Genomic DNA, 72089 nt, shown 5'->3' with positions numbered 1-72089 from the left:
TTGGGATTGGAAAACATGTGGTTCCAACAGGACGGTGCAACGGCACACACTGCACGTGCCACAACCGATATGCTGAAGGATGCATTTCCCGGGCGCCTAATCTCCCGTTTTGGCGATTTGCACTGGCCAGCAAGATCGGCTGATTTGACCGCTCCAGACTTCTTTTTGTGGGGCTTTTTGAATTCGCGGGTTTATGTCAACAAGCCTCAGACTCTTACAGCTCATAAAGACAATATCTGTCAAGAATGTGAGGACCTATCGCCGGAAGTTTTCACCAAAGTGATGGAAAATGCCATAAAAAGGGCTCAAATGACAATCAACTGTGGCGGCGGCCATTTATATGACATGATATTCTCGACTTGATGTAAAAAAAATTAAAAGAGCAAATAAAAGTAATCCACAAGAAGAATCAAAGTTTTTCATTTTTTTTTAATTACAGCCAAAAAACATCGGAAGTTTACTTTTGCGCCACCTTGTATCAGTAGTCGTGGTGATGAACAAATTTCAAAATAATCAAATATTTCTTTAAAAATTTTATTATTAAAGTTCTGTGGTTGAAATTTAATGAATAAACCAGTAATTAAAACAAGTTTGACGCTATTGTTTATTTAATAACATAATTATAATCAATTCCATTTGGGGGAGATAATAATTTTGCAATTTTGACAAAAATAAAATGGATTTATCACGTTTGCATACCATTGTATAATAACGAGAACAAATTAAAAAATTGTATTGTATGTTTGAGTAAACAGTGTATTTTTATGTACATACAGTGCACTCGCAATAATATGAACACCCCAATATATGGACACCCTAAAATTTAAAGCTTTTTAAAATATGAACAGCTTATTTCTGATTTTTTAACGTATTTTATCTATTAACACAGAGATGAAATCCAAATCATCAGGGTAGTGGCTAAATTCTAATTCAACTGCTTAATAATTTTTGGACTTCCCTAGCTGTAGATGGGAATTAGATGCCATTCGCAAATATGAACAATCTTGCAAAAGTGAACTTGCCTGGTTTTAATTAGTTCATATTATTGCGAGTGCACTGTATTCTAGTGTTATGTATTAAAATCTAAATTTAAATTTTTTCATAAATTTGAACACTAAGCTAACGATATTTGTATCTAATTTTTTCAGAACCGAATTAATTTTAAAGGCATTAACCCATGGCTATTATTGGATTATATCAGGTCATCTAAATGAAATACATACATATATGGGAATAGCATAACCTTTGAAGTGAAAAGGAAGTGAAGGAGAAGAAGTAAAGTAATTCATAATGGACCTTGTGCCATGTAATCCTTATAACCCAACTTATATGAACATTCCTATTACAGAAATGTACAAACCCACATACCACGTGCCTTGGAAACGTAATGAAAACTTTGGTACAAAATCCATTCAAACCTTCCGTGAATTTTGGTATACCCTAAAAATGCAACTTATTATTTTTAAATTTTTTGTTAAATCTTTTTAAGACCATCTTTTTAAAATCCATGTTTTGATCTTATTCATGTTTTGAAAGGTTTTACCATTGTAGAATTAGCAAGGTACAATTATTAGAAAGTAGGTTCTCAATTATACATTCCCTATAACGTCAAACAAAAGAAAATTAAAAAAATATAAAAAGGAAAAATATTTTTATTACAAAAATTTACTAACAATTGAAGAAAACTATATTTTTTTAATAAGTGTGTATAATTTCAGTTAAAACGTAACAAATTTAAAAAATATCGCGGTAACAAATTAAAAAAAGTAAAGTGATTAAATACATAGTTTGACGTTTTAGGGGTGAACATTGGAAACTCTCTCTAATAATTGTACCTGGTAACTGATTGTACCATGGGTTTTACTATAGACAAAAATATTTGAAATGAAAACAGTTTCGCATGATATTTTAATATTTGTGAAATCGAAGTTTGATTTGGTGAATCAAACATGTTATTCTGTGATCTTAGTTTAGAAAATATGTATTATTTGAGAGAAATCAGTGAAATTCTGCAACTTAATCCACTTACTAAACAATATGCTTTTTATAAACAGTTGTTATAAAATAATATTTTTCTAATTTACTGAACAATTAATAAACAAAACAATAAATTTGTTAATTTACATACGTTTTGAATGTTTTAACAATTTCATTCTACTTAAAAAAACAAAACTTAAAAAATTCTTGGAACTTTGATAAATGTTTTCGGTATGTAAAATCCATTGAAACTTATGTATTTATTTAGCACAGAACACAAACACATGTTTTCTGTTTCAATAATAACGAAATTAATTAATTCTGGTTTAAAAAATGAGTAATAAATACAAATCGAGATCGACTCATTCATAATTCAGCTTATTATGATTATTTTAAGTTGTACCCTTCACTATGAGTGGTAAGGGTTTATTTAAGTTTGTCATTCCGTTTGAAATTTCTATAATACGAGTATTCATTTGCGACCCTATAAATCTATATCTTCTTTATATATAAAAATGGATGTTTGTATGTATGTATGTTCCGAATGAACTTAAAAATGGCTGGACCGATTTCAGGGAATCTTCAGAATAGCCCAGCGGGTAACACTGTATAGTCAGATTTTTACATTATACCGCTAATGCCCTATATTTCATATGGACTCCGTATGGACTCAAAAATGGTTGGGCCGATTTTGATGAAATTTTTATGGAATCTTCAGAAAAGCCTTTTGGGTAACAGTGTAAAGTCAGATTTTTGATTTTCGGTGTGTGATAAACAATTTTGTTTACTCTTGCATATTAGGTGCATGAATAAGAAATTTCCATACTGATTTTTTTAATTCATTGGAACCAGTCGAAATGCTACTACATGTATTAACATTGAAGGTTGGTTCACCGACATTGTCCGACACTGTATATTAAAATCTAGATCGATATGCAATATAAAACAGATGTTTTCTAAATGCCAGCAACGCGGACCGGGTTCAACTAGTTATATATATACCGGAACCGTGTGGATAGAGGAGTCGATTAGGTGATCTTTGTCTGACCGTCTGTCAGTGTGTTGGTTGAAATATCATGTGGTATCAGATATAGTCATCGTATTGAAAATCGCACAATAAATAACTGAAATATAAGCAACGACTACCTCGATTTCGGAAGCTGAGATAATCTCAAAATAGGCCAGATATAAGCGAAGTCAAGTTTATTTTAAACCCGGTTATTCGGTTCTGGTCAAATCTTCCATATCCCTTTGAAATTTTATTTTGTATTGGTGAGTTTTGGTTTTTATAATAGGATTTTTAATTGTTATCTAAATCTCAACTCTAAAATGATGCAGTAGTTACTTTTTGACATCGAGTATCGAAAGCAAGTATTCATTACTCACAGTACTGGGGTAGTCAGTTATTCGAGTTTCATTTTAATTGATTAAGGCCGGGTAACTTATTATACATATTTTAAACAGAGTTAAGGCTTAATCAAAGATAAAGTTTTTTTAATTTGTTTTAAAAAAATATGTTTAAACATTGACTATGTTTAAAATTTTGATAAATTACCCGGCCTAAAAGTTACTATTTTTTATACCCTTCACCTTCGTGAAAAGTTTGTCATTCCGTTTGTAATTTCCACAATATAATTTTCCGACCCTATAAAGTATATATATTCTGGATCCTTCTTCCGGCTCGGTTGCTATTTGAAATCGAGAAAATCGGTCCACAAATGGCTAAGATATAAGGAAAAAACCAGGACAACCTCGCTTTTTGACCTATATCTGGATTACTAAGTCATTAATATAGATAATATGGATATCTAACAATAGATATTTCAAAGACCTTTGCGACGACGTATATAAGACCATAGTAAGTTGGACCTACAATGGGTCAAAATCGGAAAAAATATTTTTAAACCCGAATTTTTTTTTCACCAAAAGTTTTTCTTTCGCTAATATTAAAAAAAAAATTGAAAAAACAAAAAAAAAAAAATTAATATATAAAAAAAACTCTAAAATTTTAGTTTTAAAATTTTTTTTTCCAAAAAATTAAAAAAACAACTTTGGGAAAAAAATTTTGTTTACCTAAAAATATTTAAAAATATTTAATATAATCAAATATTGGATGTATCACTTAAAAACTGCTCATCTTTTGATCAAGCGAATTCCGGATACTCTGCTCTTAAATTAAGCGAAACATATGGTAGTCGGACATGGCAAGGTCTGGACTATAAGGCGGGTGAAGCAAAACTTCCCAAACACTTCATTGTAAATACTTTTTAACAGGTATTGCAACATTAGGCCGATCATAGTCATTTTTTATTCGAATGCCAATCGTAGTAAGTAAACCTTAATTGTATATTAACTAATTACCTGATATAAATTATAATTTCTACTTAACATTCATAAATCTTTTTGAACACTTTCCCACACTTGTTTTGTTGTCAATATTGTTTACAAAATAATTCAAGGTCAATTAAGTATTTTAAAATTAATTTAATTTTAATCTTTTTGTTAGATTTTATTTTCAATTATGTTAAATTTAGGCCATTAACAAGTAATAAAGAATAAAACGTGAATCCCACATAAATTATGATAATACAATAATTCATAGAGCAATTTAATTAAAATATACAACAATTATTTTTTATAGGGGTTTCCAAAACTGTGTTAGCTGCCAGTTAGTTTTTTTTTTTAACTGTCAAATGTTTGTATTTTGGGATTTCTAGATCTTAAATGTAGGTAGGCAGTTTAAAGCAAACATGTGTGTGTTGCTGGTTTTTATTTACTTTTGATTACTAATTATTTTATATTTAACTCTTTGCGGTTTGGTGGTTAGTTTACTAACCACATTTTCTATAGTCTTTAAAACATGGTTTATTGGCATCTATTATCATTTTGCTAAACAATTAAATTTTTTGAAGTCATCGTTTATGATTTTTTGCAAAACTTTGCCGTCAGGGTGCTCTGTTTAGATAAATATATTAATTTGAAATTATTGTAAAAATCATTTTTTTTAAGAGACTTTAACTCATTCAATAAAAACAAGTTTAGCACTCTAACTGTGCCGAATCTTATATACCCTTCACCAAATTATACTTCAAAATTTTAAATATTTTGAAGTAAACAAAATTTTTTTTCGATTGTTATTTAAAATTTTTTAAATTTAAAATTTTCAAATTTTTTTTTTTAAATTTTAAAAATTTTTTTTTGTTTCTTCAATTTTTTTTTTTGTGAAAAAAAAAATTCGGGTTCAAAATTTTTTTTTTCGATTTTGACCCATTGTAGGTCCATCTTACTATGGTCTTATATACGTCGTTGCAAATGTCTTTGAAATATCTATCATTAGATATCCATATTGTCTATATTAATGCCTTAGTAATCCAGATATAGGTAAAAAATAGAGGTTGTCTTGGTTTTTTCCTCATATCTCAGCCATTTGTGGACCGATTTTGCTGATTTTAAATAGCAAAATTCTCGAAAGCATGTCTGACAGAATTATTGTAGATTTGGATCCCGAAGATATCTGGGGTCTTCAGAAAATTGATTTCAACAGACAGACGGACGGACAGACAGACAGACGGACATGGCTTAATCGACTCCGCTATCTATAAGGATCCAGAATATATATACTTTATAGGGTCGGAAATGAAAAATGTAGAAATTACAAACGGAATGACAAACTTATATATACCCTTCTCACGAAGGTGAAGGGTATAAAAAGCACAGATTGTTTATTGTTCATCGAATTCAGTGTTACTTTGTTTGGTCACAAAATTTAGTCAAAAATATTTGATTTCAAAAAAAATACGAAACAAAAATTTCCCAATTGTAGAGATAAACTCACTGTTTATTGTTGGAGTTTTGTTTAAGCTTTGATATTTTTACAAATAAAGCTTGAGTGTCTCATTCACTCTCTAGCTTGATTTGTATAATATCTTTAGTCTTTTGGGAAAAGGTTTCCTGATGATCTGGCCTAAGCAACCAGTGAAATGCGCATAGGAACTAGCTTATCCCCCAACAATAAATGTCAGTGAATTTATCAATAATTGGGAAATTTAGCATAATTCTTACTATAATATTAATTTTGTATTCCCGTATAAATCTTAAAAATTGTTATCATTGTTATTTTTAATGCCAACCGCCACGGTGGTTAGTAAACTAACCACTTCACTCCACAAAAAACCTTGGAATGGGGTGGTTTTTTCATGTTTTGATAAATTATTTCTTACTTTTTATAATAAACTAACCTTGATTAAAGTAAAAATGCAATTGTTTTGATTTTAAACTTATACACAAAAAAGCGTGGCTGAAAGAGTTAAATAAGAAATTCCCATTACGGTTACTGATAAGCAGGGCAACCAAAAATATACATTAACATATTGTTACGAAATTGCAATAGCAGCTGCCAGCAACATTCATCGTGTTTATAAACATTTCCACCAATAGAAGCTACTTTACTTCGATTTAATAAAATTGTTGAGATATATACACAAATACATATTTTAAAATAAAAAACGTTGATTAAAACTTCATATTTTTTCAAAATAAAACAAAACTAATAATAAACAAGTAAGAGAGCTATATTCGGCTGTGGCGAATCTTATATACCCTTCACCAAATTATACTTTAAAATAAATTTTTTTAAATATTTTTAGGTAAACAAAATTTAATTTTTTTTTAATTGTTTTTCAAAAATTTTTTTTTCGAAATTGTTTTTTAAATTTTTTTAAAAAAATTTTTTTCCAAATTTCTTTTTTTTTTTGAAAAAAAATTTTTGACTAAAAAAATTTTTTGATGAAAAAAAAATTCTTACTATAGCCTTATCTACATCGTTGCAATGGACTTTGAAATATCTATCATTAGATATCCATATTGTCTATATTAATGACTTAGTAATCCATATATAGATCAAAAATAGGTCAAAAATCGAGGTTGTCCCGGTTTTTTGCTCATATCTCCGTTATTTATGGACCGATTTTGCTGATTTTAAATAGCAAACTTCTCGAAAGCATGTCTGACAGAATTATTGAATATTTGGATCCCGAAGATATCTGGGGTCTTCAGAAAATTGATTTCAACAAACAGACGGACAGACAGACAGACGGACATGGCTTAATCGACTCCACTATCTATAAGGATCCAGAATATATATACTTTATAGGGTCGGAAATGAAAAATTTAGAAATTACAAACGGAATGACAAACTTATATATACCCTTCTCACGAAGGTGAAGGGTATAAAAATCAACTATTTCACTTATCGACATTGCACTGTATTCGAAAATGAAATATGTAGCACAAAACCACTTAACTCGAAGTTCTCAAAAAAAAAGTACCTCAAACATACGTACTATCTATATTTATTTAAATGTTTTTCAAATTTCAAAGTCATAGTTAAATTTACTACTTACTCACTTACTTACTTACCCCATTGAATATTAAAACTTCCTAGATTACGCAAATCAATGTACGTACGATTTCAAAATATATTTTTACAATAAAAATGCAAATCATGCCAAACCAACCAAATACGATTTCAAAAAAATACAGAACAAATAAAAAAAAAAGATGTTATTGTTTGTGGTGGCGGTTGTATTTGATAAATTATTAATAAAAACCAGATAATATAATAAACGATTTAATAAGAAAGATTTAAATAAAACTTGAATTGAAATAAAACAACAGTTGATGTGTGGGTCTATAACAAAATCATGACTATATATTTGGTTTTGAAGAATTTTTATTATTTTTCTTCACGTTTCTTTTAAATCTTATTACAAATCAAGTAAAATGAATAATAATTCATAATTTTTGTTTTTATCTCTTGTTTAAAGTATAAACTTACACATAAGTTTTTATTTGTTGCAGTATGTAGTATTCAATTGATAGTAAATTTATTTACTTTTTTGCTTTTAATTAAATTTTTTAAAAATATAATAATATTTTTTTTCTTTAACTAGGTTTGGAAAAAAAGTTTTGAAAAGAATAACAAATAAATACTCGTAATTTGAAACTATATAAGATTAGAAATGTGTAAATATTTTTATATTATGAATATATTTTTAATAAAATTAAAAGAAATAATAAAATATTTATAATGTTAATGCGCATAATAATTGTAATATGTATTTAAATTGAAATTGCTTACAATAAAGTGTAACGATTTATTTGAAATTCTTGTTTTTTTTAAAAAAGTTCCTCTTAAGCTGCTTAAAAATAATTTATAATTAATATTGCTTTAATTTGTTTAGTTCATTCACGACAAAACAAAATGAATAGGTAGTAGATTTTTAAATATTTATTTTGATTTTTGATTGAAATAAAATGAATAAAGCTTTTATGAGTGTCTGTTCTGTATTTCATTTAAATTGTACATTTTTCAAACGATTGTTTTAGATTATTTTTTATTAAAATAAAAAAAATCCAAACTTTCAGGTAAAGTTTTAACCACAGACGATGCTACCGATGTCGATCATGTCCGATCTTTAATAATTTTAAGAAAAATCATGGTTACAATATTATAACAATTGGTAACTATTGACAATTTTAATCAGACTTATAAAATTCTGTCAATTTGTTATCGATATCTACGTTACATATACCATTTTTTTTGCTGTCGACGCAAAGTGGTTTAGAAACGTTTTTTTTTTGGTAATAATTCGGAATCTCGGGAACTATTGGAGCTAAGGTGTTTTGGAGTTGATTTACGTTTGTTCAGCTTCCTAGCGCCAATGGGGGCTAATGCTTAGCGCCTCAAAGTTGGTTACCTCGGGTCTCAAATTTAAAAAAAAAAAATCGTCATAAATCCATTTATAATCCGAATGATCTGAAATCTATATATATAAAAATGAAATGGTCCATGTATGTAATGGCATCACGTGAGAACGGCTGATTTTTTTTATTCGATTCGAAATTTTCAGTAGATGGTTTGTAAAGAAAAAAAATTCAAATATTCCGGGCCAACTACGGAGGGTCGAAATTTATTTTTAAAACATCAGCAATTTTTGCGATAAAATTCTAAATAAAATAACTAACATTTATCTCGTCCATATAAAAAGTTATAGGCATCCAAAGTTGGAACTTGTAAAAAGGGCAGTATTTTTACGTTTTTTTCCAAAAAATTCCATATATTTCTTCTTTTGTGGAAAAAAATTTTCTTCGGGACTAAATACAATTTGAAGACGATCTGGAAAGATAACATAATGAAATGCGTGTAAAAAAAAGTTTGGCTCACTCAAGCGGACACAACACCTCTCAGACATATCCAAACTTGGCCAATTTAAAAAAAAACAAATAAGAGAGCTATATTCTTATCTTCTTATATACCCTTCATCAAATTATACTTCAAAATACAAATTGTAAATATTTTTAAAATAAACAAAATTTATTTTTTTTACAAGTTGTTTTTTTCATTTTTTGGAAAAAAGATTTTTCGAATTAAAAGGTTATTCGGGAATACAAAATTAGTATTTTAGTAAAATTGTTATTTTAAATTATTTTTTTAAATTTAAAAATATTGAAAAAAATTTTGTTTTTTAAATTTTTTTTTGGTGAAAAAAAAAATTTGGTTTAAAAAATATTTTTTTTCGATTTTGACACATTGTAGGTCCAACTTACTATGGTCTTATATACGTCGTTGCAAAGGTATTTCAAATATCTATCATTAGATATCCATATTGTATATATTAATGACTTAGTAATCCAGATATAGGTCAAAAATCGAGGTTGTCTTGGTTTTTTCCTCATATCTCAGACATTTGTGGACCGATTTTGCTGATTTTAAATTGGAAACTTCTGAAAACTCTGTATGACAGAATTATTGAAGATTTGGATCCCGAAGATATCTGCGGTCTTCAGAAAATTGATTTCAACAGACAGACAGACAGACAGATGGACATGGCTTAATTGACTCCGCTATATATAAGGATCCAGAATATATATATTTATAGGGTCGGAAAATTATATTGTGGAAATTACAAACGGAATGACAAACTTATACATACCCTTCTCACGAAGGTGAAGGGTATAAAAATCGGTTTGAGTAAAAAATTCTAAAAGACAAAGCACCTGTCCACGAAAAAGCTACATATTTGTATAACCCTATATGTTTTTTATGCCATTAATTAAAGACATTTGGGTCCAAATTTTCTTATGATATCTTTAACCGTTAAAATTTTACATTAATTCAAATTTTATATATTTCGTCGTGGAAATTCACCATATTATAATTTTTTTAGTTTTTACTAAATATCAATCTTCATGTCCTAAAGTTTTCACCAATTGCACCTTTGAATGGAACTAAAGCTCTGATTAAAAGGAACGATGACTCCTGGTATGAATACTCTGCAGAATCACTTGATTTCTACTGAACTCTACATGTTGCGGCGGAGATTGTTACTGAAAGTAGGACTCTATCTAGTACCGATGAAAATATAATTTCTTATGACAGAATATCATGGACTATAGTTTGTCCTGGATCTGATGTTATTTTGCCAAAGATGCTGCAAAGCTCCAAGTGGATTATCATCACCTGGTTTCTCAGAATATTTATGCTCTACCGCTCTATTAACCATGTTCCGTGTGTACAACTCATTGCGGTTCCAAACTCAAATCTATCTGGACAAAATTAATTGGTTGCGTTTTTATATGGATTTGGGGTCTATGAATCAAAAATTATCACCCCTATCGCGAATCAATATTTTACATGAAATATGTGAAAAAATTCCCCATGTTGTGGAATTTTTAGATGGAATTTTTTAAACAATAAACAGCTGTTTCGAACCAAATCAACTACTGTGAATGAAGAGTTCATGGGGAATTTCACGATAGCAATTTACTCTTTGAGGGAAATGGATATTTCATGGGAACAAATAACAAAATATGTGGCCTTCTAATTCAAATGACAGTCGTAATTCAGCTCTGGGTGGAGAAAGAGCTCGCGCGTCATTGTCATTATCGCTTAAGGGCAATCAGGCCGTCCCTTTTTCGTCAATATCCCGATAAAAAAGAAAAAAATCGTCATTTTGAATTTTAAAAATCGTCAAAAAAATCGGAAAATTAAAAAGGTCAAGATTTCTAACAGGAATTTTAAATTTCTACTTAAAAAGTGAACAAAATTTTTTCAAAAAAAATTTCTTAAAATTGAAGTTCATAAATAAGGGATCACTAAAATAAAAAAAGTAAAGCTCAATTTAATTATAATATAAGATTTCGTTCAGAAGTTTTTTTTAAATAAAACACATAAAATAGAATTTAATGTCTAAATCTTTATTATGACCCGAAAGAACAATCTCTGACATTACTTTTTAAAGATAATTTCATTAAAATATTGCACCACGCTGTAGGTGGTCAATTCTGAAGGTAATAATGCCTGAGATTAAAGCATAAATTCGAGCTTGAAGGCTTCAATTGAATGGGGTAATGTCATTATATTCTGAATAAATTTTGTCAAAATAGAAAAAGTTGCATTAGAATTTTTCCGTTTTATTTCAGTAATTAATTTAATTTATTTTATTGGTTTAAAATCTAAAAATGTAATTGACAAAATTCAAAATCTAAATATTCACCAACAAAATGAGAAAATTCTTTACCTATTTCATAAAATAGTACCATATTTTCATAATGCAGAAAATCGTCATTTTCGAGAAAGAAATCGTCAAATTGCTATTTTTGAAACCAAAAATCGTCAAAATGACGATAAATCGTCAAATCTGGCAGCTATGTGGCAGACATCTTAGACAAAGAGGGAGCTTTCAATAACGTGACTACTACTCTTGCAATACAATACACTCTTATTGCCCTGGAGGCAAATAATCATAATCGAAATAAGTTTCGAATGCTTACATATATATTTCAATACATATTAATCAATATCGAAGAAGGGAATCGCAAAAATTAAAAAAAAACACGCACGTTCCTATACGAATTCGACAATTATCCATGTTGAAATCAGGAATTGTCACCTCAGATCTTGGCAACAGCGTTAAATCGAAGCAAGTTGGACGTAGCACAGTCTACTGTTAAGTGACGTATCCACTACTTTGTTTTATCGTTGTTTACTCGATTCTCATTGAACTGGACAATAAAGGAATATAAGTCGTTGTATATGCGTAGGATGTAGTTATACTAGTACCAAGGTTATTTCCGGGAGTGATAAGTGACATCATGTCTAATGCTTTGGGGTTACTCAAAAACTGGAGGGGTTACTGCGTAACTCAATAGAAATTGTGTTTTGAATACATTGTAATTTGAAACAATTTTCTTTCGAATCGAATTAGGGAGTAGGGCCTTTTCGGAAATGCATCACTGCGCTGCATCTGATGCGCAGTACGTTCTAAAATGCAAAAGTAGACAACACTGCAAATGTCTTGAGTTCTAAAAAGCAACAGTGAAACAGTTGATGCGCAAAAAACCATCAAACAAGCATCACAAAATTGGCTGATGCATTGTTTTCCTTTTGATCTTCATGTAATGTACAGTTATGCCAATTCCACGAGAATGATTAATTTAATTGACATGTTTTAGGCTAAAATTGTTATTAAAACTATGTATATTTTCTATTAATTTTTTTAGTTTTTGTATACATATATTTACAGAATATATATTGTTTTATTATAAGAGAAAAATCTGTCACGTACGGTATGTCACGTACGATATTAAATTGTATTTATTATAAAATCATCCAAAGATTGATTTTATTTAAATATGACGGACTGTAAAAGAAAAATCACCCCTATCATGAAAAACATGTGAAATTTACATATGTTCCCATGAAATGTCCATTTCCCTCGAAGGGAAAATTGCTATCGTGATATTCCCCTAAACTTTTCATTCACAATAGTTGATTTTGTTCGTAACAGATGTTTATTGTTTACAAAATTCCATCTAAAAATTTCCCAACATGGGGAATTTTTTCACATGAACAAAGTTTATGAACGAAAAATGGGAAAAGGGAACATATTTCATGTGAAATATTGATTCGCGATAAGGGTGAATATTTCGTTTTTTGTAAGAAATTAAAAGAAAACATAACGCCTCTCACGATTCGAAAATTTTCGCATATTTCTACATGTACCTCAAAAAGAATTACGTTTTATGTCACGTACGATATACCCTTATTTCGCTCCATATTTTTGAGAACAATGTTTCGTAAGAACTTTTTATTATTTTTCAGATGCTCTTATTTTTACAAAATCTATTCCACTCTATATGCGTACAAATGTCACGTACGATGATATGGAAGTGCCCATATGGCAAACCTTACGACTACATTACTCCACATAAGGAATATTCCTATTTTTGTCGACAGTCAGGAGTTTACTTTAGTTTTCTGTGTATAGAGACTACTATGGTAATGAACAGGTGGTCGAGTTAGAGAACATAGGTTTTGGAGACTATTAAAGTATCTTCAGCCAGTCTTAAAAAATATGAAAATATATGACGTAATTTGATCACATGTAGGGTAACCAAGTCGATGTGGCCCTCTCTTAATGAAAAACCCACTATTATTAAACTTATGAACCATAACAGGAGGGATATATCATTAATCTGAATGAAAACGTTTATGTTTTGAACAAAATAACTAGTGTTTCATTGAAATAAAAAGTAGTTATGCCTTGGCTGCAATATTACTTGCTTACTAGGTAAGTTAAGTTTTTGCTGGGAAATAATACATTTGAATATATTTCAGTTTCTTATAACCTCTAATCTTTTAACCTAAAATTGTATTTAAAAAGAAAACAACCATTTTATGTTAATTCAATTGAAATACAGAACAGTTTTAATTATATTTTTCAAATTAAAATTATTAACTAAATATTGTTGTGTATTTATAAAGCTTAAAATAAATGCAAACAAAATTAAAATATTTTCACAAAATTATAATAAAAAAAATTTAATATATATTTTTTAGAAAAACTTAATGTAATAATAATAAATAAAGAACCAAGCTGCTTTTACTCAGTATTTAACAATATTTAATATTTTTTTTGTATCCTTTTTTCTCAGTTTGAACAATATTCAATATTACAAATAATAATTTTGAGATAAATAAGCATCTTATAACCAAACCTGTAAAAAGAGTTTTTTTTATTTACCAAATAAAATTTTAAAATATTTAGAGTTTTATTTAGATTTAAATAAAATATGTGACAAGGACCGAAAAATCCAACAGTTTTACTTAATTGTCATAATTTTTCACACGGAAAACTAGAGAATAAGCAAACTGTGATGTGTTTCGAAACACATCGCTTGCTTCAAATATTGAAATATTTTAGAAAATTTCCAATAGTTTGAGGGGCAAGGAACTTTATCGATCAGTAAAATTAATGTGACACTTTTTCATATGGCAGCACTTAATTGCGGCCAACGTTAGCAATAAAAAATACAATTAATCGCGTTTTTAAATCAATTTACGATCCATTTTATTAACCAGTGTTGGGTAGTAAGGGTGATTAAAGAACTGATTTGATATGGTTTACAAAGACACACAGAAAGTTATATAGAAACAAATTGGGTATTAGTTAAACTGTGTTGTGGTGGTGGGCAGGTGGATGGGTGATGAAACATAAATCTTTAGTTTGGCTTTAATATAAGGCTTCACCATTTACTCAAGTGTCGCCCAGAGCTTATTCAGACAGTTTTCTTTTAAATATTTATGTGTAGTATTTAGCAAATATAATATAAAATTCTGTTTAAAAACTTTTCAAATACATTTCCACTAGACATATTTAACTAAATATAGAGTGAGAGATAGACGAATAGAAAGAAATAAAGTAATAGAAAGAAACTAAACAAAAATTTACAACCAAATAAACCGAAAAGTTTATGAAATTATTGAAAGGAGTTTAAATATTTGAAACTAATTTTCCAACTGACCCTGAAAAGACCAGTTTGTGACTCTAGTGATGTTCTATAGTTCGACTTTTTTCGAACATCCAACTTTTTGAAATTTAAGTGCAGAAAATGGCAAAAGTTATCAATCCACTTATTAAAAACCATTCGAACTGCATAAGTTCCAAATTTTATTACGATATCCTAATCCGTTTGAATTTTACACTAATTCGAATTTTAGGGCCTGGCTCACTAAATGCGAACGAACATTTTCTTTCTTATTTTATATTCAAAACAACAAATAAATTTGTTTTTTTTTTAATTTTTTTGTTTTCAATAGTGAGCAAGGCCCTTAAATTTATTTTTAAAATTGGTTGAATAAATTTGTTCTTTAAAATATTATTCCTCTAGTTCTAAGGTTTTCAACAACTTGTACAATTTTTAATGTTTCTCACTGATAAGTTTTAACACAGATGCCGCTACAGTGTGACAAATATAGAATCGGTTCATATTTGCGACAGTTAGTAATAGAAGTTATATATTTATTAACATTTATATTGCGATATCCCTCACTGTGTGCGTTGGTGTAACTTATTTCGACAAAATTGGCCCTGTTCTGTAAATCGATTGATTTGTAAAACGAGCGATTTTCAAAAACGATTAGTAGACAAATTGATGTTCTGCAAATCGCACGATGTTGTACAGTGAAAAAAATTAGCTTATAATTAAGAGAACAACAAAATTTTTGAATTCGTTTTAAAATAAAAACGTTACTTGGATTCAGAACAGGAGGGATGATGTGTAAATCGCATGAGTTTGTACTTTGAAACAGATATTTTCTCGTTTTAAAAACGAAAACGTTACCCGTATTCGGTTTACAGAACCGGAGGAAACACTTCACTTCTACATTATATTCAAAAGAATCTTTCAAACTTCATAATATACATTTCCTTTCATTAATTTCAAATTATAAATAAACAAGCCATAAATCTGAAACTACAAGAATTATGATAACTATACAATAGAATTTGTATTTGTATCTCAAAATCAAGCTACACATATCACAAAAAGAAAATAAATAATAGTAAAACCTTCACCTTTATTTGTTGCACTTTTACAAACAAAACAAATAAATGTTGACAAAAATTAATATTTAAAACAATCAATTGTATTAAAGTGCTACATTTGAAAATCCATAAAAATATTTTTTAAAAAAAAAAAAAAGTATGTAAATAATAAAACAAATATTTAACAATTGTTTTGTAAATCTGTCTGAATACACTTTGAGGTACTTTCAGCACAAAATATGATTCGCAAACATATTTTGCCTCAAGTCCAACATTAATTTTACGCAAAGTCATAGGAGGCATTCATTCAACTTTTTATACTTATTATTTTCTTTTTATTGTTATACATTTCTAAAACTAAAACAAAAACCCCTAAATAAAATAAATAAATTTATACAATTTAAATGTTAGAGTAAAGAAAGAAGAATAGAAGTGGGAGAAACAAAGATTGATTATACAAACAAATTCACACGAAAAAAGTTAAATGAAATGCCCTATGACAATCACTTGTCACATATTTTTCGCTTTAATAATAAAATACAATACAAAATATAGTTATATGTATGTAGAAATGTATGTATGTATATTTGTATTTATTTATTTATTGATATAGTATGTAATATCGTTATTTAAAATATAATTATAATTGTAATAATATGTAAGTATGTATTATGTATTTATTTATGTAGTAAATTGAATATTGTATGTATGTATTTATGTACTAATATGTAGTATGTACATTATGTACTATACATACAAAGAAAATAGTGCAAGATTATATAATCCAATTTTTTTTATTAAAACAAAAACAAACAATATCCTTACAGTATTTTGTTTTTAATCAAAACAATCAAAACAATTAAAGAAGATAATGAAGATTGTGATAGAAAGACAGAGATACAGAGATAGAGTGTGTGTTTAAGTGTGAAAGAGATGACAATGACAATGGAAATTTAATACGTGCCAAATTTTTGTGTTTAGCATAAAATTAATATGTTTACAATATATAGTTTTCAATTCTTTGAAACATATTTAAATATTTATATCAATTACATTTTACAACCGACAACTAATTAAATACATTTGTTAGTGTTATTGTTATGTTATTTATCGTACTAAACAGTGGTTTATTCGCAATTTAATTGAGAATAGAATGCATAGCTCACTCGGTCTAAACATTTCGGCTTGAAGTGAGACTTTGTATCCTAGATTAGACACATGCTCCAGTATTTATGTCAGACTAGGGAAAAAATGTAATAATTGAGGTATTCACACGGTCTACTATTTGGTCATATTGTTATAATGTCCTAATATATTATGATAGTTTAATCAAATTTTTGTTGTGTTTCAAACCAGGGTTTACAATTGCTACTATATTAGCCGTCAATTGCAGTAAATATACATTTTTATCAATCTGCATACTAAAAATATAGTTACTATTATAATTTTGAATAACTCTGCTAATATAAATTTGCTGTTACTATTCATATATTACTATACAAATTGCAATGTTAGTTTGCAATTTCTAGTAGCAGATACAACCAGTTGTCAACTCGTTATTGTAGCACAACAACCAAAATATATGTTCGTGCTATAGCAGCATACACACTTTTTTGCCGAACTAATATTGCGCGTCAGCATTCGTTTTTGTTTTGTTGTGCTAGCAATTTTCTCTGGCAGTAATTTACATTTCTTTGGTTGCTCTGCTATGGTTGCATTGATATTTCTTGTTTTTTGGTTATTTGGATGCTGCTAGTTATTTTATTGTCAAGTATGTAATACGAAATAACGATTATTCATTAGTGTAAATATTTTTGAATCTAACTGAGATATTGACTTGCATTTTTTTTGTAAGACCAAAAATTAAAATATCTAAACAAGAAAAAAAAAATGTTGGGAATAAATGTGGATCAAATTGTTCCTAATATGTATTTGCAATCCTATTAAAATTTTGATAAAAATTTTAGTTTTAGAAACTTAATAAATATGTAATATGTAATAAAATCTTTATTTATTAGCAAAACTCAATGAAATTTTCAACGTTTTTTAAATTTGTCATTTCAAATTACAAAGTGTAAAAAAACTTTTCAAAAGGTCAAAAGGAATCCCACAATTCCTAAAAATTTAAGCAAAAATCCTGAAAATGGTATTTTTTACAATTTTAACCATAGGGTCTACATTTCCTTCGGGGCTGGGAAAATACTTTGGGGATAAATAGGGAACACAACAAGGTTTCTAAAGCTGCTTTCCGTTTTTTGATCCCAACTTTGGGATTTTAGAACATGTGGCCCAAAGTTGAAATTATATCCAAAAATAGTTCAAATTCCGCAGGACGAAAGGGCAACATGTTCAAAAAATAGGACATGTTTTTTATACCAAAATGTTCTCTGTAAAGCTACCTTACAGAAAAACATAAAATTGTTATATGTTCTTAAAGAAAGTTTTTTTTTAATAAAAAAGAGTTAAGTCACCTTTTCATCCAAAAAACAGCAAAAATCTACTATTTTTTGAATTCTTAAATTGAAAATCGTTTATTTTTGGATCTATAATCGATATTACTCTGAAATATTTTGTATATTACTGATAATTTAGTTGTTTAACTAACAGAAGAAAATCGAGCCCGTTCGGTTCAAAAGTACGACCTATATTTTTAAAAAAGCGGACCAAGGTATGGCAAAATTTTAAAATTTCAATTTTGAAATGCCTATAAATCGAAAAGTATAAGAGTTAAATAGCACACGCAAGCATATTTTTTCAAGACATAGGCGAGCGCTTTCTAAACATATAAAACTCTTTGAAATCGAATGGGAAACAAAAAAATGGGACGTGTTTACAAATTTTGCATGTCGAAGGTACCCTATTCTGAGCCCCCATAGCGCCGCCCCTGGGGCATTTGTAGGGCCCATTTCAATAATTTAAACTCGAATACTCCTTGGCTACGCCCGCGTCAAATTTTATCCTGATCAGATCAGCCGTTTAGAAATGCCAGATTTATTTCAAAAAAATTTTGATTCTGCCCAACTGTACATTGGGTGTGTTTACTGATATGTTGTTATACACTTATCAAGAACAGCAACTGATAGCATCAATTGCAGAAATGTCAATTGTGCAATAGCACAACTACAGAAGTGTGTATTTTTGCTAGAAAAGTTTGCCAGCACAACAAAATAAAACGAATGGAGTGCAATATTAGCACGACAAAAAAACTGTGTGTGCTACTAAAGCACGAACATATATTTTGGTGGATATGCAATGGATTGTGTTTGCTACTAAAAATTGCAGACTAGCATTGCAATTTTAATAGTAATACGAACGAACAGTATGAATATTTATATTAGCTGATTGTGATGAAATGAGATAATTTCATATTTATTGCATAGTCAAATGTAAGAAATATGTTGCTAGAGCTGAATATCGAAACCCTGTTTCAAACAAAAAAAGTTCTTAACTAATAAGACTATTTGAACTATGTTTATTGTTTTGTCATAAAATAATACTTTTTTTGTTTAAAACACAACAACAACTATTATAATATATTAGGACATTATGACAATATGACTAATAGCAGACCGCCTAAATATCTTTAATAAAATAATTTTCCCAGAGGCTTAGATTTTATTTTTAATGTGGGTTTCTGACTAAAAATCTAACAAATTGGAATACTCCTTGGCTACGCTCATGTCAAATTTTATCCCGATCGGACCAGCCGTTTAGAAATGTCAGATTTATTTCCAAAAAATTTTGATTCTGCCCACTGTGGATCCGGGGCTGACAAAAGAGTAACATGTATCTAAGACTGCAGCCCGGCTTTGAGATTTTAGAGTATATTTTTATATTTTAAAACTATCCCTATTAAGATCCATTAGTCTTTAAAGTAAGAATTGGAATAAGACGTAGTTTTTAGAATAAGACATAGTCTTTATATGACAAAGTCTTTAGACGAATTTAGAATAAGACGTAGTCTTTTGAATAAGACGTAGTCTTTAGAATAAGACGTTGTCTTTAGAATAAGACGTTGTCTTTAGAATAAGACGTAGTCTTTAGAATAAGACGTAGTCTTTAGAATAAGACGTAGTCTTTAGATTAAAAAGTAATATTTATCGAATGAAAGACTTCATTAGAATTATAAGCGAAAGAAACCTGAATCGTTCACATAAACATGAAGTTAGGGAAACCCAACTTCATGGCCAGATTTAGGCCATGGCTGCAAAAATTCCAACTTCAATTCTAAACCATTTAAATTTTAAACAAACCACTGCGTTATTACATAAAAAATATTAGTATTCATATGTTGTGTCTGCGTTTTAAGTCGAGAATTCATAACTAAATTATGTAATTGAATGTGGCCATGATTTAATAATGTATTCAAAATTGATTTCAATAAATTTTAATCACAACTTAGCTACAATTTATTTGTCAACACTAAATTTAGATTCTATTAATCAAACTACTACAATTCTTCTCGGAAAATAAAATAAAACTCAAAACACTTTACAAAGGTATTTGAATGTAAACATTTTAATTAATTGGTTTATAACTTTGATACAGTTACAAAATTTAGCCAGAATTTAACACAAACCTTTGCGAAATTCTGACTAAAATCTGTAAATCTGACAAATAAGTGGACTTAAATAATACAGTTGTTAGTTTTATACCCAAAAACAAAAAAAGCCTTTAAATATTTGTTTTATTTATATGTAGTATGTAATTGTTAGTTGTTAGCAATTTCTATTGTCTTCTATTTGTTTAAAGAAAAAAAAGGAAACTAATTAATTGGTTATTTAACAAAGGCATTATAAATACTAATAATGTATGTAGTACAGTCACAAAGTATACAGAGGCGAGACGGCAAAAAAAATATATTTGTCTCTTTCGCTCGAAACAATTTCAACTGGTTTGGTTTTGTGCTTATTTATTTATATAGTTGTTTGTTTTAACGCACTGTCTGTATTAAACCGCAAATTTGTTTTCTCTTTCTATCGAAACAATTTCAAAAAAAGCTGATTTTAGTGTTTTTGAACTGTCAAATTTGACGCCTCTGTATACTTTGTGGTACAGTGAAGAGCAATAGCGAGCGTTACAGACAGAGAGATTGTATATAGGAAGTAGGAATGAAATTATTACATACCTAGAATTTCATATAATTTTTATTTTAAATATTTGTTTTTTGCGTTTGTCTATAGGGTTCCTTTTTTCTTTTTTTTTTGTAAATTGTCTAGTTGAGTATTTTAACATTTAATTTATTTATTCTATTAATACTAATGAACAAGAATACAATACAAGTGTGATTGATGATTGGTTACTGGTTTGGATAGGCGGAACTGGGAAAAACTATAGTACAAGAGCGGTAAGGGATTGGATTGTTATGATACATATTAAGAGAAAAGTGCTGGAGCAGCGCAATATTTAGTTCAAAATCAAATTTAAGATTTATTTTCGGCTTAGAACAATTAAATGTATAAATGAAATTGAAGTGAAAATGTTATCAAGCTTTATTTAACACGTACATACGAGTATTATTATAATTATTAATATTTAATTTTGTTTATTGTACTTACAAAAGGAATTTATGTTTAGTTTATAAAATAAAATCATACATATACATATGTATTTATCACTTTAATCTGTTTTGGATAAAATCCAAAATAATTAATGTTACGACTTTTTTAAAAGAAAACGAAAACGATTTCAGAACTTTTTCTTGTAGATATATAATTGAATAATTGTGGTTTTTCGATATTGTTTATTAAACAGTCAAATTCAATCAATTTGACAGCAAGTTGGAAGAAAAAACGAGTGAAAAAGAAAGATACCAGAAAGCTACCATTGGATTATGTATAATTTAAAAGTCCAATAAAATGAGAATCTAGAGAATTGTGCAATAATATCAAAATGTCAAAAACTAATTTTTCATCCCTGAATCCAACTTTCCAAAAAAAGTTTCAGTTTCTTTAGGCTTTGATAATATAGAAATATGAAGCATGTTAACATGTTAACATGGGAAAATGCTATAATGACGTTGCTCATATGTTGAAAGTTCGTAATAACTAAATTTGAAGTCTTATTGTCAGGAGATATGATCATAATTTTTCAATGAATTGGTAAGATTCTTTACTGAATGTCAAGTATGGATTAGAATGTTCATTGCCTTCCATGCGAACTTTACATTACCAATATTATTGCAAATTGAATAAATTAATTTGAAGCTCTTTTATGATTTATAAACAAATTCGTTCGGCTTACTTATTCTTTCGACATTTAGCAATTAACACTAGATCCTCTTAGAATTCATTAAGGGAGCTTTCTTTTAATATCTTCCACATAAAAGATGAAAATTCTTTTAAAAAAAAACACAATACGATATTTTTAAAACCAAAATGGGTACCCAGTATTCCCTTCAATATTCAAAAATGTAGCTACAGTATTTTAAAAGTCCTTAAAAACGCGCCAAACTAAAACCCCCTATAAAATATTTAACTCACAAAGCACTCAAAATTGAAAATGTTAAAAAAAGCGTATTTGAATATTTAAAAAAAAAATGTTTATTACCTTGCAGTGAGAATTTCGATGTTTTAAAGTTTAACGATTTTTATACCAAAACCAATTAGATCAAACAAAAAATATGTATATTTGTAAGAAACAATACATACACCCAAAATAACTAAATAAAATAAATAGTACAATAAAATATATGAAATTATTACCTTTTTTCAGTATGTGTGTGAGTGTGAAAACCGCGATTAAAGTGAAATTAATCTTAATTTAATGTAAATGGAAATAAGAAAAGAATCGCAAATTAAGGAGAAAATAATAAAATAAAAAAAAGAAAAACTTACTGAATTTGAGTTAAGATAAACAAACACTCCAGGCAAAAATCACTAACAAAACTAATCGTAACATACGAAAGAAGTCCAAATGAAATATATTGGTTGGGTGGTGGTGGGTTTTACACGATTAAATATACGACACAATAAAAACGAGCAAACATACAGTTTAATGTTGGAAGAAAAACGACACATTTCAATACTATTTAATCATTGTAGGAAATTTCAAAATTTTTTGAAATACAACAATGACTTTAAATTTAAAATAATTGGCTTATTATTGAATTTAAACATTATCTTTACCATATAACCCATAAATTATTATAAATTAATAAATAATTTCAAAACAGGTTTTAAATCATACAACAGATTAATTAAAAAAAAATAAATAAATCAAATTTGAAAAATTAACAAAAATCAAAAGAAAAATAAATTCTAAAATACAAATATATTAATTTAGATTTTAACATACCGAACAAAAGGATGAAATGGTTCAAACACAAACGTAGTCTAGTTAGTGGTAGGAAGAGAACACGCAAGGATTACATTGTACATTTCTTTTAAGGTTTTCTTGAATGTATTAATGTTGGTTTTACTTTTTTTATTTTTTTTTTTGCTAAATTAAATAGATAAAATTAAGCTTTTTTGATTTACTTTTTTTTTTGTACTAAAATTCAATTTTAAAAACAAACACGACAACTAGTTATTAAAAAAAAGTATTAATTAAAGAAAAAGAAATTTCAAAATATACTCATCCACTGCATAAAACATATATAATTATTAATATGTACTCATTCTTATGTTTTGTTTTTTTTTTTTTGCTTTGGTTTTAGTTAGGATTGAGTGAGAAGAATATTCAATTCAATTTTAGAAAGTCATTCAAAACGCAGAGCTTTCGCAGAGGAACCTGTTGAGTGTGTGAGTAAATTTTCCTATTTACTGGAGAAAGAAAAAAAAAACAAACAAAAAAAAAACGAAGAAAACATTAAGTAACATATTAAATAAAATTGTTATTATTATGGTTTTGTTTTTTATTATTATTAATATTATTGCTAAAAAAAATATTATTAAAAGTTAATTAATTTAACTATTGAATTTTGTTTGGTTTAAATTATTTAAGTTTAAAGACTACAAGATGTACAGGCGTGTAGGCAAAATTTGTTTGGCATTTGGTTTGGTTAGTAACAACAACAACAATAGCAACAACATTAATGATTGGAAATTAACAAAAATAAAAATAATATAGCTTGAGGACAATTTTGCTATTGCAACAATTTACAAAACATATAGCCATTTCTTTATTAATTTATTTTTTATCTAAACAATAATTTATAAATGTCCGAATAATAAGAATGAAATGCAAATCATTCCGCTCAAAAGTTACAAAATATAATCGTTATTTATGAATATATAAAAAATAATTAATTCAACGGCTTTTTCTTTTCCGGCAAAATGTTGGCAAGTAGCTTATCGTTATTTTTTTATTTATTTTAAACAGATATAATCTAAATATTAAAAGATTCGAAAAAATTAATTCTTAATTAAAATTTCAAAATCGAATTAAATTTTATTTCTTATTTCTTACTTTCTTAGAACTTTAAACGTGTTGAATTCATCCCTTTGAGAATTCATAATTTATTTATTTTTAATTCAAATCCTTTACAAAATAGCTAAATAAAGTTTCTTCAATTCAAATCTATTACAAATAGGCTTTGAAAAATTTAAAAACGGTCGGTTTTGATTTTCTGCTAGTTTCACGATTTATGTAGATGCAAAAACGATTTCAAAACGACAAAATGTGCGATGTGTTTGTTCGAATCGTTTTGCCATATTAGTTTTATGCCGCAACGCACCCAACTGAAACGAAAACAATTCAGAAACGCGACGGTGACGAACACCAACGTTTTTCAGTTTTCGTTATCGACGCCGATTACGATGTATGCGGAAACCCAGCTTAAGGCTTTAAAATCCTGTTATTTCTGTTATATGTTAGGTCTGATTTTTCCATTAATATTGTTCTTTTTTGAAATTAAATTATAATATAATCATTTTCGGTTCTAAACTGATATTAGTTCTAAAAGGAACAACGAAGAATATTACTCGGTTTTAAGCCATGAAAATCTGCGGTTATGCTTCGGTTAAAACCGAACACAATTTTTTTCAATTATTTTTGTAAATTGAGAAAAAATATTTTCATTAAAATTAAACCATTCAAAGGTTGAATATAAAGACATTATTATGAAATAATTCCATTGTGAATTAATTCAACAACGAATGAATTCTATTCAAATAAAAATGAAACAAAGTAATAGTTTTTGTTCGGAATGGTTTAATGGATCAAATAGCTAACATTTTTTAGGTGAGCGATCCTTTAGTACCCTCTCCGGGTTATCTGTGAAGGAACTAATGTGCATAGACGCCTTTATCAGGAAAAACAGATGGTTGATAAGACCGGACATGTAAATTGTAGCTCTTAGAGATCCAGCAACCATCCCATGAGGTCTGCGTTATTCGAATTCTTAACCTCTCTCCTCCTTCTCCTCTCATTTTATCTACACTCTACTCCTACAAATTTCACTGTAACTCAATCTACAGATTTCCCTTTTCTATAACTTCTATTAGCCTTTTCTTTCTTTCTGTTTTCATTCTCTTTTCAGGACAAAGACTAAGGTTTTGGACGGCTGCCTGAATACCATACCATAGCTCACATTTTAAAATTCTGTCGTTAAGATTAAATTTAATTAATTAATACGAATCTCTGATTGATTGAAATTTATTAAATTGTTCAAATCTCTACATAAAATCCATATAAACAATACTTAAACAGGGTTGATCTTGTACTGGATATAACAAAAACAGAAATCATTAATTTGCAAGAGTAATAAATATTCAAATAAATTATATTGCAAGTTATGTAGTCGTTTCTCGATATATGTAAAAAAAATACAGAAATCACTCTTTGCAGGGTATTTGCTATTAAATATGCCTTTATCAATTATCCCCCGTGTTCTGTAAATCGAGCGATTTTCAAAAACGAATATTCGAAAAATAGATGTTCGGCAAATCGCACGATTTTGTACATGTGAAATTCGTGAATTCATTTAAAAACTAAATCGATTTTCGGATTCGATTTACAATATAATTGATGTTTGTTATGCTTGTAGTAGTTTTTAATCTTGCAAATTTTAATTGAATGATGTAAATGTGTATTGGCTTTTTGGTTTGTATTTGCTATCACAAAAATTTTGTATATTTTTTCCAGCTCTACGAGTTTTTCCGATAAGTTTACGATATGTCTCCACTGACATTTTGTACCATGTTTAGTTCTACAAACTACAGTAGTTTTTTTTCTTTAGGTAGAACACCGTTAATGTGAATGATTTCTCTTTCATTATGATTTTTTTAAATTGAAATTCGAAAAATAATCATTATTTGTGGTACCTGATTACAATACTTTAAAAATTTCATGTTATGCTACGCAACAATTATTTTTAGAAAAGAAAACGCCATTGAATACGTTCCGAATATACAAGTAAATTTAGCAATTGCATCCCATTTTTATTCGACTAAAACACAATGTTCTCAAATTAAAAATCAAACAAAAACTAAGTTAATTATTAGACATAAAGCTATGTAATTTATTTATTGTTTAAAAAAAGGAGAATATGTGGCATAAAAAATTTACAATAAAAAAAAAACTAAAAATAAAGAGAGAAAAAACACTCAAATACGGAAGATATAAGATAATAAATAAAGATTACTACGGGACTTAAACCAAAAAGCTATATAAATGAACCAAATAAGTATGAACAAAATGGAAATTAATGTAAAAGTAAAGGTTAAACACAATGGTGGGTGTTGAAGAAGTTAGGCGGAGTGAATCATGGTATGTAGGCATTACACAGGGGTATTAGTGTGAACTGTACAGCAGTAGACTATAAATTTTATTAATTGATTAATTAAAGTGTTAAAGTGATTTGTGAGCGGGGTTAGTACTAAATATGACATTTTAATGTAATCAGCAATATACACATGTTGTATATACTAATATAAACTAATATATACATATAACAATAGAAGAATAGATATAGAGATGTTGTTAACAATATTATAGAGTTAAAAGATATGAAGAAATATTTAAAGTGTTATTTATCTGTGTGTCGTATGCAAGAGAACGAACGAACGAACACCCAGGTGAAATTAATTTTCAAAATAAAATCTTAAAGAAAAACGAACAAAAATATTGAATATTGATTATAATAATAATAATATGTATGTATGTGTAGGTATGTAGTAGAAATAAATTTGGCATATATCAATCACCCTTATCCTTATTATTGTAAATGTAGTATGTAGTACGTATGTATGTATTTATGTAGGTATGTATGTAAGTAATTAATTAAATTATTTGTATATTGCAAACGTTTATATTAAATAGTATTTATATAGTTTAATATTTACCATTTCATTTTGATTTTTTTTTTCTTTCTGTTTTTTTGTTTTTCATTTAATTAATACTAACGCTTCAATGTTTGTGTGTTCTTTTCTCTTTTCAAACTTTAAAAGAGTTTGCTAATAAGAAATCAGCCTTTTCTTTTGTTTGTAGGACAAAAAAATAACATTTGTATGTTGGCTTCTTAAGAGAATCTTGCCAAAACAAAAGATGAAATGAAAAATATAAATGATATAAGTTAAAATATATAGAAAAATAATTAACATTTAAGAAAAATATAAACAATACGAAATCATTGCATAAATAAAAGAAAGAATTTTTTTCAAAACTTGCTTGTTGTAGAGAAGAATTATTGTAGAAACTCCTATACGTGTGGTGGCATATAGAAATTTCGATTGTTTTCTGAACTGAACGGATGGATTTAGTCTGCTTTCAATTGGCCTATTTAATTTAATTACTCAGCATATTAATGAGGCGTGCTATACATTGGTGTTGCTAATTGATGTTAGAATATTACTACGTTTTAGTTTTACTTGCGTTGTTGCTTCCAGTCGGATATATGCAATGATGTTGGAACATGCACACACGCCTGCCAACAGCTGGTAAACGATGAGTGAGTGAGTGAACGAAGAGTGAAGGTGGTAAGAAAGAGCTTTCTTTCTTTTTGGTTGTCCGAGAGTGCTTTAGTTAATCTTTGTAGTTGCGATAGATAATAGATGGCATAGGCACGTTTGCAACAGGCGCTATACACAGTTGCCCTTGGGGGAACGATCACCGAAAACGTGGCATCATTTGTAACATGGGATTTCCTGGTAACATTACACCCATACCGGGTATTCCACCTGGCATTCCGGCCATAGGTATTGCTTGCATGGGACCTAAAAGCCCTACAAAACAAAGAGCAAGTGATAGGAATTTTAATAACATTTTCATTTCTCATTTATTAAATAAAAATATACTAAGGTTACTTATTTAAACGCTTTAGTTGCCAATTTGTGCAAATCAAGAAATTTTGCAATTTCGAAAAGTCAATTTCTTTTAATAAAAATCAATTAAACAAATAAAAACTTTTTCAAAGTTTTTGATTTAAGATCTAAAGAAATATAAGAATGTAATGAAAGCGATCAATAAAGCTTATTAGTTAAAGTTATTAGAAGAAATTTATATTGGGGACATTCGAATTTTTAAAAACAAACGTTGGACAAAAAAACAAATTATTGCCCTATCGGCAATATCATGTGATATTTTGATCCCATGAAATATCCATTTCCCTCAAATGCAAAATTTCTATCGTGAAATTCTCATGTACTTTTCATTCACAATAGTTAATTTTGTTCGTAACAGCTGTTTATTGTTTACAAAATTCCATCTAAAAATTTCACAACAAGGGGAATTTTTTCACGTGAACAAAGTTGATGAATGAAAAAAGGAAAAGGGAAAATATTTCATGTGAAATATTGATTCCCGATAGGGGTGATTATGATTACTTCTTAATAATCACAACTTTGTACTTATGAACGGGTTCTAGAAGTAGTTGCGATAAGTGTATTTAAAATTCTCATACAACTAAAAGCTAGTGGGGCTTTAAAGCGTTTACGTATTTGTTACATATCTACATAAATAATTTAGAAATTGTTTGAAACTTACCCGCAGGCATTCCTGGAATGCCACCTTGTGCTCTCAATAAATTACCACCAAGTAAAGCAGGATGATGGGGATGATGATGATGATGTGCTGCAATTGCCATTGCAGGTCGCATCATTGGTTGTACTAATTGCATTTGACCGGGTAATTGCATCTATTTTTAAAACACGAAGCGATCAAGCGAGGACACATACATACACACATCAAAATGAAAACGAAGAAACGAAAGAAATATAAAAAAATATAAGACATTAATACAAATCTTAGTCGTTAAATGGTAATAAAGCAAAAACAAAATTAATAAAGTAAGGACCCACACAATTTGAGGTCTAGTAAAATTAAGTTATACACAAAAATATATGATAATATTATGTAGTAATTTTCTAAATGTTATTAGGATTTTTTGTTTTGTTTTCGGTACTTAAAATTTAAAATAAATAATAATTTTAATTGTAATAATAATAATAAGAACAATAATTATAATAGTAATTATATAAACAATGATAATATTAATTCAATAATAAATCAATAATTTATGTAAATAATTATTTTGTTTTTGTAGATCAAAAGTAGTGGTGAAGTGTATATAGTTTTTTTTGTTTTCATTAATTTTTTTTTTAATTGAGTAAATTGCTTCGCATTACAATGAATGAATACTTAAAAAAGGCAGTTTGTTTAAAAAGTTCATACGTTTTTTTGTTGGTTTTTTGTTTGGTAATAGAAGTAAGTATTAAGTAGAGGTATAATCAAAAAGTTTGGAATACATATGTAAATTAAGAAAAACAAATATGAAACGTACTTACTATTCGTCGTCTTTTCTAGCGAAAGCGACACATAGTGTTTAAATTATTAATTCTTTGTTTAAAATTTCAATAGTTTGTACTCACTGTCTGTTAATCATATAGTTTCTACAATTGAAATTTTGTGATCTTGGTGAAAGAGTTAGGAAATACATGATATTTTAATGATGTCTGAACAAATAATATAAAAGAACAACTTATAAGTGATAAAATAATATTGTAAATGTGTACTAACCAGTTTTCTTTCTTATTAACATCCCGTACGTACTAGAAATTTATACAGATATGAACAGGTTTCAATTAATACGATATCATTTCTTAGTGCAAAAATGTGACATATTATGATCAGTGATTTTAAAATAATAATAAACGTCGGCTCTCAATATAAAGTTTTGAAATTGAGAAATTTTAACATATAATCTATTACTTGAGATCCCAAACTGTTTATTAAAATCTACAGAAGTTAAAATGTAAAGCAATAAATTTTAAACGTTTGTAATTTTTTTAATAATTTAAGAGTCTAACTCGACCAACCGGAAGTTTTATTTCCAGGGAAAATACCGTTACTGAAATAATCCAAATTAGCCATCCTTGATAAATATTAATTGAAATATTGTCATATTTTAATGATTATTTGCATGTCATAGTTATATTTTAAGTAAAAAATATATATTTTAGTCTTCATTTAAAAGTTTGTATGCAAAGACATATCGTAGCATGACAAGTGGACCCAGTGAAATTAAAGCAGAAATAAACAACGTTAATTGATATTTTGATTATTATTGAGTATATTCACTACAATTTGGAACTTTTACAACATCAACTACGAAATCTGAGGCCAAACTATTGATTAAAATTTATTGCATTTTTCTTATTTGTGATTATGACATGTGATACGATCACAAATTCGGTAATTTGGCCACAGTATTTTATCAATAAAATGTTTGTCGCAATTTCTACTTCTTGAAGAGGTAAAGACCTCTTATGTACAATCTTTATTTAGCAAAAACTTAATAGGAACTGAAGTAATATTGCAAACAAAATTATAAAATTTGTTGGTCCAAGCTACGAAATCTCTTTACAAACAAAAATACGTAAAAGTTAGGAATCACTGGACTTAATTGCATCCAAATCATTAATATTTCAAATGAAATATGTTCCCATTTCCGATTTTTCGTTCATCAACTTTGTTCACGTGAAAAAATTGGTAATTTTTAGATGGAATTTTGTAAACAATAAACCTCAGTTACGAACGAAATCAACTATTGTGAATGAAAAGTTGTGAATTTTCCCTTCGAGGGAAATGGATGGGAAATTTCACATGTTTTACAAATAATTGTGAAATAAATTACCGTATTGAAATTGTTTGTAGAAATATTTATTTTTTGAACATACAAATTTATGTATTATAAATTGAAATGTAGATTTTAGCAAATGGTGCGAGTGTCAGAACATAACTGTATGTCAGAACTTTATTTATTAATTCAATTTTAATTTATATTATTAAATTCTTACTTCACAATTAAAAAATAATGAAGTATTATTTTTTGGTTATTCAAATCTAATCCAAATTTAATTAATATATTTACTTTTTATTCCATTTGTTTTGGTTTTGCTATTAATCATTTACAAATTGTATGGAAAAAAGTTTGTCTAAAGCCTATTTGTAATAGATTTGAATTAAAGAAAAATTTAATCAATCTACATATAAAGATGAATTCTAAAAGGTAATTGAGCCTATGAATTAATTCGTTATGTATTCTTTAAGTGAATGGTTAAGTGATAAAAATTAATTTGATTTTGTAAACTGAATTAAGAATTAATTCTTTCGAACCTTTGATTTAAGTTTGCTTGTGGCTTTGTTTTTTTCTTCAGTTCACCAACTATCAGCCCAAGGTAAAATATTCAAAGAAAAGTACAAAATATTATAATATTTTTAATTAATTTGAAAAAACCTACATACGTATTTAAAACATTTAAAAAGGGTTGGTATTTAATACATTCAATGAATAAACCTCTGGGTAGCTGTGATTCTTAACATGCAATTAATTGAATCAATATTATCCAGAGTATTAATTAAATGTGACATTTGTGTCCGTTCATATCTGTATAGAATTTATATAATGATGAAAAATTTCAAAAGAAAATCGTATGAAATATGAGTAAACATGTTAAATGAATAAATTTTGAAAATTAAAATAAAAATAATTTTAACAAAACCTGTAACCATAGCTCATGTTTTCATATTCTTTCTTGGAGAGAGATTCTGTGAGTTGTTTGCCTTTTAACAAAAGTTTATTTTTAATTTTTAAAATATGTTGTTTCTCAAAAAATAAGCATAATTTATTTGGTTTGAGAACCTTAAAAAAACTAAATATAATTTGAGAGTATTTGTTGTTTTTTTTATTGTTGTAAAATGCATTTAAAGAAAAATATAAGATTACACTAAAACTGCCCCATATACAAAATTTGTTTTGCTTAAAATTTACAATTTACAAAAACATTTAGATATATGTATTATTATTATTATTATTTTTTTTTTAATTTAAGACATTTCAATCCATCAATCAATCAACCAACTCAGCAACCATTACGACAATTCAATAATAGTAATAATTTGAAAAAAATTGTACTTACTTTGGTTTGCTAATTTAGCATTTGGATTTATTTTAAATATTTAACAACTTTATCATTTAATACTTGTCTGTATGTATTTTTTATTAATTATTTATTATTCACTACTAAATCACTTACTTTTTGTTTATTTGAAGTAGTATGGGTTTCTCTTACATTTTTTGTTTGGGGTGGGTTCGAATCGAATCGTTCAACAAAACTAATGTACATACAATTCGTATTGGTATTATTGATTGGCCCTGTGTTCGTTAGTTAAATGTAGTCTTGTAGTATGAAACTAGTTCTGCAATTTATACCAATTATGAATTATTTTAATTACAAATATTATTATAACAAATTCCTAACACAAAATCTTCTTAACTGGAGTTGGTTGGAAAATTCATTTTAACTGAATGACTAAAATTCACTAAAGCTTGTCAAACCAAGTATTTGTAATCTATCATAGCTAAACATGTTGATTCATAAGGTTATTTTTTTTACCATTTTTAAATATTTTATAAATGTTTTGCTTCCTTGGATTTGGAATCAAATTTAAGGGATGTTGTTTTTCATTTCTGGTTTTACAAATTTTAAAAATTTTGTTAGCATTTCCATATTTTATTATCATATCCCAGGAAAATAGGTAACAGTTCAATAACTAATTCCAGAACTGGTTCTAAAGAAATTGTATCCCTCGAGAAGATTTACAAAGCAAATACACATTTTTAGGAACTGTTCTAGAACTAGTTCTTCAATCAGTGATTTTTATTTGAAATTGTCACATTAGGGTCGAGTTTCAAGAAGCATATGTTGAATTTTTTTTTACTTAATAAAAATGTGAGAGACAATAATTGACGCCGCGAAATTTTTGCGAAGAATTGTTGAAACTTTCTATTAATTTCCAATCGCTGACAAGAAACTGAAAACCTTAAAAATTGTTCAAGAAGTTATACGGGAATAAAATTTTTTCCATATTCAGTAAATCGATACGTATTGTTTTGTGTGGTATTCCCACAATAGATTCCCAAAAATTAAGTTCGTCTGGAAAAGTACAATGTATAAATTGAAGAAAAATTTAATCATTCAATACATTTTTAAAGCTATTTTGCAATGAATTTGTATTGAAGAAAATTTGAATGATTCAACAAGGAATTAATTCTATAATGAATGAATTTAGTACATTTGAAGTACAAAGGAATTAAGCCTATGAATTAATTTATAATGAATTCATTAACGGAATGGTTAACAGATATGCAATTTATTTTGAGCATCAGGGGTCACTGAAAGCAGCAGTATTTCACTCTACACTGGGTTAATAATTGTTTTCACTTTTATGTATAGATTCAGATTAAACCACATGTTCTCGTTTCATGCTATAAAATCGAAACTGAAAACGGACATTTATTCTTCGGTTTTTTCTTATAGAATTTCCACATATAAATTCAAAATTTTGAACTGAAAACAAGCTTTTTATTAATCACCCCTATCGCAAATTAATATTTCACATGAAATGTGTTCCCTTTTCCCATTTTTCGTTCATGAACTTTGTTCACGTGAAAAAATTCCCCAACATGGAAAATTTTTAGATGCAATTTTGTAAACAATAAACTGCTGTTACGAACAAAATCAACTATTGTGAATGAAAAGTTTAGGGGAATATCACGATAGCAATTTTCCCTTCGAGGAAAATGCAATTTTGTAAACAATAAACTGCTGTACGAACAAAATCAACTATTGTGAATGAAAAGTTCAGGGGAATATCACGATAGCAATTTTCCCTTCGAGGGAAATGCATATTTTATGGGAACATAAATTTCACATGTTTTTCACGATAGGGGTGAATATATATTAAGGAAAACAAATTTGGAAAACCAGGCGAATCATTCACCACTCATTAACTGTAAAAAATACGATTTTCTGAATATTTTCCTGTTTTAAAATAATTTAATAGTAACAGATCTGAGATATTCACCCCTATCGCGAATCAACATTTCACATGAAATATTTTCCCTCTTCCTTTTTTCGTTCATCAACTTTGTTCACGTGAAAAAAATTCCCCTTGTTGTGAAATTTTTAGATGGAATTTTGTAAACAATAAACAGCTGTTACGAACAAAATCAACTATTGTGAATGTAAAGTTCATCATTATATTCCCGATAGCAATTTTCCCTTCGAGGGAAATGGATATTTCATGGGAATACAATTTCACATGTTATTGCCGATAGGGTGATTAATTTTTATTCACCCCTATCATGAAAAACATGCGAAATTTATGTACCCATGAAATATCCATTTCCCTCGAAGGGAAAATTGCTATCGTGATATTCCCATGAACTTTTCATTCACAATAGTTGATTTTGTTCGTATCAGATGTTTATTGTTTACAAAATTCCATCTAAAAATTTCCCAACATGGGGAATTTTTTCATATGAACAAAGTTTATGAACGAAAAATGGGAAAAGGGAATATATTTCATGTGAAATATTGATTCGTGATAAGGGTGATTAAGTCAAATCCATGTAAACATTTAATTGAATGGATTCCTTTGTAACTTGTATTACATTAATTGTTTAAGGTGAAGTAACATATTGACTTTGGTAGAAGGCAAGAACCTTATAATCCATATTTCGAATCGTTCCAATAAAGAATATTACCAATTCATTTATATATAAGGAAGGTGTATATTATCAAAGGTTTCTTGTTCTAATATTTTATAGCCCGAAACTGTTGTACTCCATCTTTTTCCATGCACATGGCTAGAATAAATACATAAAGGGTGGACGAATTTGGTTGTCAAATGACAAAATGTCAAAAATTGTGACATTTATTTAGTACAAACGTCTAATTTTTAATTTTAAATTTTCATTATGGAACGCTACACTCGTGAACAGCGAATTTTAATTGTGAAAATTTAACAATTTTCTGAGAGGCCCTTTAAAAGACCCGGTTTATGTGAACAAATCACAAGCAAATGATGCTCTGAAATAAGGATTCGGCATTGCATTGACGAGACAAAAAAGCGTTTTAGCAAAATGTTATTAAAAATTTACTTTCAAATTATTTAAATTGTTATCAATAAAACTGAAATTGTGAAATATATTTATTTCCAAAAGCCAAGAACGGACATTCTACAAAAACAATTCAACTAACATGTAGTTAAACAAGTTCGATCTCTTATGTATGTAAACAGCATTTTGGAGCTGCCATAGATCAGATGTGATAAGGATGCCATTAAAGCCATGAAAGCATTAGGTAATCAGCTTTATATACAGCGAGTATACAACGGCCTCTTTCGAAATGTCAGAATGTAACTTGGATAACATCAACTTAATGATCAGGTCCTTTGACATTATTCTCTATAATATGTATGTATTTTTGATTTTAATCTATCAACAAATTAATTTGATTTTAATTATTTTAGTTTGCTCGGTAAATTAAGTTAGTTTATAATTTTTAATAGAATAAATTTGCATTTATATTCTAGTTTAAAAGTTTTCAAGCCAAATTAATTATTATAAATCATGTCCCGTCCCTTTAATTTCGAAACTTATTTTTTTTCTTATAATTTTTTAGATTCGACATTTCGGATTTAAACAGCAACTAAGATTTTAAGATGATAGACGTATTAAGTTGAATTGTGCTGGCAATAACAACTTTCTTCGTTATTCAGTAAGTTTACGAAAATTTATCGTGAAATTTCAATAAAATTAATAATAAATAAAATAAAATACTTCAAGTAATTTTTTTTTTTTGTAAAAAAAAAACATTTTCGACGCCCTGTTGCCTAAGATATAAATATACAAGTGAACGGCTAAAATGATTACTGCTAATCTAACCGAAAATTCAATGATTGGGTTAACTTGTGTTAATTTTTCTGACTCTCTATTGGATTGAGTTGTAAACGCTGTCGTATTTTGTGTACTAAGAATTGTCAATGATCCAACAGAAGAAAAAGTTTATACATGTATATCTTGGTTGTTTTCTTTGGAAAATTTTCAGTATACTAATGAAAATGAAATCCAAACTTACCATACCAACTGCTGCAGCAGTTGGGCCACCGGGACGATTAACGTGGGCAGCAACAGCAGCATCGACGGCTGCCTGGGCCTGCATGCGTTGTATCATGACAGCACGATTGAGATCTTGTAGTTGTTTCTGTTGTTGCTGTTGTTGAGCGGCAACCGCTTGAACAACTTGAGCTTGGGCATGAGCAACTTGTGCCTGAACCTGGGCAGCTTGTACTTGTGCTTGAACTTGAGCCTGTGCTTGTGCTTGCGCTTGGGCCTGTGCCTGGGCTTGAGCTTGCGCTTGGGCCTGAGCTTGGGCTTGCGCCTGAGCCACAGCAACCATAGTAGCAGCCTTTTTTCGGATTTGTTTTATATTTTAGCAAACACACACACACACACAACCCCACACAATATGTAAAGGTGTGAGGAAAATTTTGAAAGTGAATGGTGAAATGGAAAAAAACAGGAAAAGAGAAAAGAAAAAAGTACAGAAATTATTACAAATTTTTTGTTGTTTTTGTTGATTTTCTATTCGCTTCTAACAATGGTAAAGACTTGTTGTTTAATTAAGTGAAATCGAAAACTCTAGAAATAGAAAGTTTTTTTAATGTCTCGGAACTATGGTGGGTATTTTTTATTTTATTCTAAATTTTAAAATCTTTACCAGGGCGGTCATATATCAAATGGTTCTATTTTAAAATCTTATATTACGAAAAAGAAACATAAATTTGTTTTAGTTTTTCATTATGAGTTTAAGTTTATTGTTGTTACTTTCTTTTCTTTTCATTTTATTTTTTTAATTTAAATTTCAAAGTTTTTATTTTTCACAATAAAAATTTAATTTTGCCTTTTTCGTAAAATATAAAAAATACACACACATATTTTTTTGTTTTGTTTTGTTTTTTAAGTTTTGTTTATGCTATGTAGTTGTTATTATTTTTATATATAAAAAAAATCTATTAAATTTAAGTTTTAAGAAACATATTAAAAAATATATTATAAAAATGAGGATGTTAATTTTATTTATTTGTGTTTAAATGTCGGCAAAAACTTTTCAAAACTTGCAACAATTTGGAAACTAAGTAGAAAATTAATGTTAAGAATTATAAAATTAAACAAAACTTAATGTCTATTCAAATAAGCAATTCGATATTGCTAATTTAAAGGCCTCTTTGAACCTTGAAATGTCTTTATTATGGAGAATTTACAATACGATTTTTAAAGAAACAAATTTTAAGATAATAATTTTTTGCTACTTTGTCATAACATATATATGTTGGAATAAATGCATGAAGGCATTCTAAGAAACGTATAGAATTAAAACGGAAAAGCGCTAATGACTATAAATTTACATTTTGTGTAATACATAATATTATTAAATACAATGTCCCCCCAACCATTTCGTTGCTTACAATTTATATGTTTATTTGTCCGCTGGTAAGTACTCTTTTATTATATGTTTGATGTTGGAGTAAAGTCTATATTTTTGTCTTTAAACGAAAATAATTCCAACGTTGTTAAAGTAATTTTTTACCCCTACATGGGCTTAATTAAAATTTACAAAAAAGTTAAAAAATTGTGCTAAAGTAAAAAAACTGAACATTTTAAACCGAGAAATTGTAACATATTGAAATATTTTTGGGAAGAAACAGCATGACTTGAATGTTTAAATTGAAATTATATATCATTTAAACCACAAACATTTTTAAACATTATCTACACATTTTATACACAGCCAAAACGATTTGTTTTTATGTGTCGACTGTGAAGTGAAGAGCTATATTTGTAAATTCATTGTAAACTCTATTAGGAAAATAATGTTCATATGAAAAGGTCTTTTCTGGCATTTTTTTTAACTACTGACACTTTCATCGACTTATTTAAGCAAGCGTTAACATTAGGCATTTTTTTTTTGGCGAATGTCTGAGATTGTAGTAGTGGGAGAAAAGGGAATATAAAGGGGTCAAACTTGTCGTAAAAGCAAGTTCAAAAGAGAAAAACTAGAACTGCGGAAAGTAAACTTTAACTTTCAGTTTATTAACATTTATTTCGCCATACATGCTTTAAATAAGAGTTTACTTTTATACTGTTTCTAAAAGGGTAGATAATTCAAATGTTCATATAATTTAATCTAAACTCATTTGACACCAGAGAAAGTAAATGCAATAATGTTTAATTTTCATTAATAATTATCTTTTGTAACTTGTTTTTTACTACTTTGCCATGCTAATTTAATAATTTTCTATGAAGATCTAATTCAAAAATCTGACTTTAAAGTCCATAACCCCCCACCCTTCTTATGTATTCCATTTGCCATTCATTTTGAGCATTTTTGCCGATGCGAATGTTAAATATTTTTTGAAGAATTATATTAACTCTTTTTGTTGTTAAATCTTTACAGTTTGTTTCTATTTCTTAGTTCAATTTTGTTTTGTTTGTTTTTTTATTGACTATAGTTTTTATATCTATAATAAGAACTCACTTCCTGTGCCTTCGATATGGCCGCTGCGGTGGCAGCAGCTGATGCGGCTTGCGATGATGTCGTGGTAGACGTTGATGCTGTGGTAGCGGCTGATGAGTAAATACTCTGACCATGACTGCTTGTATTAGGCGTTGAGGTAGAGGATGACTTCGATACAGAGGCGCCACCACCACTGGCACTTAATCTGTGTTGAATTTTGCGGGCCTTTAACTCTTCTAAACTCAAATCTTCTGGAGGATGCATAATTTTCGATGTAACACCACTGGCATTCGTTACCACTTGACTTTTGTTGGTGCTACTGGTCGCATCTGACGTTGTCGATGATGTGGCTGACGCTGATGATGTTGTTGACGAAGGAGCAGCAGCATTTGGATTATTTGTTGTGGGTGGTGCACTTATGGTAGCATTGCTGAAAATTAATCAAGTGTTTTAGTGATTACAAAACAAAGTGAAAAGAATATGTAAAGAAGTTTTACCTGTAAGCAGGGAACGTTGGTTTCTGCTGAACGGCAGCCGCATGAGCAGAAGCTGCCACATGAGCCGCTGCTGCAGCAGCCGCCGAGGTAGTTGCCATGGCTGCGGGGAAGAGCGGTCGTGGTGGCATCATATGCGGAGGCATCATGTGTATACCACCAGGTCCCATAAATGGCGGCATTGCCATATGGGGCATCATGCCGTACTGAGCATATTGACCCATCATATGAGGAGGGATCATATTTGGCGGCATCATCATTGGAGGTGGAGGAGCCGTTAATGGTACTATAACAAAAAAATAAATCAAATTTAGTATTAGTAATACATCAATAAACTATTTCGTCTTCTAAAAAGCAAAAGGAATATACATAGAATCATAGTTTAAAAAATTTCTAAGAATTCTTTATTATTATTGATTGTATGAGGTTTTTTGCTTCTCCTCTAAAAAACTAAAAGCGTAGTTACGTCCGTTTACATTTAATGTGACGACATATGGATATTTTTACATCGATTGCCTCACTTTTGAACCAATGAAAAAATTATTTATTATCAATAATCTATCGGAAGTCAAAACGACTAACAACAATGATCTTTGGGTCACAGTGCAACTGGCCTGGTATTCCATTTCATTAAAGTGGGCCCAGAACTTGGCCAATTCCATGGGAAGACGCTGCAAAGCAGTTATTTCCAACAAGGGTAACGCAACTAAATATTAAAAACTATATGTAAGGATAGCTACTCAAATTACAACCACAGTAAACAATATTAATACAATTGCAATATTTTTGGTTTCAGGTCACGATGAGTAGTGCTATTATTTTGACAGATTATTTTTTTCAGATTTTTGGAAAAAATTAAATTTTTTGTATTAATTTGAATTAAAATGAAATTATTTTTCTTTTTATCTTTTTTTATACACATTTTTTTACACTTTGAATAAAATTAAAAAACCTTTTTTTGAATAAATAAGATGTTGTCACCTGTTTAAAATCATGCTATTATTTTGACAGTAAATGTATATAAAAATGAAATGGTACATGGGTACAGTTGGGAAAAAATAATAGCTCCATTATGAAATTTTTTTTATTTTTTCAATAACAAATAATTATTGTTTGTATTTTTTCAAATGTTGATATTTAGCATGTCCCCTATATTAAAAATGTAGTACTTCTCTTTGAATTGTTACGGTAATTTTTTTTTAAGCAATTTAAAGTAAAAATTACTAAAAAAATGCCGAAAAACAAAATAGCACCACTTACACATTTTTTTATAAAAACAGATTTGTTTCGCGAAATAGCTTTAATGGAAAGCACGTGTTTAAAAGATTTTATTTTTATTTTTATTATTTCGATCATAAAGCTTAACAAAAAGCTAATATTTTCAATAAAATGGATCGTGGAAAAGACTGCAGACTGCTAATATAGGATGGAAAATCTTATAGAGAAGTTGGTCGATTGGTTGGGTTTTCGAACAAAATGATTCACAACGCAATTAATTATAAAAAAAAGGCTGAAAGACGTGGAAGAAAACGAGTTCTGACCCCGCTTCACGCCAAAGATAGATCCGCGAGAGCAAAAAGGATCCTTTCAAAGCTGTAACCGAACTAATAAAGGACCTTTATTTTTTCAAACATGCTCTGTTTGGTTACATCCAATCCGCTTTTAGAACGATACAATTTTACGATACACCTTTTGGACAGTTTCATAGTATAGTGTGATTTGTACAGCTTTAACATAGCAAGAGAGCAATGCGTTATGTTTCGGAAGGCTCTTTTCATTTTGAATTCTTCGAATAATTATTCGAAAGAAATTGTTCCATTAATCGAATGACCCTAAGTTTCACACACTGCGGTCAGAAAATAAAACAGACTTCAACAATTTTAAACAAATAAAAAATGTAAAATTTTGCTTTGGGTAAACTAATCTACTTCAGCTATTAATTTATAAGCGTAGATAGGTATACTGAACAAAATCACCGAATAAAGATTTTGCGGAACATTGGTGTAAAAGTAAATGTAATGTAAGGATATACGTATATTCAGACAAGGAGTGTAAGTAGAAGTCTTGTTTTTAGTTATCGAAGATTTCACACTTTTGCAGCACAGTGTACATATCGTGAAACAGTGTACATAAAATGAATTTTCATTTTTGATTGCAGGTGTCTAAAAATTTGCGTGAGCATATAGTTTGATAAAAAGCATCATAATCAATCAAAAACTCAAATTTTAATACATATTTGTGTAGTTACGTCCGTTTGCGATATACTTTTTGTAAATATGTATCAACTTACTTTCAACTTTTTTCTTCGCCTGGGGTTCATCGTCGTCTGAATCAGATTTTCCACCATTCTTTTGTCTTTCATGCTCTCGCAAATCATCAGCGGGTATACCGTCCATACCAAATATTTCAATTTCTATATTGGAACGATTTGGCAATGAATTTGGCACTTTGTCTACCGTCTCCTTGTGCACCTGCATGCAATGTATAGATAAGCCGGGACCAGTGTAGAGTTTCTTGTGGCATATATGACATTTGAAATGTTTAGCCTTTTGATGTTGCACCAAGATTTTCTCATCGTCAAACTCACGATTACAATACCTGATTAACAAAAATAAATTAAGGAAAACCAAAAAGAAAACGAGACACGCTGAAAACCAAAAATTATATTAAAAGAAATTTCCCGCAAAATTTATTGGGAACAGCCAACACACACGTAAACAATAGCACCCCCTGAGTGGTGTAGTGTATTTTTAGTTTAGGTTATATAAATACAAGTATACACAACACTTTTTCATTGGATTACAACGCCTTGTGTTTGTTAATTTTTCACAATTTATTTTCCCATATTTTTTTTATTTTATTGAAAAGGATACCAGCACCAGGGTTTGGAGGCCTTCTTCTTTTTGCGTCCCATTCTGTGTAGAATTATTTAATATAATCTAAATTTAAAACAATCTATAAATTTATGTGAAACTTTTATATTTTATTTGCTAATCAGAAGAAAAATACGATTCTCTCCTACGGCACGAAAAACAAAATGGCTTACATATTTCATTCTGATCTGTTAATGCATGGAGTTGCCAGACTTGTAAAAAAAAATTATGTATACATTTGTAATATCTAAATGTCATTATAGAATATTTTCTATTAGAAAATATTTACAATATAGAAGAAAAAGTAATAAAAGCAACAAACTTGTCAAGTTAGGTGTATTTAAAATCGTTTTATACTTCATAAAATATTATTTTAAAAGTATGGCAACTTTACTAACTTTTAGTAAAGTTGCCATACTGTTGCTTAGATAGTCGAGCTGCTGAATTAGGGAAGGTACATTTTGTAATAATAAATAAATCGATAACACATTAATCTGACTTAAAAATTCGTTACAAAAAAAATAATACTTGAACCAAGGCGTATTTAACCTTATTAAATGCACCTTGACTTGGACCAAGGTGCATTTAATAAGGTGCCATCGGCAGCACAGCTGATTATAGAAATAGCTAGCACAAATGTCAAACTACATATGTATATACAAAATATTCGCCCGTATGTCAAAATCTATATATAAAAAATAAGTGAATTCGCCTGTATTTATTTCAATTCGCCACTGCTGTCACCTTGTTAAATACGCCTTGACTTGGACGTCAATTTCTACAAATCGAATGGATTAGCCAAAATACACGGCTTGCATTTATGTTTTCCTTTGGTAATTTATGAAAAGTCGACTTTTTTGTTAATCGACTTTTTTCGACTATTTTCGACTTTCCAACTATTTTCGACTTTTTTCAACTTTTTACCATTTCTTGTAAAAAATACATGGTTTCTAAATTTCTTGATGCGCCTTTTGTAATGTTTAGCAATAAAAATTAAATTTATCAAGGCGATATAGTTACAAGAATGTTGTAAGAATTTTGTGTAGAAAAAAACTTTATTTTATAAACATTTATTTATTATTTACATATATTAGCATACACTACAAAAAATGCAAGTGCAAATTTTTTTTAACAATCTAAAAAGTCGACTTTTTTGGACTTTTCGACTTTTATCGACTATCCGACCAAAAAGTCGTTTTCAACTTTCCGACTTTCCGAGGAAAAAGTCGATTGATCGAACAATCGACTTATAGAACCCTAGAGTGAACTCGGGGAACCCTAGTCATAGTAATGACTAGGGTTCTATAGCTGAAACAAAAAGTCGACTTTTTCCGTTTTTTAAAAAGTCGACTTTTCGAACTTTCGACTTTTTTCGTTTTTTAAAAAGTCAACTTTTCGAACTTTCGACTTTTTTCGTTTTTTAAAAAGTCGACTTTTCGAACTTTCGACTTTTTAGTTAAATCGACTTTTCGACTTTTTTAGACTATTTTCGACTTTTTTAGACTATTTTCGACTTTCCGACTATTTTCGACTTTTTGCCATTTCTTGTTAAAAATATATAGTTTCTACATTTATTGATGCGCTTTTTGTAATGTTTAGCAATAAAAATTAAATTTATCAAGGCGATAATAGTTAGAAGAATGTTGTGTAGAAAAAAGCTTTAATTTATAAACATTTATTTATTATTTATATTAGCATATACTACACAAAATGCAAATTGCAATAGTTTTAGTATAATGTTGCAATTAAATTTTTTTTTTAACAATCTAAAAAGTCGACTTTTATCGACTATTCGACTTTTATCGACTATTTTCGACTTTTATCGACTATTCGACTTTTTTCGACTTTTATGGACTATTTTCGACTTTTATCGACTATTCGACTTTTGAGATAACATAATCGATTGTTCGACTTTTTTCCGACCAAAAAGTCGATTTCGACTTTTCGACTTTTGTTCGAACAATCGAACAATCGACTTATAGAACCCTAGTAATGACTAGGGTTCAAACTCGAAACTCGAAATCGACTTTTTGGTCGGAAAAAAAGTTGAACAATCGATTAAGTTATCTCAAAGTCGAAAAAATTCAAATTTTTAAATTGTTAAACAAAAAATTTAATTGCACCATTATACTAAAACTAAATATGCATAAAATAACATAAATAAAATAATAGCCTGCAATTTGGTACATTTGCATTTTTTCTAGTGTATGCAAAAAAAATGAATAAAATAAGAAATAAATGTTTATAAAGTAATGCTCTTTCTTTCTAAACGTTTTTAGACATATCGTATATATGTATGTACTTGAATTAAAGAAACTTTTAGAAACGTTTTTGATAATAAAAATGGCAAATTAATAATGTAATTTTGTTTACTATTTTATAAATTTAAATACATATAACTATTAGAAACAAAAGTGATAATATTATTTAATACATTATCGCCTTGATACATTTAATTTTTATTGCTAAACATTACAAAAGGCGCATCAATAAATGTAGAAATCATGTATTTTTTTACGAGAAATGGTAAAAGTTGAAAAAAATCGGAAATAGTCTACTAAAAAGTCGTTATTCATATATACCAAAAAGTTCAAACGTTAAAAAACCAAAAAAGTCGAATAGTCAACTTTTAGTTTCAACTATAGAACCCTAGCGGAGATGTATAAAGTTGCCAATCTGGCAGCATAATTTTAACTACTCTGTTTTAGTTGACATCGTTCATTTTTGAAAAAATCAAGCTCAAGCGTTAATATTCGCTGCTGTCAATTGTTTTTACTGTATGAATTTTAGCATTTGTTTGTGCAAATAATTGTTAAAATTAAGGTTTTTAATTAGATGTAACAATTGACGATTTATTTTAATTATCAGTGTAATTTAGTTATAATAAACAACAATACAAACAGTATTTTTCTATAGAAGATCGTACTAAAGTTTAAAGCAAACAAAAATAATTAAAAGGCGCCAATATGACGACGCGGCGAAGACCAGTGGCTAAACAAATCGCAGGAAATGAAGCCACAGAACGCAGATCTTTGGGAGCAAATACGTCCAAGCAATCATTGGTGAGTGCTAAAGCCGCTAGTACAAACAGTGACCAGCATCAAAATACCCCCGAACAGTTCATGTCAGGTGATCCATTCGACGATGCAAATATTTCGGATGATGAAGAGGGAGGAACTCGTATAGGAGATATCTATATACCGCCACCTATACCACCGCATTGTTCCACAGAGAGTAAAGGTCCCCGTTTAATAATAAGAAAAATTGAAAATAACAATTTCAAAAGTTATGCCGGCAAAGTTATTCTTGGGCCCTTCCATCATGTAAGTAAACAGAAAAGGATGAAAGCTACAGTTTATTCAAAACATTAAATTACATTTTTCGTAGTGTTTTACAGCCATAATTGGTCCTAATGGCAGTGGCAAGAGTAATGTTATAGATTCCATGTTATTTGTCTTTGGTTATCGTGCTAACAAAATCCGCTGCAAAAAAATTTCCACGCTACTACACAATTCCGCTAGGTATCCAAATATCAACATGTGCTCTGTAGCGGTACATTTTCGTCAGATCGAGGACAACGATGACGGCACGTGTGTAGAAGTGGCCGACAGTGACATTATTGTCGAAAGAACTGCTTTCAGAGACAATTCCTCCTACTATACCATCAATGGCAAAAGAGTACAGTTCAAAGAAGTTGCCAAACTGCTCAAAAAACATCATGTGGATTTAGATCACAATCGATTTTTGATTTTGCAGGTAAATCCATTTTATTTTTATTTAAATTATTTAATTAATTTATTTGTGTTGTAAATTACTACTAGGGTGAAGTTGAATCGATTTCTATGATGAAACCCAAGGGACAAACAGAAGCGGAATGTGGCATGTTGGAATATTTGGAAGATATTGTGGGTACAACGCGCTACAAAGAGCCATTGGTTAAGATCAACGATCGCGTAGAACAATTGACCGAAGAGCGTACCGAGAAGCACAATCGATGCAAATTGGCCGAACGGGAAATGAATGATTTGGAACAACCCTACAATGAGGCTGTCGAATATTTAAGACAAGAAAATGAAAATACTCGTACAAAGAATTTGAGAATCCAGAAATATCTCAGTGAGAAGAATAAAAAACTTCAAGAATATACAAAACAACATGAAGAAATAAAGGCCGAATTAAAAGAACACGAGACTGAGGTGGACACATTAAAAAGTGAAAGAGAGGAAAAGGAAAGCCTAGTGAAAAAGGAAATGCAGTAAGTTGTTAAATTTATTTATTTTTTTTTTTAGAGTTTAAAATAAAATACTTTTTTTATAATTTGCATAAGACTCATTCCAACTGCGACAAAGTTACACAAATAATATATATTTAAATAATCAGCCTTTTCGTGTAAGTTCCTGTTTATTTACAATAGTACGAAACGGTTGAGGTGGAAAAATGGCAAAGTCTTACACGATAGGGCTGAATATCTTATATTTGGAAAAACATGTCACATTTTTGTGATCTTTAACAGATGAAATTTAGTTTAACAGTTATTTATTTAGATTATCTTATAAATTTAATTTATTTAGATTAAAATGATTTTTTCACCGAAATTGGTTTTTTACAAATTGAAAATTTCCGAATAACCCACAAACCGGTTTTCTAAAAGTCGATTTTTTGTAAACTCAACTGCACAAACAGTCTGTCGTACCTAAGCCAGTAATGAAACGGTAAAGTTTCAGTATAATTTCTGAAAGTTAAAATAGTTTCGTTGTGATTTGATATTATAATCCACAAAATATCGGTTGACGCAGAAAAATTACGATTTAAGTACAACAGAAAAAATTAGTCATTTAGCCTGAATTATTTGATTAGTAATAAATTCAGTTATAACCACCACAAATATATTTAAATAAAAAAAATATATTTTCTATTACTTCGACTTAATATAATTTGAAATGGTAAGTATTTAGATGAATTATTAAGATGATTAAAATTAAAACTTCTAAGGATATTCATATACATATGTATAGAGAAAATAATGACTGGTTGAAATTTATTTACATTCTGATTTGTCCAGGATATTTTGCTTGATTGGTTTATTTGCCAATTTCAGCTTCACTCATATTTTCGATATATAACATTTCGGGAATAGTTTTGTCTTTTTAGTAAAAAAAAATCTATGATAGAAAATATTAACTTTAATAAAAAGTAAGAGTGCTATATTCGCGATTAAACCACCTTAAGGAATGAAAATTTCACCAAAAAAAGACTTATCACATATTTTTATTTACGCAAAAACCTTCAAAAAAAATGATGATACCGAAAATCAAATGAAGTGACCTGGTCACCAAACGATCTCTAATATATATATACAAACGAAATAACAAACACACATATCGTCACCTTAAATGCAAACGGACGTAACTACACTTTTATTTTTTTACAGGAAAAGCAAACAACGTTATACAATCAATAATAATAAAGTCAAACGTCCGTTTAAATTTCTTTAATAAGTTGTCATTTTTGATTCGCGTGACTCTGTACCTAATTTGATAAAAAAAAACCATAATCAATCGAAAACTCGATTTTGAATTTTTGTGTTCTTTGTTAGAAACCCGTTTTTTTCTTCTATAGACAAAAGCTGTAAATAACAAATTTTGTACCGGTATTATTGGAGTTAATAGATAGCATTAGTTTATACATGTATCGCAATAAACACAAAATATTGTAGCTGAATTTATATAACATTTAAGTTAGACTATCCAAAATATCAATATTTATGGATGTATAAAATTCTAACATTTTAGAAACCATGAAAACATGCGCAAGAAAAAGGAAGATGTGGAAAAGAAACTTGAAAAATCCACCAGTAAATTTGCTGAAGTACAAGAAACTATGACAATTTTAAATAAAAGGCGTCATCAGAATAAAACTCAAACAACTCAGAATGAAAATCAATTAGAGGAATTGCGAAAAATACCTGAAAAAAATGAGAAAGAAATTGAAGAATGTGAAAAGAAACTTGAACGTCTGGTTAAGCAGAAGGCTGAACTGGAAGAAGAATTGCAGCGTAATTATGCAGTGCTAAAAGAACAAACAAAACCTCTTATTGAAGAACGTGAAAAACTAGAAACTGAATTGATGGATTTGAAAATTAATGTCGACGAGGCTAAAGCAGAGCTGGCTCTGTCGGAATCAGAGTTGAAAATTTTAAAACATGATGAGACCGCCGAAATGCGTAAATATGAGAGTATGAAAGGATCCTATGAAGAATCCGAACAAAGTTTACAAGAGAAAAAAGTCAAGGTGGAAGAATTGAAAGAACGCTTGCCACAGATGAAACAGGAGGTCATAGAAAAGACGCAACAGTTACAAAAACTTCAACATGAAGAGCAACAATTAAGAACGCAAATAATGACAATCAAAGGAGAGGTAAAGCCAGATTGCTTGTTAAACTACTTTTTAGTAAACTAATTTTCTATTGCAATTTTCTAGATTAATGAAAAATCCGTAAGCATGCAAGCAATGCGTTCCAACAATAAAGTGTTAGATTTCTTAATGCGCCAAAAATCTGAGGGTAAAATTCCTGGCATATTAGGACGCTTGGTAAGTATTGCATAATATGTTAATAAAATACTTATCATCACGGACTACTAACTAACTTAAAGTTGTTCTTTGCTTCAGGGTGATTTGGGTGCCATCGATAGTAAATACGATGTTGCCATTTCCACCGCTTGTGGTCGTCTGGACAATATTGTGGTAGATACTGTGAATACTGCTCAGAATTGTATCGAGCATTTAAAACGTTACGATGTAGGTCGAGCCTCATTTATTGCCCTCGAAAAGGTAGATCATTTAAGAAATCAATGTGGTCGTATACAAACGTAAGTATAAAGTCTTACAATTTAGAGATATGCTGTAGTATGTACTAGTAAAAAAACTGAATGAAAAATTTAATGGAATTGTTGTCTTATTTCTACAATTTCAGTCCTGAAAATTCATCACGTCTTTTCGATTTGGTGCGTGTAGAGGATGATCGAGTTACGCCGGCGTTTTACTTTGCATTGCGCAACACCTTGGTGGCCAACGACTTGGAACAAGGTACCCGCATTGCGTACGGTGCAAAACGTTTTCGAGTTGTTACAGTCAACGGTGATGTTATTGAGACGTCTGGTACCATGTCCGGTGGTGGCCGCACTCAAATTCGCGGCAAAATGGGTACAAAAGTACGCACCAACACTAGCAAATCAACTGAAACCTCAATGATTTCACAACAAGCACTTGAGGACATGCAAATAAAAGCCCAAGAATTGCAATCTCAACTCAATTTCAATCAGGAACAACAGGGAAGACTTGAGCGTGAAATTAATCAATTGAATACAAGCCAACAGCGCAACGAGGCGGAAATTCAAAAACTATTAATTTCCATAAAAAGTTTAGAGGAGCAGTTGCCGCGTATCTTCAAACAGTTGGAGGCGCAAAAGAAACGAATGCAAGAGACAACCACTGATGAAGGCAAAGTTAAAGCCATTGAGGATGCTATAGCTGCAAAAAAGGAAACTCTCAAAGAAGCTGAAGAAGCCGCGGTGGAAGTAAATGAACAAATTGTCGAAATTAAAACAAAAATTGACGCAGTGCATGGAGATAAAATCAAGTCGGTACAATCAAAAATTAACAGTCTGGAAAATCAAATTAAAAAGTTAAAAGCAAATATTTCAAAATTGAAAGTAGAATCGACCAATAATGAGCGCAATGTGGCAAAACTCGAGCAGCAAATCGAACGTCTGAAGGCGGACGTACTAAAAGCTCAAGATGAATTGAAAGAGCTCAGTGAAAAACGTCAGCAGTTTGATGATGACATCACTGCCCTGACCAAAGAACTGGAGGAAGCTAAAGAGGCCATCGATAAGGCTAAATCCGAATTTTCGGGAGTGCACAAGGAAATAACGGCAATACAAAAGAAGGAAAGTGATCTGAAACTTAAACGTGTTGAAATTGATCAAAAATTACAAACAGTCTCGGCAAAATTGTCCGATGTCAAAGCTCAAATTCCTCATTGGCGAGAGCAATTGAAACCTCTACGCTTACACGAAATACCGGGAGATTCAGAACCGCAGCCGCCTCTAAAAAACTACACAGAAGAAGAATTGGCAACACACACTTTGCAAGACATCCAGTACAAAGAGAGTGTTCAAGAAGAATTGTTGAAAAAGAAACCAAATCTATCGTGCATCACAGAGTACATCGAGAAAAGGGATGTGTATCTAGAGAGAGTCAAGGTGTTGGAAGACATCACCTGTAAACGTAACGAAATGAGACAACTCTATGACGACGTCCGCAAAAAGAGATACAACGAGTTTATGCAGGGGTTCCATATTATTACCAGAAAACTCAAAGAAATGTATCAAATGATTACACAGGGCGGTGATGCTGAGCTCGAATTGGTCGATTCCATGGATCCCTTTACAGAAGGTGTATCGTTCAGTGTCAGACCTCCCAAGAAAACTTGGAAGAATATATCGAACTTATCCGGCGGAGAGAAAACACTTTCTTCGTTGGCTTTAGTGTTTGCCTTGCATTATTATAAACCTTCGCCCCTGTACTTTATGGATGAAATCGACGCGGCTTTAGATTTCAAAAATATATCCATTGTTGCCCATTACATCAAGGAGAGAACGAAAAATGCTCAATTTATCATAATTTCCCTACGCTCGAACATGTTTGAATTGTCTGATTATTTGGTGGGCATATACAAAGTTAAAGATTGCACCGATTCGGTGTGTATACAAAACGAACCACCTAAAATGCCCCTAATTGAATCGCAACAACTTCAAAACCAGACCCAAACACAAATACTACATTCCCAACCAGCCCATCTACATGTGGTGCCTACAGCGGGCGTTTCTAACATGACTGCTACACAACCCTCACAAATATTGGCCGATAAATCGGTTAGCCTTAATGATTCTCTAGATTCTTCCCCATCGACAGAAACTGCCGCTAATAAAGATGCTCCACCCAATAGCCAGCAAGAAAATAATGAAAACTGTGCATCTGCCGCCACCGTCTTGTCACAGTCTGCACCTCAGTCACGTAACAAATCAACATTTGCTCCTCAAGGGGAAAGTACCGCTGTAACGTCTTCGCAACTTTTAAGCGATGGACGACAGAGTGGAAATATGACTTTTATACCGCAAGGCGAAAGTACGGCACTATCGCAGACGCTCCAATTGGATATGACTCGTACTTCCATTGTACACGGCAGTCAAAATGCTGCTTTTACCGACAGCCAATTTAAGAAACCCTTGCCACCTGTAACATCCAACTGATGTTTGTTGTTATTATTATTTGTAAATGTCACGTCGACCTGGTCCAGGTGTTTTTTTACAATATTATTTTATGGCCATATATTTGTATTTGTACACACACATTTTTTAAATGAAACTCGTTTCCACTTTCATATTAGAACAAGACAATCATTCTCATATTGGATGACCTGACCACATACACAACTCCTTAACTGTTACTTTTAATTAAGCGTTTTAAATATTTAACTATTTTTTAAAAAAGCATGCTCATTTATTTGGAAATATTAACCATTAACTAATTTACTTTTTTTTACATATAATCATTAATCATTTATAATATAGAAGAACCAGAACAACAAATAAAAATTATAAAATAGAAAAGAAAACTGCCGACTTTTAATTTTAACGATGTAAAATATAATTAATATTTATAACCGGTTATGGCCAATAAGAATAAAAAAATATTGGAAAATAATTACAAAAACTAAGTAGATTTTGCTCGTCGTTTATACATATGAAAATATTTTTATTTTATACATCTTTAGACTTACTAGGTATTATTTTTTTTACATTTTCAAAAGATTTTAGCTATATTTTTACATATTTCCTCTAAAGCTGCTGTCGTCGAATTCTTTAGTGATGTAATGTCTTCTCCCTTATCGCATGCTTTTGTTAGTTCCGGATCTAGTGGTAATGAGCCCAAAAATGTCACATTCATTTCATCACACATTCCTTTGGCACCACCAGTCTTAGCAGGGAATATTTCTGAGGAGTTACCGCAATGGCCACACCGAAAACTGCTCATATTTTCAATGACGCCCAATATTTGTACACCTTGTTTTTTACAGAAGTTTATCTCCTTGCGTACGTCCAGTAGTGACACTTCTTGGGGTGTTGTTACAATAATGGCTTTAAGTGAGTTTGGTTCTTGTTCATCACGTAAATATGATACTACCGATAGGTGTTCATCCGAAGTACCAGGTGGAGTATCCAATAGTAGTAAGTCTAAAGTCCCCCAATCAACTTCACTTAAAAATTGTCGAATCATGCCATTCTTTTTTGGTCCTCGCCAAATGATTGCATCATCTGGAGATCCCAACAAAAAACCAATCGACATTAAACATAAATTATCATCAACGCCTACCGGAGACCATCCAGAACCCGACTGATGAACATTTTCTCCCTCTACGCCTAATAGGCGTGGTTGGGATGGACCACATATATCAATATCCAAAACACCGAAATTTTTATCATTGTAACTTTTGGCCAAATAACGCGATAGTAACATGGTCACTGTACTTTTCCCAACGCCGCCTTTGCCAGATAATATCAACAGTTTATTATTAACATCCTTCATAGCTGCAGCCACTAATGCTTTGCCGGGATCTTCAAGTTTCTTATTGGGATCACTGCAGATTTGTTGATTAGGACAACCTTGGCAGGCACTTCCTAAACCCGCATTGGCGCTTTCCACACCCGGACAATTTTCTGGTTCAGGCATCATCTTGGTTGCCGAATTAAAAAAAAACAATGCAATTTATTCTGAATAAAAATTATACTCTGTGATAAAAGTGCACAAAGGCGAATTTATACAAGATTTTTACAACCTAGCAAATGTCAAAAAACAGCTGATCAAGGCGAATTTATAGAAGGTGACGACAACCAAGGTGCATTTAACAAGGTGTCATCGGGAGCACAGCTGATTATAGCAATATCACGCGATAATGTCAAACTACACATATAAAAAATATTCGTCGATACGGATTTATGTCAAACTACTTTTAAAAAGAAATGGTATAAATCAAGATCAGCGAAACAACTTGCATTTTTATAATTTCTTTGGTGTTGATAGCTCTCATAATTAGAAGCACAAAAACGTTAATATTTTTCCCTGCTCTCTCTTAGTTTAAGAGTTATATGAATTTAAAGTCAATACATATAATAGTACACAAGGTGCATTTAATAAGGTGCCATCGGCAGCACAGCTGATTATAGAAATAGCACGTACAAATGCCAAACTACATATATAAAAAATATTCGCCCGTACGTCAAACTCTATATATAAAAAATAAGAGAATTCGCCTATATTTATTTCAATTCGCCACTGCTGTCACCTTGTTAAATACGCCTTGATAGTACATTTCTCATATATTTGGAAAACAAACTGATCGTTATGGGTATCATTGAATAATGATTCACAATACCTTTAATATGATATATAATATGGTACAGTTTATTAATATTGTGAACCAAAAATTCCTTTTTGATTTTATATGATAGTACTTCAGAAAATTTTGATATACAGAAAAAGTGATTTTAGCGAAGCCGGTATTCGATACACCCCAGAATTAAAAGTCCCTTCACCCAGCCGAAGGCCGGTAACACAGAAAATGTGAATATTAACAGAAAAAAAATTAATGAAAATATAAACTGTTACGCGGATCTTGATTTGTTCCAAAGAAATTAGTGAATTCGCCTGTATTTATTTCAATTCGCCACTGCTGTCCAAGGCTATCACCAAGGCGTATTTAACAAGGTGACAGCAGTGGCGAATTGAAATAAATACAGGCGAATTCACTTATTTTTTATATAGAGAGTTTGACATACGGGCGAATATTTTTTATATATGTAGTTTGACATTTGTGCGAGCTATTTCTATAATCAGCTGTGCTGCCGATGGCACCTTATTAAATGCACCTTGGCTATCACCTTGTTAAATACGCCTTCGACAGAACTACAACATCAAGGCGTATTTAACAAGGTGACAGCAGTGGCGAATTGAAATAACTACAGGCGAATTCACTTATTTTTTATATATAGAGTTTGACATACGGGCGAATATTTTTTATATATGTAGTTTGACATTTGTGCATGTTATTTCTATAATCAGCTGTGCTGCCGATGGCACCTTATTAAATGCACCTTGGCTATCACCAAGGCGTATTTAACAAGGTGACAGCAGTGGCGAATTGAAATAAATACAGGCGAATTCACTTATTTTTTATATAGAGAGTTTGACATACGGGCGAATATTTTTTATATATGTAGTTTGACATTTGTGCGAGCTATTTCTATAATCAGCTGTGCTGCCGATGGCACCTTATTAAATGCACCTTGGCTATCACCTTGTTAAATACGCCTTCGACAGAACTACAACTTCAAGGCGTATTTAACAAGGTGACAGCAGTGGCGAATTTAAATAACTACAGGCGAATTCACTTATTTTTTATATATAGAGTTTGACATACGGGCGAATATTTTTTATATATGTAGTTTGACATTTGTGCATGCTATTTCTATAATCAGCTGTGCTGCCGATGGCACCTTATTAAATGCACCTTGTACAACATGTACAAAAACAGGTACTTTGTTTTCGTTAAAAGATAATTGAACTGTCAAATTAGCATGTTGTTGTTCAAGGCGTATTTAACAAGGTGACAGCAGTGGCGAATTGAAATAAATACAGGCGAATTCACTTATTTTTTATATATAGAATTTGACATACGGGCGTACGGGCGAATATTTTTTATATATGTAGTTTGACATTTGTGCGTGCTATTTCTATAATAAGCTGTGCTGCCGATGGCACCTTATTAAATGCACCTTGAACATTACTCACAAGACGAATCTAATAAGGTGACCAAGGCGAATTTATATGTATACCAGGTGGTGTTGATTCTACAACAAGTACAACATTTACAAAAACCACGTGCAATTTGTTTTTGTTTATGTGGTTTCAGCTGTCAAAGTTTGCTTGTTGTTTTTGTTACTTTTACGTTTGTTGTAGCATTCGCCGCAACAAACACAAGATAATTTGACAGCTCAAACCTCTAAACAACATTAATCAGCTGTGCTATCAACACCACCTGGTATATAAAATCGCTTTGAAGGTGGCCTCACGAGAACAGCTGACTTTTATTCGCCGAATTCGTTCAACTGTCAAAATTCCTCATTTGTTTACAATTGTTAACTGTCATTAAATTATAATTTTAGTTTGTGAAATTTTTGTTTTTGCACAATAATGTATAAAAATCGATTAATTTATCACTAAAAAATTTAAGTATTATAGTTTTAATTTGTTTTTAATGTTAATAACTCCTTGCATGTATTGGCAGCCTTTGGCCGGACGCACATCTTTAATACCTAAAAATTTCATTGAAGTATACAGAAACTTGGATTATATATAGTACAAAGTTGTCGGAAATGAAAATCATCTTTCAAATGCATAGGTTCTTTATTTATTGGTACAGGAAACCTTTGGCCGGGTGTACATACATACGAGAATTATATTGTATTTTTTTCTACTTAAAACAACATCCAAATGTCGAAAGTTTACAACATCATGTGAATATATGAAGTACAAGTTGTTCAATGACCAATTCAATTCCAATTTAAACATGATTAAATTGGAAATAATTGATTAAATATCGAACATATGGTTCGATATTACTTTTTTGAGAACTGTCATTTGTTTCATATCTGTAATAATAGTATCAAATAAGCAAAACAAAATTAAGGATATATTTGACTTAAACCACCTTATATAAAATCACCTAGGTTGTGAAACAGGAAAGGCAAAGTTGTAACAATTCGATATTAATAATAATTACAATCAAATACCATCACTCGTTACAATTTATTAATGTTATTTATTAATTTATTTCTTAATATCAATCAATTGTATAATAATTTTTTCACCTGATAAATTTTTATCATGATATACTTCAAAATGGTTGTCCAAAAAAAAAAAATTATCAGGTATAGTCTCCATTTATTAGAATTATTGCTTCGTTATGATAAAATTGTTAGTGCTTTTGCTTATCCCCTGTCTATACTTGATAAATTTTTATCATGATAAATGTCAAAATGGTTGTCATGATAAAAAATTATCAGGTATAGTCTCCATTTATTTGTATTATTGCTTCGTTATAACAAAATTGTTAGTGCTTTTGCTAATACCACTTTGTCTTGGCAACAAATGTCATTTATTGTTATGATGAATATTTGTCAAGTATAGACAGGGGGTACTCTACATAAATTTCAAGTAGCTCTAAATAAATGTATATTTAGAGCTACTAAAAACCGACATATAATATACAAGGTGGCGCAAAATTAATCACCCTGCCGGATGATGTTATAACTTTTGAAAATTTTGTTGTAAGTCAATCGTATTTGACATTTGTGAACTAGACAGCTACAGAATACAAATAATGGAGCGCTATACTTCGCAATAGCGTGGAATAATTGCTTAAATGAAAATGCGTCTCATGATGTTTTTCGACTAAATAGTCCACTTTGTTGTTTAGATTGAGGACGGCTCTAAAGTAATTCACACGCGACTTACGGCATTAACTGATGCACTGTTTGCACTTTGTCATTAAACTGCTAGCATGTACAACAGAGCGCTCAGCCTTACTATTAAAATTAGCGATAGCTTCCTTAAGGGAAGTGTGGCTTGGCTCGAGGTTGGATGTGATACCGTTCAACGAAAGTACGATATCAATTGCGATAATTCCGGCAGAACCACACGACCCTAAGGAGATTCTGGCGTACATCCAGAGCGGTAATCCTAACCTACCAACCCACAACTGGAAGGTGGTTAAGGTTTCAACTCCTAAAGGTGCGTACAGAAAGGTGGTTCTAGTCCTTAATGGAATGCTTGGCGTCACTACGAGAGAGGCAAAGTAAGATTTAGTATCAAGTTGCGAATTTTCCGTGGTGACGACAAGAAGATTTCCAGGATATGGACTGCAACAAATTGGATGACCCCGCTAGCTCTGAGGACCCAATCACACTCCTGTGCGGATGGGGACCTATTATGTACAATCTGGGGTAGTTCAGATGTCAACACACGAGGTAAGTACATACTAGACTTTAATCTGGTAGATGTCAATAGAGGTTCAGAACCAAATAGACAGGAGGACTTGCTTGTAAGTGCAAGTTATTTGCAAATCATTAGGAACTGGACGATTTCAGACCATTGCTATCTTTCAGACCACAGGTATTTGACATTTTCATTAGAATTAGAATCTGGGCGGGTACTGCGCAACTCAATCCGAAAACGTTCAAAATGTGTGCTAAATACATAGTAATTCGAAAAGATTTCTTTTCTCTGGGAGTAACCCCCTGATAAGGGAACACCTTTTCTTAACAGACATTAGAAGTGCTCATGGACACTCACTTTCCGGAGAACCTTCCATTAGATATGGCTGTTGGATCCCAGCCGTACAATCGGACAACTCCATTGAGAAATCCCTTGAATTTGATATTAGTGGCCGCTTTCTGGATATAGAAGGAGACCAATCAATTGTTAGGTTTATCATGAACCTTTTATACTACAGGATCATTCATTCTGAAATGGAAACGGCCACGATCACGTGAATGCCCACGAGGGGTACTCCTGAACGAGGCATCTTATCTTGTGTGGAATCTGGCCATAAATTGTCTGCTCAGGAAATTGGATCTTATGGGTTATAAACCTTGTTATGCGGATGACGTAGCAGAGCCAGTCTCTGAGATCCACTTCGGTACGATATCACAGCACAAAATACTTGGGTATTATTCTGGATATTTAACTATCCTGGAAACCCAATACCCTAGCAAGGACATCCAAAGCCTTGACGGCAATGTACGTCTGCAGGAAGGCCATATGTACGTTTTGGGGTATTAGACCCCAGTATGTGAATTGGCTATTTGATACGGTCACCTCCGATATTATTCTATGGAGTCTCTGTATGGTGGAATGCACTAGACAAAGGCTATTCGAGAAGGTTTTAAGGAGAATGGCAATTCTGATAACAGGAGCCCTAAGAATGACTGCAACAAAGTCGCTCTTTACAATATTAAATTGGATCCCTGTGGTTCTAATGGCCAGAAAATGGCATTCACTACGGCCTACGAATCTTTTAAAATTCCAAATTAATGTAGTATTATTCAAGCCGAAATATCGGACTTACTATGAGACTGCTCAGACAAAATGGGGATCTGAACCCACATGTACGATTACCATAATGATATGGCCCGGACAAAACCGAGGGAGGAAAATATATCTTTTGGCCTGACTCGTACACAATTAAGCAATATAGTGGCGGTGATAACCGGGCACTGCATATTTGGAAACCATGCGAGGAGACTTGGCCTGCCCTATAATGACTTCTGTAGAAGTTGTCAAAATGATGAGGAGGATCAGACCATTTTTCATCTTATCTGTCACTGACCGGCATTAGGAGACATCGTTCCTTAAATAGTATATCTGAGCAAGTTGTAATGCATCAATGCCTTTATTAGGAATAGCAATTGACTACTCAAGCCAGACACTGGAATCTCCACGGAGTGACCCAGAATCCGTCAAATGACTGGTGCATACTATTCTCCTCACTACTCCTCTTTTGACCTCATTCCTTTTATTTCTTCTACTCCTTATTCTATCTGATTTTCCCCTTCTCTTTTCATCTCTATCTGGCCCTCTTTTATTTCTATTTTCAGATAACACAAAGGGACCTACTGTTTGGACCCAAGTGAGTTGCTCACTTTCCCGTGTCTACCATGAGCCTGCCTGTTAACCTAACCTATATCCGCATAAATCACGGGGTCTACACGGTGTATTTCCGGCAACATCCCGGATATGGCACGGGATAAAGGAAGAAAGATAGTCGCCTATGCGGATGAAGTGGTGATTAAGGGAAAGTTTCTCTCCACTATAAGTGATATCATGCAGGAAGCACAAGGTGATCTCTCATCCTGGGCAAAAACTAACGGGTTGGGTGTAAACCCATCGAGGACATAATTGGTGCTCTTTACCAGGAAATACAAGGTGGAGAGTTTCAATTTGCCGAAATTAGACGGAGTTGAGCTGATTTTATCAGGGGAGCCAAGTATTTAGGGACCTTCCTTGATATTAAAGAAGGGCCTAAATGCCTACTACACATGGAGTTCCATTGGCAAGAATTGGGGTTTGCGACCGATTATTGTAAATAGGATATATACATCTGTTGTAAGGCCTATTATTACTTATGGGTATACAGTGTGATGGGAGGCAATGAGGAAGCGTAGTTATAAGATTATAATCCACAAAGCTCAAGATATATCAGGTGCACAGGCGGCCTTGGATATAATCTACTATCTATTGAGAATTATGTTGCGAGTGTAGCGGCAAGAAACTTTGTTAGGCTATTCGAGTCCTCGTTAGTAAAACCATTGCGGAAAGGTCACACTAAAGTATGAGACAAGTCTTATCGGTCAGGATAACATTCCCACGGTAATATCGGATCATAGGGGGACGACCTTGAACTTCGGTGTCTCACCCCCAGTATAGTTCCGCAATAAGAATGAATGGATTGGATCCGATCAACTGTTCTCAACTGGGGTGCAGTTTTCACTGAGAATCCAAGATGGATTCTTGTACAGGGGCCCGGGATTATAGCACACATAATTTTTGTAGAGTGTATAGGGATGTAAAGGAGTTGAAGACAGTAGAGAACACTATGTGCAGCTGCCCGAGACTACAGAGTCATAGATTTAATGGCTGGGTACTAGACTTCTAGATGAATTTGGAGGGTGGCTGATTGTAAATTGGGTTTTATCAGTGGAATAGGATGGCTATATTCTACGTTGAATCCAAATCTGTAACCACTTTCATCTTCTTTTTAATTCTCCTTTTGCTATCTCTAAAACACTACTTTTTTCTTCTTTCTTATACTTATGTCTCCTTATTTAGGCATGGCATTATTTTTCTTCTTAATCTGACTCTTGAAGGGAATCAAAATGGACCTTTTGGTCTACGGATGGAAGTGCACACCCCTTCCAAACTAAACTAAAATCAAGAATTATAAAAATATAGATTACGCATTGCGCAGGTTTTTTTTGGTTTAAATCAACAGGTGTTCGATGTGCTACGTCACATCAGCAAATAAAGTGATTGACGTCTAGAAAAAATTTTAAAAATGTTTTTTTTTATGTTTTGCTTTTATTTTTCTCAAGTTCTAGGCTGATATGACGTACATGCGCAGAACGAACATTTTTTTACATACTGAATGCGCAATCCAAGGCGAATTTATAGAAGGTGACGACAGAACTACAACAAATACAACATATACAAAAACAACAGGTACTTTGTTTTTGTAAAAAGATAAGTGAACTGTCAAAGTTGCCTGTGGTTGTTTTTGCTTTTGGGTTTGTTGTATTTTTCGCCACAACAAACACAAGTGAATTGACAGTTCACTTGTCTAAACAACTGAATAAAAAAAATAATCAGCTGTTCTTCTGTCGTCACCTTCTATAGATTCGCCTTGGCGCAATCTATGTTTCTATAATTCTTGAACTAAAATAGATTCCAATTACACCTATACCTCGATTTACACGATATATGCGTTCCTGAAAAAATCGTGTAAATCGAAATTAAAAAATGTTTGTATGAGAAATCGTGTAAATCGAAAAAAGGCCCAAATACGAATAAATTCAAAATTTTGTTTAGAAAATTCATTTATTTTAAAGTAAAGTATACATTGTAGTCAAAGTATATTTATAAAAGTACATGCAACTCTACAACAAATCAACAATAAAAAACAACATTTATTTCATGATGTAATAAGTAAGGTGAGAGCGTTTCGACAACAAACACAAACACACTCATATTGTCATAATGTCCTATTATGTTATTTTAGTTCAAACAAATTGAAACACAACAAAATTTTGTTTAAACTAAAATAATATACATATTAGGACATTATGACAATATGACTGAATAGAAGACCGTTTGAATCCCCCAAATATTTCTTGCTGACAAGTACATAGGTTTTGACGAAATTGAATTTGTCAAATAAAAAATAAACTAATTTTATTTTGGCATCTTTTAGATTTTTTAATGGGATGATTATTTTTTAAGTTCAATTTTATTGATACTCACTTGATTATTTTTTATCTTTTATTTATTATTTTTATTAACGTTGATTTTTGCAAAATTTTGCTTCAAAATGTTGCTTTTCAGAAGAGATTTTAATTTTTGTTAGAATTTTTAAATTTATTATTTTTTATGTCAACACACAATAAGTGTGTTCGCGTACTTTCCAGTAAAAATTATCCAGTAACTTTAATTTAGAGCTTAAAAATACATTTACTCTCAATCTAAAAAAAATCCAAAAAAGTAAATTGTGTTATTTTTGCATATTAACTAAAAAACGGCCGTTAAATTTAAATTATATTTGAAAAAGAACAACTGTTTAATAGTGATTTATCCAAATTTCATCATATGAAATCTTTTTATTGACATTTTCATTCATGTTTTTTGATTTAAAAAATTTTTTCTTTGAAAATAAAATTAATTATTTTTTCAAATTCAGTTTGACAAAACCCAAGCACTTTCAAAATAGATAAATAGAAATCAGCTGTGTTGTTGATTTCACCTTACTTAGTGCATCATGATTCATTTTGTTTGTGTAAAAACTTGTGAGATTGTCAAAAACTGTTGACAATTTTTCCACAAATATCACTCACGTTGCCCATTTTATCGTGTCTTTTCGCACATAGAATAAGACACCACTACCACTGGTAAATTTTTTTTTCATAAGGAACAAAAACACATTTTTCCAATTATTATTTTTGCTTTTATTATTGAAATTTTTCAAAATTTATTTTTTTTTATTAATATTTTCAAATACAAAAAAAAAATATAAACAAATATAGAAAGAAACAAGTAAGAGTGCTATATTCGGCCGTGCCGAATCTTATATACCCTTCACCAAATTATACTTCAAAATTTTAAATATTTTTAGGTAAACAAAATTTAACTTTTTTTCCAGTTGTTTTTTGAATTTTTTGGAAAAAAAAAATTTTCGATTGTTATTTAAAATTTTTTTTTTTTAAATTTTAATTTTTTTTTTTTTAAATTTTAAAAAATTTTTTTTTGTTTTTTAAATTTTTTTTTAAAAAAAAAAAATTCGGGTTCAAAATTTTTTTCCCGATTTTGACCCATTGTAGGTCCAACTTACTATGGTCTTATATACGTCGTTGCAAATGTCTTTGAAATATCTATCATTAGATATCCATATTGTCTATATTAATGTCTTAGTAATCCAGATATAGGTAAAAAAATAGGTCAAAAATCGAGGTTGTCTTGGTTTTTTCCTCATATCTCAGCCATTTGTGGACCGATTTTGCTGATTTTAAATAGCAAAATTCTCGAAAGCATGTCTGACAGAATTATTGAAGATTTGGATCCCGAAGATATCTGGGGTCTTCAGAAAACTGATTTCAACAGACAGACGGACAGACAGACAGACAGACAGACAGACAGACAGACAGACAGACAGACAGACAGACAGACAGACAGACAGACAGACAGACAGACAGACAGACAGACAGACAGACAGACAGACAGACAGACAGACAGACAGACAGACAGACAGACAGACAGACAGACGGACATGGCTTAATCGACTCCGCTATCTATAAGGATCCAGAATATATATACTTTATAGGGTCGGAAATGAAAAATGTAGAAATTACAAACGGAATGACAAACTTATATATACCCTTCTCACGAAGGTGAAGGGTATAAAAACGAAAAGTAAAAAATTTTGACAAATCACAAGTTTTTACAAAGGAACAAAAAATTAACAGCTGAATTAACAGCATGTACTTATATTTAATAAAACAAAATAAATTGAACTCATAAAAAACATGTCAGTTCATTAAAAAACAATTATAAATATATTTATATTATTTATAGTACGTATAAGTCATAACTTCCAATCAATTCTTTATCACTGTCTTCCACTACTGATCGTATCTTTTGGAAGAAGACACATCACTTTCCTGACTAGATACTTTTGATTGATGGATTTCTGGTTCGATAGTTGATAAATTGGAGATAACATCAGTTCGTAGAGATTTAGAATATAATTTGTAATTAAAACTTGTGGTGATTTATTGTTTGAGTCCTTATAAACCTCCATAAAGTTCCTATAAATAGCCCTGTGAAATGTATCTCTGGAATGCGAGGTCTCTTTCAATACTTTGGTTATTTTTAAAAAAAATTATTCCGTAACTCCTTCATCGGAATCGTTGTGGTTTTTTTCGGTCATCATATTTATTAAATCTTCAACATCTAATTCTTTATTTATTATCATTTCTTCAATACCACCTGCGCAAAAGTTATCAAAACCTTCTCGTCCCAATGGATGTATGTGCCACAACATCTGGCCATAAATTTTTCCAACAGCCTTTGATAGCCTGTGTTATAAGTCTATGCAACATGCTTTACACAATATAATATTATAATTTTTTTGTATTTGTGACCAATAAAATATAGATAAATATTTTTGATAATTATAAATGTATATTGTATAAACATTTTTGATAATTTACTGAAAAAAAAAAATCATGTAAAAGTAAAATCGTGTAAATCGAGGGGTAGGTGTATTTTTGAAGTCCCAGTAGCATACATTGCGTATTTTTATATTTCAATACAAAATCGCTCATTTATTTTGGCGATTTCGATTCTAACAATCGATGTTAACTTGGCACACGTTTGTTTTGACATTTTGTTTACCATCAGCTGTTTTTATAGCACAATAATTTCCATTCAATTAATTTCGCAACTACACAATAGTATTATCATATTTTATGATATTGTGTGGTTCGATAATTGTGCTAGCTTGGTTGAGACCATTCGCTCGCCCGTCCATAGCTATTATCAGATTAATATACGGATTATTTTGATTATATTGTGTGTAATTTATTGATTAGACGGTCTGGTGAAGTGACAAAAATCGTGGAATAAAAACTATTTTAATATAAATTAAAAAAAATTTTAAAAAACAATAAATTATAACAACACAACATGGATAGTGTGAATAAGGTATGCTCTAATAATGGTATCATTAATGGTGGCACCTCGAATGGATCTTCCGGCAGCCAAATATCTAGTAAGTACATGCAAAAATCATTTCGACAAACGTTCAGGCTGTAAGACCTGGTTTAAATTAAAAGAGTTCAAGTTCAAAGTCCGTAAAGGTGAACTTGTTTTTTTGTGTATCTTTTCTATAATCATGTATTTTTTGGTTGTATTGTCCGCTTTAAACATTTGCATAATACCTAGACTACTTGAATGAGTGTCGAATACCTTGCCTTTTTGTCTAGAAAGTTGCAAAATATTTTGAACGTTGTTTTTTATTTGTTTTACAGATGGCACTGCACGTAATAGAGATTCTTGGGAAGAAGTCACAATTGAGGTGCCATGGGGTACCGTACAAGGTAAGCAAAAATGATGATTAATTAGTTGTGAATTCGTATTTCTGTTTTAACGCCTTATTATCATTTCCTTATCATTTTTATTGACATCATGACTTTCAATTTTAACTCAAAATATTAAAAAAAAGTAATATTTCTGTCGTATGCTTGCTTGTGAACTTTGATTTTTATCACACTTGTTAGATTTAGGGCCAATTTTTATAAAACTATCGAAAAATTCGTCTTGAAAATACTCAGACACATTTTTTGTTCGTTGTATAAAGTGTAGTCAGTTACATTAGTTTTATGGATTATAGGTATAGTATTCCTAGAAAATTAATATATTTAATACGTCACACTGTAAACAAATGAATCATTATTTATAGCTATTTAATGTTTTTGCTTTCAATAATAATGAGGTCTTGATTTAACTGAAAAGTTGTTTTTCATGCCATGATAGGTATTTCTCATGGTTGAAAATTTCGAAATTGTTCCTGTTTGAGCCTTTTGTTTTAATATGATACTGATATTTGATTCATAATGTAGACAGTTGGCATTATTGGTTTTATTCAGAAATAGTAAGAAAGTACGCTTCGTTTAAACTGAATTCCTATGAAAATTCGTTTAACCTAGGTATAAGTTTAGTTTTAATAAATATCAAGGTTGGCCACGTTGGTAACGATATTTACCATTATAATGTAACAATGGTAAATATCGTTACCGATATTTTATAAATAATTTTAAGTTATTAAAATACAAATTTTTGATTTATTTAATTTATTGAAATCTAAAAAATTTAAAAAAAAAAATTTATTTTTATTAATGGTAATTCATTATCACTAAGTTTACCTTTAGTGAAAAAATAGAATTTCGCATTACCGTCACATTATAACCGCTTCAAATCCTTGATAAATATAGCTAACTGAAGTAAATTGTATTCAGCTTATCGTGCAAACGTGCTAAGTGCATTTTTAATGAAAATTAATATTTTTATACAAAATGTTAGAATAAGAAACAATTATTTTGTTTTTCTCGTTGTTTTAATGTGGTATGCAAAAGAGCTATGTCAAAATTGCCAAATTATTCTGTCGAATTAATATATTATTTATTTAGTAGCATTTTATATACTTCATCGTATAACTATGTATGTATATAACAATTTGATACATATAATACGATGCTCTGATATTCATACATTATTAAAAAAAAATTCTTGTGAATTCATAATTGGGGTATTCGCACGGTCTACTATTTGGTCACATTGTCATAATGTCATAATATATTATGATAGTTTAATCAAATTTTTGTTGTGCTTCAACAACTTTTTGAACCATAGAGAATTATACATAGAGTCGAGACACTCCGATTTGTCAAACAAAAATATAAAAAAATCGTATTTCTGATACAATAACAAAATACAATGACTAGCATGTATTTTGTTGTTGCAAGAGTTAGGTTTTTGACAACAGACTTAGGTTTTTGACAATTACGTCTCGTGTCTATGTTACCCTATGATTTGAACTATGTTTTTTGTTTTGTCATAAAATATTTTTTTTTGTTTGAAACAAAACAACTATTATAATATATTAGGACAATATGACTAATAGCACATATTGTGTAATCGGTTATTTTAAATTATTCGATTAACCGAATAATTTCTATTTTAATATTAAACGGAAAATAAAACCACGAATTTTGAGTACTTATTTTAAGTATTTTATTAATAAAACAACAAAAACATAACAATTCAACCAAAAGAAATTAATAAAAAAAACTCTCTCGCTGATTGTAGATGTTGGAGAAATTGAAAGTAAGGCATGATCAAGAATATCCAATATCTCAGTTCTTTTTTTAGTTTTTTCTAAGCATATAAAATCCTTCATTATACCATTGGAGTCCTTTTTGGATTGTTTTTAAGATTTTGAATACTGTTAATAATTTCAATAAGTTCTGATAATATACTCGTTTCAATAATGTCTCCTGTTTGGTCTATTATCATGTCCTCCTCCGACAAATTGTATTTGAATTACAAAAAATATGTTAAAGCGCAAAAGAAAAGAAATTTCGGTTAATCGGTTAATCGACACAAATTAATCGGTTTATTTGTTATTTGAAAATCGTCAATTTTTAATTATTCAAAGAGTTAACCTTAACCGACCAAAATTAATCGGTTAACCGATTAACGGTTAATCGATTGAATACCCTAGTATCTGGCATAAATTGAATTTATGTAAACCTATTGCATTTAACAATTAATAGCTTTATTTTGCAGTTTCTGCAGTCTCTCTATTTGTGAATTTGTGATGCATGTGTATAAAAAGCTGTTTACGCTTAATTAGCAAAGTTGCAATTTCTTTCAACTCATTAAAGTTATTAATTAAGCCTAGTACAACAGAGTAAATACCATCCATATTTTCTCTTTAATTCATTATTCTCTTTTTTAGCTTTAATTTATTTCGATACACCGGAGGGTTTATATTCAAATAGTGCTATCTAAAATTTTCTCGAAAATGAGTTTTTTATAGCATTGTATTCTCTGACTAATTTGTCATCTGTCAATTTAATTTAATTTACAAAAAATATTTCCAATGCTTTTTTCATAAAGTTTGTATTGTGCTATCTAACACGCAACTTCTTTTGTTAGTAAAAAGTACTATGCACATAAAAAAGATTTGTGTATATTATAAAATAATAAAAGTAGTTTTTTATTAAATATTTACATATTTAATTTCTGATCAACCAACAAAATGAAATACCTACAGCGCATTGCACTCGATTATATGTCATCTAAAGAAGATGAGGACGATTTTGTCACAGTCATAATTGTAACTAAAAATTTATTCTAGATTCCGAGAATGAACATATTACCCATAGTGTAATCGTAAAAGAAAACGAGTCCATTTTTCTGCTCCAAAATACAAGAAAATAAGAAAAAGCTTGTGAATATTCTCTTAATATTTTACTTATCCATAATATATTTTATTAAAAACCTCAATTAGTTTTCATTAAAGCTCATTTTTATTTGTGTGAGAATCAGTGAATATTAGTATTTAAATAACATTGTAAAATAAAGTTTCGTTATTACTCTTAGAGATATCGAAAAAAAACAGTTTTTTCGCTCTGCTGTAATATTGTGATTTTGCAGATAACACTTTTTGAATATAAACCCTCGATATTATTAGTTTTGATACATTTAATGTATTTATTTATATACTAGGATCGCCTGGTGGCCGAAATTCGACCACTTTTAAAACGCTTTTTACCACTTACATGAAAAGAATTTTTAAATATTTTTTTTATATTGTGCACATCTAGAGAAAATAAGCTTTTAAACCATATATGTTTCATCAATAACATACTTAAAAGTGTACCACAAAAAAAGGTGTGGCCTATTTATATATAAGATTCTTTATTACTTTCCTTTGTTTCATGTTTTCCATTACATCTGAAACATACTTCGTCATTTTTACTGTCCACAGATTTATGATTGAAACCTTTACATTTAAAACATTGTAGTATTTCTATTAATTCAATTTAAGGTTAATTCACTAAAATTTTAATTCGGAATTAAAAAATGTCTGCCATTCATTCCATAAATCAATTTACAAAATCTAATTATTTAGGAAAATTAAACACATGAAAAAAATTCCACCAAAAGTTTTATTTAAATTGGTTTATTTTATTGGCTTTTAAGAGCAACTTTATTGATAATACAGACTTTTAATCAAATAACAGAGAGTAAACAATAAAAATGAAGAAAAACTCTTATAAGAAAATGTAAATGTAAGTCCACTAAAAAAAATAAGTAATAGAAAGTGTGCTAAGTGTGCTAACGAACTTATTTTAATCGAGGATTATTTACCATTATAAATCATAGCAACTAAGTCATACAACTACATTTCAAAAATATTTAAAACAAAGGATTTTAGCAAGTTGTTTTGCCACCTGTAAAATTATAAATTATTTTTAATATTTGTTAACAACTACATATTTGATAAATACATGTTATTTTTATTACTCAATTGCAGGAAAATGGTGGGGAAGTCGTAATAAACAGCCAATATTAGCATTGCATGGATGGCAAGATAATTGTGGTAGCTTTGATAAATTGTGCCCACTTATGCCTCCAGAGATACCAGTACTATGCATTGATTTGCCAGGACATGGAAAATCTTCACATTATCCCAAAGGTATGCAATATTTCCTATTTTGGGACGGTATATGCCTGATTCGCCGCATTGTACGCAAATACGGCTGGAAGCGAGTTACTTTAATGGGTCATTCACTGGGCGGTGCTTTAACCTTTATGTATGCTGCTAGCTTCCCCGCAGAAGTTGAGAAATTGATAAATATTGACATTGCTGGACCTACAGTGCGCAGTATTGAACGCCATGCAGATACAACCGGATGGGCATTAGATAAATTCCTGGACTATGAAACATTACCAGAAACCAAGGTACCTTGTTATACCTACGATGAAATGGTCAAATTGGTATTAGATGCTTATGAGGGTTCTGTGGATGAACATTCGGTGAAGGTGTTGATGGAGCGTGGCATGGAAACGGCACCTCAACATTTACACCGCAATGGCTATCACTTTTCCAGAGATTTACGCTTGAAAATCTCTCTACTTGGCATGTTTACAGCTGATCAAGTATTGGCTTATGCCAAGCGTATACGCTGTAAAGTACTAAATATTCGTGGTATTCCGGGCATGAAATTTGAAAATCCCCAAGTCTATGAAAAAGTTATTGAAACTCTGAAAGAAAATGCTAAACTTGTGATATACAAAGAAGTACCTGGCACACATCACTTGCATCTCTGTACACCGGAACGTGTGGCTCCGATTATTAATGATTTTTTATTAGAAGCGTAATCGAAATAAAACACACACAGACAATTGCTGCAAAATCTGTTGATTAGAATGCAAGTGTGAGGCTTAATTAATTAAGTTTCTTTAAGATAATTATAAGTTGTATTATTTTTTAATTTATAGAAAAGAGAATTATGCGTTTGCTGATTCGTGAATACAAATATTTTAGTGATATACACTTACATACATATTTTTGAATGGTTAATTATACTTAAATTTTAACTAAATATACATATTTATGCTTACAAAATTAATGTACTAAATATCAATTTGATGACATAATTATTTATTTTTTAAAAGAACGTACAAGTCAAGAATGTAACTTTGTAAAAAAAAGAATATATGTATAAACCCATAACAAATAGTACTTTTCCATTTAAAATTAAATATAGTGGATCTCTTCCACAAATTAAGAAATTTGTTGTATTTTTTAATAGTAGTTTTTTATTATAAGTAGCTTTGTTAAGAATGCAACGTAAATATTCCATTTAAAGTTAAATATTATGGGCCCCTTCCACAAAAATAAAAATAGTAGTTTTTATTATAAATTGTTTTGTTAAGAAAGCAACCTCATACATTTGAGTATATAGGTGTCATTGATTTGCTAGTAGTATTTAAATAATTAGAGGTAACTTTACATTTTCCATTGAAACTTATTAATTTTCTTGATAACTATTGTGTTACGATAATTCAAAAAATTCCAGAGAAGTTGCGGTTATATACATATTACATACAGAATTATATCGAAAATATTTGTATTTCTTCAATTTGCAACTCAAATCATTGCGTTTAATGTTTCAGTTACAGTTTTAAAATAAACAAACTTTATATCACTGAACTTTGGTTCTTTTATTATCTTTTCTCATATATTTCTCCATATTAATTCCCATTTTATTATATCGGTCATTTGCGAAAATATTGAACTGAGTAGCACAAAACTTTCCCAGTGCTATAATCCGTATTGTTTTATTCTTTTACAAAAATGTCCCTTATTTTTATAGTGAAAGTTGTCATTATCGACAAAAAATGTGTCTTAAATTCAATTGAATTGAACTAATAATAAATCTTCTTATATCAGGTTTAATTTTCCCAATAAAATTAATTAAAAGAATAACAAACTTATTTCAAACATTCAAAGCCATTTCGCTGGAACTATACTTTTTGAGTTATGGACTTGTCTTAATTAGGTGAATCTCGATCGTCTTTACTTTACAGTTACTTTATAACACGATTCGAAAATGTTCGTATTTGAATGCTTAATTATTCCCTCAGTTTAACCAATCTAATACGACTAAACAAGTAAATGAGATTGCGAAAGACAGACAGACAGACCCCTTTCACATTAGGCAATTAGTTGCGCAAGTGGCATTAATCACGATCAGCGAAACAGCTTGCATTTTTATAATTTTTTTTGGGGTTGATAGCTCTCATAATTATAAGCACAAAAACGTTACATTTTTGCCTGCTCTCAGTTTATGTGTTATAAGAATTTAAAGTCAATACATATAATAGTATATTTCTCATATCAAGGGCTTATATTCAAAATCCTCTATCTTTGATTTTCACGAAAATGACTTTTTGATGGTAAAATGTTCAGTAAAACAGCCCTCATCTATGGTGAGAATTTCATAACACATATATTTTTTATTTGCGGTTTTATTTGCATTTTTGTTATTCCTCTAACTTATACAATTATTTTTTCCGTATGCAAAACCCTCTATCTTTTCAGATAATTAATTTTCAAATATATTTTTGGAATGATTTCTTCATGCAATTCATGTTTTCTTACTAATTTTTTGCATGCTGAACATGAATTTTACATTTTTCAATCTTCAAAATAGCGAATGCTGATTCTGAATTGAACTACCTGAAAATATTTTATCTTTTTGTTTTTGGAAATAATAATGTCCAGGCATAAAAATAAATGGTTAAAGTTGGTGTTCGCTTAAAAAAAGTGACTATTCAAAGTGGCATCTATTATTTTACGACAATTTACACAAACAAAAATTAAAAAATCATTTTTTCTATAACTTTTTGTTTAGTATTGTTTACTGTTATTTTTTATCTTATGTTGTATTATTAGCCGTTATCTTAAATAAATCACTTTAAAAACTGACAGATGGCATAACTAAAATTAAAATAATTTAATATTATTAATATTTTGAGAAGAAAAACCCTCTAATGCAAAACCCCAATAATGCAAAATTTTAAAAACCAATTATATGTGAGATTCACTAGTTGCTTTAAAAAAGTATTGTAGAATACCGAATTTTAATAACTCAAGTAATACGCGAAAAAGGCAGTTTTTTGGCTTTCCCGAAAAGTTGTGTTTTTTAAGATAGAGGATTTTGAACATAGGCCCTCGATATATTTGGAAAACAATCTGATCATTATGGGTATTGAAGCAGTGTTGTTAGTTGTTCAAGTTTCTATAAAAATTCTATATGTATGTATATATATTAAAACCTTAAAATTTCCAAGTTTTACCAGGATTTTTTTGTTTTGTTTGCTTTACAAACCATCTCTTGAAAATTTCGAATCGAAAAAAATCAGACAAATCGCTCCAGCCGTTCTCACGTGATGCGATTACATACATGGACCATTTCATTTTTATATAAATATTTTTGAAAACTAAAATTTGTTAAATAATTTTGATAAAAA

General features: G+C 30.0%; 4 protein-coding genes across 4 annotated transcripts; 2 read left to right on the top strand and 2 right to left on the bottom strand.

The window, feature by feature from the left end:
- Positions 1–26300: 26300 nt before the first annotated feature.
- Positions 26301–42198, bottom strand: BuGZ (Bub3 interacting GLEBS and Zinc finger domain protein). Its single transcript, XM_065499606.1, has 7 exons — positions 42036–42198; positions 41453–41760; positions 39166–39448; positions 38690–39098; positions 36230–36559; positions 28791–28941; positions 26301–28030 (listed from the first exon to the last, which is right to left on the bottom strand). Exons 1-7 carry the CDS (start codon positions 42074–42076, stop codon positions 27915–27917), a joined length of 1638 nt encoding a protein of 545 aa, XP_065355678.1. The 5' UTR covers positions 42077–42198; the 3' UTR covers positions 26301–27914.
- A 2648-nt stretch (positions 42199–44846) lies between these two features.
- glu (structural maintenance of chromosomes 4-like protein gluon) lies at positions 44847–51714 on the top strand. The gene is made up of 7 exons (XM_065502668.1): positions 44847–45358; positions 45423–45791; positions 45857–46290; positions 47828–48452; positions 48516–48626; positions 48705–48904; positions 49009–51714. Exons 1-7 carry the CDS (start codon positions 45002–45004, stop codon positions 51347–51349), a joined length of 4437 nt encoding a protein of 1478 aa, XP_065358740.1. The 5' UTR covers positions 44847–45001; the 3' UTR covers positions 51350–51714.
- A 107-nt stretch (positions 51715–51821) lies between these two features.
- On the bottom strand, positions 51822–52890 carry Nubp1 (NUBP iron-sulfur cluster assembly factor 1). Its single transcript, XM_065502669.1, has one exon. The coding sequence runs from the start codon at positions 52830–52832 to the stop codon at positions 51903–51905; it is 930 nt and encodes a 309-aa protein (XP_065358741.1). The 5' UTR covers positions 52833–52890; the 3' UTR covers positions 51822–51902.
- An 11071-nt stretch (positions 52891–63961) lies between these two features.
- On the top strand, positions 63962–69442 carry kraken. Its single transcript, XM_065501385.1, has 3 exons — positions 63962–64251; positions 64511–64579; positions 68584–69442. The coding sequence occupies exons 1-3, from the start codon at positions 64167–64169 to the stop codon at positions 69429–69431; spliced, it is 1002 nt and encodes a 333-aa protein (XP_065357457.1). The 5' UTR covers positions 63962–64166; the 3' UTR covers positions 69432–69442.
- The last annotated feature ends 2647 nt before the right edge of the window (positions 69443–72089 follow it).

The sequence above is a fragment of the Calliphora vicina genome, chromosome 2 (genome assembly GCF_958450345.1).
Source record: "Calliphora vicina chromosome 2, idCalVici1.1, whole genome shotgun sequence".
NCBI lineage: Eukaryota > Metazoa > Arthropoda > Insecta > Diptera > Calliphoridae > Calliphora > Calliphora vicina.
The sequence above is the reverse complement of the archived record's forward strand: the minus strand, read 5'-3'. Positions and strand labels throughout refer to the sequence as shown.

Excerpts from the sequence above, each read along its gene's own strand:
- glu (XM_065502668.1), top strand. The coding sequence starts at position 45,002 with ATGACGACGCGGCGAAGACCAGTGGCTAAACAAATCGCAGGAAATGAA. Across the intron at positions 48,627-48,704 it reads CTGGCATATTAGGACGCTTG|GGTGATTTGGGTGCCATCGA; the intron begins GTAAGTATTGCA and ends TCTTTGCTTCAG. Across the intron at positions 48,905-49,008 it reads CAATGTGGTCGTATACAAAC|TCCTGAAAATTCATCACGTC; the intron begins GTAAGTATAAAG and ends CTACAATTTCAG.
- kraken (XM_065501385.1), top strand. The coding sequence starts at position 64,167 with ATGGATAGTGTGAATAAGGTATGCTCTAATAATGGTATCATTAATGGT. Across the intron at positions 64,252-64,510 it reads TTCCGGCAGCCAAATATCTA|ATGGCACTGCACGTAATAGA; the intron begins GTAAGTACATGC and ends TTTGTTTTACAG. Across the intron at positions 64,580-68,583 it reads GCCATGGGGTACCGTACAAG|GAAAATGGTGGGGAAGTCGT; the intron begins GTAAGCAAAAAT and ends ACTCAATTGCAG.
- BuGZ (XM_065499606.1), bottom strand. The coding sequence starts at position 42,076 with ATGGGACGCAAAAAGAAGAAGGCCTCCAAACCCTGGTGCTG. Across the intron at positions 39,099-39,165 it reads CCAACGTTCCCTGCTTACAG|CAATGCTACCATAAGTGCAC; the intron begins GTAAAACTTCTT and ends ATTAATTTTCAG. Across the intron at positions 28,942-36,229 it reads CTGCTGCAGCAGTTGGTATG|ATGCAATTACCCGGTCAAAT; the intron begins GTAAGTTTGGAT and ends TTTTAAAAATAG.
- Nubp1 (XM_065502669.1), bottom strand. The coding sequence starts at position 52,832 with ATGATGCCTGAACCAGAAAATTGTCCGGGTGTGGAAAGCGCCAATGCG.